Source organism: Sceloporus occidentalis, unplaced genomic scaffold (assembly GCF_023333645.1).
Source record: "Sceloporus occidentalis isolate IW3139 unplaced genomic scaffold, rSceOcc1.0.p SCAF_62, whole genome shotgun sequence".
NCBI lineage: Eukaryota > Metazoa > Chordata > Lepidosauria > Squamata > Phrynosomatidae > Sceloporus > Sceloporus occidentalis.
In genome coordinates this window covers 628,056-687,929 of record NW_028317042.1, presented here as the reverse complement: position 1 = coordinate 687,929, position 59,874 = coordinate 628,056, and the positions used below count along the sequence as shown (strand labels likewise).

General features: G+C 39.9%; 2 protein-coding genes across 2 annotated transcripts; both read left to right on the top strand.

The window, feature by feature from the left end:
- Positions 1 to 32,746: 32,746 nt before the first annotated feature.
- On the top strand, positions 32,747 to 42,901 carry LOC149287255 (interleukin-12 subunit beta-like). Its single transcript, XM_089492991.1, has 5 exons — positions 32,747 to 32,810; positions 36,324 to 36,575; positions 40,118 to 40,272; positions 41,659 to 41,663; positions 42,781 to 42,901. Exons 1-5 carry the CDS (start codon positions 32,747 to 32,749, stop codon positions 42,899 to 42,901), a joined length of 597 nt encoding a protein of 198 aa, XP_089349117.1.
- Positions 42,902 to 53,602: 10,701 nt separating this feature from the next.
- Positions 53,603 to 59,510, top strand: LOC149287254 (matrix metalloproteinase-21-like). The gene is made up of 7 exons (XM_089492990.1): positions 53,603 to 53,776; positions 55,605 to 56,226; positions 56,730 to 56,869; positions 57,321 to 57,462; positions 57,860 to 58,114; positions 58,618 to 58,790; positions 59,205 to 59,510. Exons 1-7 carry the CDS (start codon positions 53,603 to 53,605, stop codon positions 59,508 to 59,510), a joined length of 1,812 nt encoding a protein of 603 aa, XP_089349116.1.
- Positions 59,511 to 59,874: the final 364 nt, after the last annotated feature.

Below are 59,874 nucleotides of genomic sequence, written 5' to 3'. Positions count from 1 at the left end.
TGGCATTCCTTGTGATGATAGATTTGAAGAGTAACTGACCCAATTGTAAATCTTAGTTCTAGAAGTTCACGTGTAACCCAATTAAAAAGCACAGGAAGAGTTCAGGAAGCGAGTTACAATGTCCTTCTTGGGCCAAAATTAGGATCTTCGTGCCATCAATGCTGAGGGACATACCTGGGAACTTGGGTTGATTTGGCCGAACCTAGGCATGACCAAGAACCACTCTCCCACCATAAGATCGAAGACAATAACCTGGAGAACCCAACTAGTTCCCACCTCTGCTTAGGGATCATGAGAAATTAAGAAATAATATTTTGATGGTGAAGAAATGTTTGGTCAGTCTAAAACTAGACTTATATTAGCTTTGGTGTGATGTAAGAGTCCATTTCTTTAATGAGAGTTGGCTGGATAAGTTGAATTATCATCTAGAAGAAGTTGGAATGGGTAATTCTGCGAGGGAATTAAGCCATATACGGGATAGACATAAAGCTATATAGACAAAGAGCCAAATAAGACTAAAAAGATCCTAAAATAGGTTATTTCAAATATTGTATTGCATATAATCATGTGGGAGGGGTTATATGCAAATGATATGCAAATTAGAAAATGTTGTATCCATATTCTCTGCAATCGACTGATGGAATGCTTTAGAAAACATACAAAAAATGTGTTGCAAAAATTATATTCCATCATAAATTAATAACAGGATGCGGCACATGTGCAGTGATGAAACCTTACATAAGATTCTGAAGGGAAATACATTTCCAGCGGTATGTAATGAATTTTATTATAAACTAGACTTGGGCACCAGGGGGCTCTTCGTGTTCGTCTTCGTGCTCGTCTTCGGGGGGGGAAAAACCTTCGTATTCCGCGAATATTCGCCCGTTCCTGTCTTCTCTTCGGGCGAATATTCGCGGACATTCTTCGTGCTCGTTTAATCTTCGTTTCCTTCCCGGTTGCCTTGCAGGGGTTAATACGGGGTTAACAACACATCGGAGCAGCAGCAGCTGCCGTGAAGGAACGTGTGTGCAACTCTATTGGTCGTTTCGGCAGGGGGCTGGTCTGGCATCAACTAGTGAATTGCAGAACGCACTTCATTCGTTGATGGCAGGCCAGCCCCCTGCCGAAACGACCAATAGAGTTGCACACACGTACTGAGGTGTACTGTACACAAAATGACCTAGACAAATGCTCCAAGGAACTTGGCCTCCGTTTATCATACACAATCACACATCCATAGATGTTTAATAAAAGAATAGGGATTATTTTACATTTTTAAATTGATTTTGGACCACTTGTAATACATGCCTAACATTTGCTACCTATTTACAATGGCATACTTTGCAACAACCCAACTTTTACTGGACAGGACTGGAAAAAAGCAGGACTGTCCACCAAAATCTTGGGTGTGTTGGCAGGTATGCGGATGGAAAAATGTTGGACAAGAACTAAAAAATAGCTTAGGGTTAATGTACGGTTATGTTTAAGATTAGTAGCAGTGCACTGCTTTGGTTAAAGATGTATTATGTCTAAATAATAATTTAATTTTAATGGGTTTTAAAAAAAAATTAGGGGTTTATTTAAATGTATTTTAAAGTTAGATTTATTATTTAGTACTTTATTATATTTATTTAATGTTTATACTAGTGCTACCTACCGAGCTATAACTACCAACGTGTATTTGCATACCTAGTTTAGCTAAATTAGATGGGACAGGACTGGAAAAAAGCAGGACTGTCCCTGAAAAAGTTGGGTCTGTTGGCAGGTATGTGGATGGAAAAATGTTATAGTATGAAGTGTGAGTTATAGCGTTAATGCTAGTGAGTGTAGAAATGAAGGCCAGGACAAATAACAAGAGGAAAGGTCCTTGTGATTTTTGCATTGTACGTGTATGTGTTATGTGTGTTATGTGTGTTGTCACTTGTCACTGTGTTATATGTGTTATGTGTGTTATGTGTTATGTCACTGTGTTATTTGTGTTATTGTGTGTGTTATGTTTGGTTGGTTGTGTATCAGAAGGAAAATAATGAAATGGAAATGGAAAAGGAATTGGGAAAGGCGAATGAGTGGGCAATTGGCGACCCACTCACCTGTTTCACCCCAGAGCAAAGCATCCAAACACTGTCAGTCCTAGACGTTTGGCAGCGGACTTCCAGAGCTCAGACACAAGGCCCTAGCGTAAGCTGGCCACTCCGGCGGAGGTAGCAGGCGTTGCCACACCGCAAACAGACGCAGCCAGGGGGGAGAAACTGCCCTTACCATTAGGGACATTTGAGGCATGACACTAGCCAGGAAGCGAACTGGCATCGAAGAGACACTGGCACCACCACCAGCAGCAGCAGCAGAATTGGGTAAGGCGAATGAGTGGGCAATTGGCGACCCGCTCACCTGTTCCACCCCAGAGCAAAGCATCCAAACACTGTCAGTCCTAGACGTTTGGCAGCAGACTTCCAGAGCTCAGACACTAGGCCCTAGCGTAAGCTGGCTACATTGGCGGAGGTAGCAGGCGTTGCCACACCGCAGCAAGTGCAACCAGGGGGGGAGAAACTACCCTTTCCATTAGGGACATTTAAGGCATGACACTAGCCAGGAAGCGAACTGGCAGAGAAGAGACGCTGGCACCACCAGCAGCAGCAGCAGCAGCAGCATTGGAAAAGGCGAATGAGTGGGCAATTGACGACCCGCTCACCTGTTTCACCCCAGGGCAAAGCATCCAAAGACTGTCAGTCCTTGGCGTTTGGGAGCAGACTTCCAGAACTCAGACACTAGGCCCTAGCGTAAATTGGCTACACCGGCGGAGGTAGCAGGCATTGCCACACCGCAGCAAGTGCAACCAGGGGGAGAAACTACCCTCTCCATTAGGGACATTTGAGGCATGATTTCAGCCAGGAAGCGAACTGGCAAAAGATGCTGGCACCACCACCAGCAGCACCGTTGGAAAAGGAAAAAGGTGAATGAGTGGGCAATTGACGACCCGCTCACCTGTTTCACCCCAGGGCAAAGCATGAAAGTCTGTCAGTCCATGGCGTTTGGGAGCGGACTTCCAGAACTCAGACACTAGGCCCTAGCGTAAATTGGCTACACCGGCGGAGGTAGCAGACGTTGCCACACCGCAAACACGTGCAACCAGGGGGAGAAACTACCTTAAACATTACAGATAAAAAAAATTAACTTTCCAACCTAAGAGCTGGGTAACCCAACTTGGGCAGATTGAATTTAAGGAAGGCAATCTGCTCCATCAGATGAGGTGCCATGCGTGAGCGCTGTGGACTCAGTATGTTTCCAGTCATAGAAAACACGCGCTCACTTTGAACAGTGGTTGGCGGACATGATAGTAGCTGCTGCGCAACCCATGAGAGTGCAGGCCACACACTCTTCTTTTCATCCCAGTAGCTAAGAGGATCAACATTAGGCGCAGAAGGAACTTCACAGAGGTAAAGTTTGACCATTTCAGCAGCACTACTCTCCTTTCTGCTGCTAGCTCTGTCAGATGGTCCAACTATACTCCCAAGTGCCTCTTCCCAAAACGCAGCTGCTCCACTCAGCTGTGTTGTGCTGCTTGTGGCACTGCTGCTGATGCTGCTGCTAGGAGTAGCAGACCACATCATCTCTTCCTCCTCCTGCACCTCTCCCTCCTCGGACAGCATTCCCATTTTACGCTGCCAGTCACGCACCTTGTTGACCAATTGCTCCCGGTAGCTACTGAGAACATTAAATTTCAAAGCTAGCTTTCCCTTAATTCTTGGATCGCAAAGGCACGCTAGCATCATTTCGGGACTCTCTTCCATTCGTTTGCGAAGGTGTACTTTTAGCAGATCCTTCAGCTTCCTGACTATGGCTGCTATGTCAGGATGTAGAGTGCCACCTTGAACAGCCTCACGGTTTCCAAGGAACACATCCATCTTGCTGCCTAGATGGGAGAACACTGGGATTACCTGGGCCAGACTGGCAGTGTTTGAGCTTAAATTTTCTGTGGCATCCCTGAATGGTTTAAGGACTGCCACTAGCTGGGCGATCACTGTCCAATCCTCCCTATTCAATGGAGAGGTAATCCCAATATTGTGCTCTGAGGCAAGATTATGGATTGCCCTCTGCTGCTCCAAAATCCTCTCGAGCATGTCTAACGTGGAGTTCCACCGTGTACTGACATCCTGACGTAGGCAGTGTACGGGAAGACCTGACCTCTCTTGCTCTTCCCTCAAAAGTTGGCTAGCCTTAACACTATGGTGAAAGTGCCCAGCGATCTTTCTGCAGCGGGACAGAACTACTGCTGCCACATTAGTTCCTTCTGACATTGCTGCCTTCACTACAAGATGGATGATGTGGGCTGCACAGCGCACACCAACAATATGACCATCTCGCAGCGCTTTCACCATATTGGCACCTCCGTCAGTTACCACAAAACCAACTTCAACATTGGTGCCCGCCTCTGCTCCCACCCAAAGGCTAAACATTTTCCTCATCGCATGCAGAATGTTTTGGGAAGTGTGCTTTTCATCCATCACTTCTGCATGGAGAAGGAAAGATCGGTAGCCTGCTGCAGCAGCTTCCTTAGACACACCGGGCTGCCACCAGTGTGCTGTCAAAGAAAGAAAGGCATGCTGGCCGCTAGGTGCACTCCACAAATCTGTAGTGAAATGAACAGACTGACCAGCAGCCTTGGAAAGCTCCTCTTTCACTGCTGCAACACAGGACCGATACAATGAGGGGACAATGTTCCTGCTGAAAGTGGAACGTGACGGAACTGTATATTGTGGAGCCACAGCCGCCATCAATTGTTTGAAAGGCTCCCCTTCGATCATAGAGAAGGATGCCCCTCCAACAGCAATGAACTGACCAATCAGTCGCGTTACTTTATTGGCCTGCTGTTTGGGCATTGACCTTTTGGATTGGAATGCCACAAATTGTTCCAGGGTGGGCTGGACATGCAGTGCTCCAACCTGCCTTGGTCTCTGGCTGCCAGCACTAGTTGCTGCTGCTGCTGCTGCTGCTGCTGCTATTGGCTCAGAAGAAGAAGCTGTTGGGGTTTTTCCACGGCCACCAGCTATGCTGCCTGCACTAAGTTTTCCCTCTGCATCTTTCCCCAATAGCACAGCGTTGTGTTGAGTGCTGAGGTGATGCTTCATGCTAGCACTGGTAAAATGGCCAGACACTTTCCCTCTGCTTATTAGCTTCCCACAATGTTTGCACTTTCCATAGCGCCCTTCTTCAACATTTTCAAAGTGCTCCCAAATTGGGGCGCGCATAGCCTTGGAGTGTGCCTTGGGTGCTGCTCCTACTGCTCGGGGTGGATGAACAGAGGCAGAACTAGTGGTGGTGGGACTGGTGGTAACAGTACTGGCCATAGTGGGACTGCTAATTGCTTTAGATTTGCTAGGTTTTGCTGCTGCTGCTGGTGGTGGTGGTGGTGGTGATGATCGTAGCGGAGAAGGTGGAGGCTCAGGGGAAAATTGTGCACTAGTCATTTGGACACTGCTCCCTGAGGAATCTGATTCCTGACCACTCATCTCCTCTACTTCCTCTGGCTCATAGTCTAGCTCTTCATTAGCCAGATCGAATGGAATTCCTGCTAGGCTGGAGCTAAGACTGATATCGTCGTGAGACTCGTGACTAGTAGTAGTGCGAGCAGGAAGAATAGACTCTGCACTTGGCCTCTCAGTCTCAGGCTCCTCTGCTACCTCGCTAGGTGGAGTTCCACTATGTGTAGCCCTCTCTAACTGTCTTTACAAAAATTTTGTAAGGACTTGGTGGCTTGCTAGAGGTACTAGGAGGACATGGCGTGGCGGTACCAGTGGGAACAGTAGGCGCAGCACTAGTGGTGGTAGAGGCGGTAGAGGTGGGGGTGGTGGTTTTCCCTACAAAGGAATGAGATCGCTTTGGTTTGGGACCCCTCTGAGTCTTGCTGCTAATTTGGCTCTGCTTGGTACCTTGCATGCTGCTGGTGGATGGGGAATATGCTGCTTGGGGCAAAAGGCACTTCTTTTTAGTCACTGGGCTGGTACTACTTGTGCTACCCTTTAACTTTGAACGTGCTTCTGGTGCTTTAGGCTTTCCGTAAAAAACCATAGAGCTTGTGGGCCTAGCCGCACTACTACTGCCTGCTTTTGGTGCCTTTCCTTTACTTGATGATCCTTCAAGCAATGCTTCCCCAAATGATAAGCGAGAGCTTGGCCTACTTGGCCGACTAGACTGACGCAAAGGCTGCATCTTAGAACTGGTGGTGGTGCTGGTGGTGGTGCTGGTGGTGGCGGTGGTAGATGGAGCTTGTCCCTCCTTAGTCCCAAAAGGAGGATCCATTTCAAATTTTGTGTTGTGTGTGTAGTGTAGTGTAGTGTTTAAAAAACTATAAAAAAAATAAAAAAAAATAAAAATAAAAAAAAAGGAAAAACGAATTAAAGACAAAAAATTAGAGGAAGTTCTCTTCAGTGCTACTGCTTAAAAAGTAAAACTATGCACTACTGCACTGTGCTGTGTGCAATCTGCCAAAGTGCTAAAGTTATTTAAATTATTAACTCAAGATTAACTATTTAATAACTAGCAGTATTTTATTTTTAATTTGAATTTACACGGGCCTAAGAGCTTAGCCTACTACTATGCTAGCCTAAAGCTATATTTCCTTACTATAAGTCTACCTCTAGGCAGACGCTCTCAAACCCACTAAGCTAAAGTGAGGTTAAATCAGATTCAGTATATGATTTATTAATTAATATTAAGTTATATAATATTAATAGATTAGAAATAATTTACTTATATATTATGTATTATAGATAGAAGAATATAGATTATGAATTAGAATTTAGAATTAGAATTACTTATATTATAGATTATGAATTAGAATTTATATTGTTATATATTATTTATAATATATTATAGATTAAGATTAAAGAAGATTAGAATTATTTTAGTACTACAGCTAGTAGCTTGAAGCTTTGCTTAGTACAGCTCGTCACAGTCAATTTTTCTTGAAAAGAATTAGAAATAAAATAAAATGTCACAGCAAAACAGTTAGCTTCACTGCTGGCTGCACTCACTAGCCCAACAAGTTCACTTCACTGATGGACTGAGGTGAGCAAAACACTAAGGGTACTTTTAATAAAATTGAAATAAAATGTAAAATAAATGAGAAAATCTTTGCAAAACAGTTAACGTCACTGCTTGCTGATCAAAAAAAACACAGCACTTATGCGGCTGCACTCACTAGCCCAACAAGTTCACTTCACTGATGGACTGAGGTGAGCAAAACAAATGAAATAAAATGAAAGATTAATTAAGAAAAATTGACTTGGTCTCTTGCTGTTGCTAAAACAAAGCACAAACTATAGAGCTGCAGCACCAGTACTAATAAGATTAGCTGAACTATACGCTAGTAGTAATTATTTAATATTATTACTTTTATTTATAGCTAATTTAATTAACTATTAAGACAAGAAAGAATTATAGAATTATTGATATTACTGATTTTAGATTAGACACTAGTAGATGTCTTGAATGTCTACAGTACACTCTACACTAGTATACTATTACTAACTATAACTGACAAATATATATATAATTTTATAATGAATTCAATTATTAATTATATTAATTAATATTACTGATTTTAAATTAGACACTAGTAGATGAATGTCTACAGTACACTCTACACTAGTATACTATAGAATATATATATATATGACTGACAAATATATATATATATAATAATGAACTATTAAATTATAGATTCTATTAAATTATTATTTATAAATTCTATTTAATTTATTTAAGCAGGACAGGCAATAGGCACTAGTGCCAGCCCAGGGCAAGGGCACCCCAGTGCCACTGAGGCACTGGGTGCACTGTCAACTCAACAGCACTTACACTACAGTTGATGACAAATGAAATAAAAAAAATTAAATTAATCAAATTATTATTATTAATTATATTAAGTAGCACTGAAGTGAGGATGAAGTACACTGTGAGAAATGGCAGGCTAAGGCTTACCAGTCTCACACAGAACAGAACAATCTCTCTCTGTAACGCTCGGATGCAGCACAGCAGTGTTGCCAAAGCAGTCACAGCGAAAAATGAATGGATCTCTCAGGCAAGCTCTGGTCTTATAAAGGCGCCTTCAGAATTCAAAAAACAGCAGCACAGGCATTGGACGAGACCCTTAGCGTGACGTCACAAGAGTGAGCTGATTGGACAGACGAGGATCAGCTCACTCCTGTTTGAAATTTTGGCGGCTGCGCGGCAAAAACGAAGACGATCACGAAGAATCTTCGATTCTTCGTGGTTGTGAGTCTTCGTCTTCTCCTACGTTTTGCCGGCACTGTATTCTGTTCTACGTTCCTTCGGAACGAACAAAAAAACGGCCTCTTCGTGCTCGTTTTCATGTTCGCCCGAAGACGAATGCGCAAGTCTATTATAAACATAGAATTTCAAATCATTTCGAGCCAAACGACACACATCTGGATTTTATGGTCTTTGCTTCTTTTATCGTGAGATTTTCTCTCATTTGCTAATATATTAGTGAAAAGAGAGTTTGAATTTGGGTTGTTTTTTTCTTATAGAGCTAGTGGAAAATTAAATATTTTGTTTAGTAATTGACTTTTTTTCTCTCGAATGAAGAATAAAGTTTCTCAACCCTCTGTTACCTGTGATGGCTTTTAATATGTACTTTTTTAATATGTGTCACTGGAAAGTATAAAAAGATTAATAGTCTGAAACTGGGAGGCAGTTTGAATTTTTTTGTAATGTTTGGCATGTGAGGGACATTTTTACCTACACTGCATAAGCATACCTGGGAACTTCTGGGCTCCGGCTACCTGGAGACTACCCTTGCAGGACGTAACCAGGACTGCCCCTGATGTCAGGGAGCGGTCCCGCTGCTGTCAGTGGGCGGTCCCTCTGATGTCAGTGGGCGTTCCTGCTGAAATTGTGGGGAAACACCCCCATTTAAAGGGGAAATGGCCAGGGAATGGGTCGTATCAGGACCCAGCTCCCGCAACCCGAAGGATTTGGGCAGGGCCGGACTGGCCCACCGGGATACCGGGAAATTTCCCGGTGGGCCGGCAGGTCCGTGGGCTGGGCGGCTGGCAGACTAATCCTGAAGACAGCCGCTGACGGGCTGCAAATGGCATTGAAGGCCTCCCTCGGCGCCAGGGGCGGGCTGGGCAGGGGTCAATTGCCCCCCAGGCTGCCCGAAATCTAATCAAAGCGGCCGATGGGTGCTGAAGCAGCCGGCCGCCATCAGCACCCAGCAGCTGTGTGCGATGGCCGTCTAGTGATAGGAGCAGCGTGAGGGGTGAAAGCTCTGCCCCCTCACACTGACCTTTCACCCCTCACGCTGCTCCCATCACTATGCGGCCATCAGACTGCTGGGAATGTAATCTAAACGGCCAATGCGTGCTGATGCCGCCGGCCGGCTCTGCTTTAATACTTTTTTTTTTACGCTATATGGCAAGCCGATCCAGCTTACCATATAAATAAAAAAAAAGTGTTAAAGTAGCTCCGGCCGGCGGCATCAGCACGCATCGGCCATTTAGATTACATTCCCAGCAGTCTGATGGCCGCATAGTGATGGGAGCAGCGTAAGGTGAAAGCTCCGCCCCCTCGCACTCAGACTGGTGCAGCACCGGATGTCAGGTCAGTGGCGTCCTGTCAGCATAGAGGAGAACAGTGTGCAGCTACCAGGAAGTCAAGAGAAGTAGAAGGTGAGTAAACCAATGTATTTTTTGTACTGTATAATATTTTTTTGTATTTGTTAAAAACTAAAAAAATCGGCATGTGTGTGTATGTAAGTGTGTCCCCCTATATGCCACTCTGCCTCCAGAAATGCCTTATACCCCCCTATATGCCACTCTGTCCCATGATATGCCTTTTAACCCTCTATATGGCAGAGTGGCATATAGGGGGTTAGAAGGCATATCATGGGACAGAGTGGCATATAGGGGTATAAGGCATTTATGGATGCAGAGTGACACATAGGGGGTCAAAAGGCATATCTGGAGGTAGAGTGGCAAAAAGGGGGTTAAAAGGCATATCACGGGGCAGAGGGGCATATAGGAGGGTTGAGGCATATCAGGGAGGCAGAATGGCATATGGGGGGGGTATAAGGCATTTCTGGAGGCAGAGTGACATAGGGAGTAAAAGGCATTTCTGGAGGCAGAGTGGCATATAGGGGATTTAAAGGCATATTATGGGGCAGAGTGGCATATAGGAGGGTAAAAAAGCATATCGGGGAGGCAGAGTGGCAAATAGGGGGGCATAAGGCTTTTCTGGAGGCAGAGTGCCCCATGATATGCCTTTTAACCCCCTTTATGCCACTCTGCCTCCAGGAATGCCTTATACCCACTATATGCCACTCTGTCCCATGATATGCCTTTTAACCCCCTATATGGCAGAGTGGCATTTAAGGGGTATAAGGCATTTCTGGAGCGAGTGGCATATAGGGGGTTAGAAGGCATATCAGAGGGGCAGAGTGGCAAGCCTGGGGGCAGAGGTGCATAACTCGGGGGTAGGTTGTCAAATGAAAGGAAATAAAAACCAAACATGTCTCAATCATAGCTTTTATTAAATATGGAAAAAAATAGTCTACATGAATTAATAAAGAAATAAAAGTTTCTTACCAGAATATCGTGAAGAATATTGTGATCGGTGTTTTGTTCCACTGAATAAAATGGAACTTTTTCATCTAAAAATGTTCGCAGTAGCAAATGTTTTGATCCTATTATGTGTAATGTATTTAATTTATTAGGGCTTTTTAACACTTTTGCTTTCTGGCATTTTATTACAAATAATGAGATAAAAAGAATGGCGAATAGTGTGACGCACGTATGCGTGTGGGTATAAGAGCTTGACCGTGAGATAAACTTTATGGGGCTGGTCTCCAAATTTTTCCAGGGCTGCTTTTCAGTCCCAGTCCGGCCCTGGATTTGGGTGTTGACCTGGAGAACCGGCTGCTTCTCCCACAGTTCTTTGGGTCAAAACAGGAGAGTTCCCATGTATGTGCATAAGTAATATTACCACACTAACACAACATCTCAATATTAATGACGGTGAGTAAGACGACCAGATTGTGACCAAAACATATCAGCTCCCAGACCCCCAATTTGCTGAATGAGGTCCACTCGTTCATCTGAAAGGATCTCCTGGAGGAACGAGAGAGCTCCATCCCCTGCCACAGAGCCATGAAGAGCACATCATCTGGCCTAAACTCTTAACAGTCTGACGGAGTCATGGGATTGGCATATGGCTCCTGAGTCTAAGAAGAGGTTTGAGTCTTTACATCAAGACAAATACGCCAACTAGGTGTGCCAAATGATTCTTATCTGCCATCAAATTCCATGTCATGAATGGGGGGGTTTGTACATCCAATTACTCTGGAGTTTGAATATAAGGTAGATATCAACTGTATTGTACCATGTGGTGCCGCTCTAAACAACCGAACTACTTAGTTTTAATGTTTATTCTGGCACAGTCCCCAGACGACTCTTGCCAAATTCGACATTAGAATGGCTAATATGTGATTGTATATGCAGAGTAAAATACCACATTTTCTGACACGTACCACCAGGTCAGGAAGCGCTCGACTGCAAAGGCAGATGAATACCTTAGCTTGAGAAAGAAGCAGCCATACACTATAAAGACAAGGGGCCGATTCATTAAGGCCAAGTGACTTTCACCTTCATTAATCCCTTTCTTGGGCCAAACCAGTTTCCCCTTGGGACAACTAACAGATGCTTGGGTTTGCTAAGTAAATACGCCAAACAAACAGACTAAAGGCATTGTTGAATTATCCTTCAGGAATAGACCTAAGAATGTCCTCAGTAACAATGTACCTCACCCTCATCAGTTGCAGATGCCATCTAAAGAAGAGACCACTGAGACCACTTTTCCCATTACGTCTGCACCTCCAGGAGAGCTTTTCATAGAAAAAGGACAACAATTGAATATTATGTTCAGAGATTTACTGGTTTTTACCTTAATTTCCTTTTCTTTTTTGGCAGTTCTACTATAGAACTCTGGGTATTTTTTTCTTTTACATTTTTTAAGCATTCTATTTTCTTAACGTCTGTAATAACGATCTTTTGACTGTATTAATGCAAGGAAAGCAATCAAAATAGTTAGAATTAAAACAATAAAATAAAATGACTTGGTGTCTTCTCATAAAAGGTGACAACAGAGAATCCTGATATTTTTGGAACTTGAGCAATTTGGGGGAAAATACAAGAATTTGTAACGTTCATGGCCCTTTATTGTCTAATTAAGGAAATCAGTGGATATTTCAGAAGTTTTTGCACCACTATAACATAATGATGTCATTTATTCATGATTATGTAGGATATATCCCGAATTCCTACAGATTTTCAAATGTAAAAAAAAAAAAATATATGAACCCCCCATAAATAAAACATAAATGGAAAGTCAGCTTTTGTAGGATACTCTAATTTAATAGTATTTCTTCTTGCCAAGAGAACTTCAGAACATTGCGCAATCATTGATTAGACAATGCATTTTTTCATAGAAACTGAAATTTGAAAATTCAAAACAGTCGCTTTGTTTACTAAACCCTTGAACTCGGGACTAATCCTCTCTATAGAGTCTGACCAACATTATTTGTGATAGAAAAGAATCAGGATTTGGCTGAAATTTCATGAGAAGCTGATTTTGGAAGTTAAATGAGATAAATACTGTGACATGTGAAGCATGTATTTACGTTATTAGTATTAGTATGCTTTTAAATACAGCAAAGGAATTATTTTTGCCTTTTTTTATGATATTTTGAAATGGATGCTGACATGGTTTTTTTAGATCCAGCATTTTGGTGGGAGAGGCGGTGATGCCTTTTGACTCCCATCTCACCTTGAAGACCTAATGCCACCTGTCATAGCACTTCATGTGGGAGACCAAGGAGATCTTGCCCCCCCCTCCCGCAGACGTTGACCAAGGAAGGAATGGGTGGCAAATCCCTTCTTAGAACATTGTGGTGAAAGTGTGGTGCTTACACACTGTGTACGAGAAAGAAGCCTCCTGGATGAGATGATGAGGGTGAGAGTATGGGGGGGGGTGAGAGAAATGATAAGGGAGTAAGTGAGTGAGGAGGACAGGAAGAGAACGAGAGAGATGATAAGGGAGGTAGAGAGGGAGTGGGTAGGTATGCATGTATGTATGTATGTAACAGTGAATGTGCATGTGTTAGCGTGAGTGTGTATGTTAGAGAAAGTGTTAGCATGACTATGTAGGTGTAAGTGCCTGTGTTTGCAGGAATATGTATGTGTATGTGTGTATATTAGTATGAGTGTGTATGTGTAAGTGTGTGTGTATGTGTAAGTGTGTATGTTAGCATGAGTCTGCGTGTGGTAGCATCGGTGTATATGTGTTTGCAGGAATGTATATGTGTATGTGCTAATTGATCGTTAGAAAACCCTTTTGCAATTATGTTATAGTTTGAAATTTCCTTGTTTTCCATTAAAACCGCTAACATTTAAATGTGAAAAAAAGGATGAAAGAGGAGAAGGGTCAGGAGATTTATTAAGGGGTTAATTCTATATTTTCTTTTGCATTAAATGAAGGCGAACTGATCTTTGAATTAATCGAAGAAGTGCTTGCTTAATACAGATTTATAACAGATATATAATATATATATATATATTTATATAATCTCAAAGCAATAACATTGTATTTTTTCTTCACAGAACAACTAAAATACTTAATTTTCATATTTTTTCCCTAAGCAATTATTAAGTCATTTGGTATGTCATTCCCACAGCGAACAATCACAGTTACAGCGACAGCTGGCAACTTTAGAGAGGCTTTGTTTTATTTACCTAATTAGGGCATTGTATGCATGTTGCGGTATAAATTCTGTTTAAAGGAAAGCAAACACACAAGCGGATCTGCACGCACTTCAAATACCCATAAGCTGCTTTTTTTCTCTTAAAACAAAAGACCACTGTGTTTACAACTAAATTTCTGCTTCCCATATGTCTGAACATTGTCATTATAGATGGAAAATCTATACCCATCTGCACCCAAACCTTTGGGGTTTATTAACTCAATACCCAAATGGTATTTATTGCCCCCCCTAAGGTAGTAATTCTTAAGTAACAACCTTCCTGGTTATCGGTAAACTTTCCATATGAACCTGGAAATTTCATTGACGTCTTTTGGTTCCTTGTCGTATTGTTCTGTCTGAGACACACATTTTTTTAAACAGAATTGAGTATGTTTTACTAATGTTTATTATTTCACCAGTGACAATGATCAATCAACACATTCAAATGTTTTAGCCCAAAAGAATATTATGACAAACAGCTCCAAAAAATACTGACTGGCACACAGGAGAACACCGGATGTTCCAAAATATTATTCATAACACTCCGGAAGCCCAAAAGAATATTATGATAATCAATTCCAAATTGCTCAAAAAATTAAATGATCAACTCTCCCTAGCTGAGGAAGAAATACCAACAAAAAAAGTTATCAGGTTAGGTGAGTCTCGTTACCATAGATGACCAGATATTGTAAAGAACTTAGTTGCAATGGACCCATAAACATTAGCAAGGTGGGATATGCAATAAAAAATCCAATTTTATTCTCGCAAATATAAAAACATTCAGTAACAAAATAGTAGAAGAGTGAACTCTAGTCTGCCTAACGTGTTTCGCGCCCAGCGTGTTTCATGCCCAGCGTGGGGGCACTTAATCATAGTCTCATTACCGAGTGAAGGTTACCCAGAGCTCTTCCTCTACTGGAGAAGTGGTTTCATGAATGAGTATGGCTAGCTGTAAGCGGGGGAGGGGCTAGTCCTAGACAATCCTTAGTAGGAGGCCAGTAGGAGGGGAGTATGCAGGAGTGGGCATGGCCAATCATCACCCCCTCCTGCCCAGAGTAACAAGAAAGTGACCCAAAGACTCCAAGTCAACGCCCAGAGACTCCAAGTCAAACCCGAAGAGTTCCCAGGTATGCCATCATTTGACTTAGCACACAGCATGTTTTTTTTTAGTTTTTTTTTATGACCATTGCTCTAAAATATTATTTTTAACACTCACTTTAAGTTGCCGACAGATCCATCAAATTTTGGGTCGGCTAAAACTCTGAAGTTATTGAAGGGTCCCATAAACATCTACTAAGAATATTGAAATCGTTTTCAGAAGACTCAAATAAACAGAAATGACTTTGGAACACGCAAGAACACAGAGACTGTTGCTTAAGAAAGGGAACTGCCTTGGGCTGGAGAATGCACAATTAAAATGTTTATAGAAGTTGATGTCTTTCCAAACCTCCTCTGCGCTTCAGGCTTCCTACCCAAAGTATATTTTAACTCCTATCCCTTCGCTCTGCCATGTTTATGGAGATAACTGATCACTTGCAACACAATTATACAAAATGACTTTGTTACCAAGATACCGAAGGATAAATCTATGCGCTGGGACATAATGCTAACTACAAAAATAATCTGCAATATATAACAAATAGGTAATTATTTATACATTAAACCAAATGGGGAAACAATGGTTTCTGGAAATGATTTTAAGACGAAAAAAATACAACTTTAAATTTAAAAATACAAATATTTTACGGTCTGCATTTAAAGAAACAACTTTCTATTCCGTGATTTTTTTATTTTTTTTTTGTATGCTAGCTTACGTGTTGCGGATTGTTTTAAATTTGTTTTGGTTAAAAATCTAGAAAATATTTTAAATGGTATTTTAATTAAAAATGAGAAAAAAATAGATATTGTTCTTTTAGCATTAATGGTTTCATGAAATGTAATGTATATCATTTTAGTTACTTTTACTATTTGGTTTGGAATTAATGTGTAAATATATATTTTTTTGCGATGACATCAAGTTAGGCCATGCACGGTTTTCCTCAAACCAGGTATCTATGAATAGCTCAACTTGTCCTATAAGTATACCAAAATTACGAAAAATTTGACACGCAAAGGGTTAAAGGCTAATTGGATTCATTATTGCTGTCGCACTCTCTAGGGGATGGGGGGCTTCAGGCAGCCAACCCTGAGATGTTCCAAGGTATGATAATGCTGCCTAATTAATTTTAATATTTTATTAACATTTATATATTTAATTATATATATATATATATATATATGTATATATAATAATCTATAAAATGTATGCTTAGGAAAAGTAACAGATTTACTTAAATATAAATATAATTCTTCAACCCCCGACCATCTTCTAAACCCCGTGACGCAATTTCTGACTATGATCTTTAAATTTTTGTATGTAGGGGAACAAAAATCTAGACTATGAGATTTTAAGAGGAATTTCAGTATTTCTGGTGTCACCCAAGGTTACAAACATCTAGAATATATTCAGTTTCTCCCTTAGCAGCTAGTGGTGTGAAGATAATGGAAGAATACGGCGGCCATTCTAAGAATCGCAGAGCGAGAAGCCGATCGTCTCGAACGTCTGAATAAACCGAGCAGATAAAACGGGAGCAGATATGGACGGTGCTGTTTATTTTAGAACGAATACCGAGGTCCTAAAAAAGATCTCTACCGACTCCAGACGTCCAGTAATATGACAACGATAATAAAACGTACTGAACCTTTTTATGTTTTTGGAGAAACACTGATAAGAATCACTCCCCTTTGAAAAGTACTTTTTTTGTCTTAAAATATTGGCAATTTTCCTAAATTTCCATGGTTTTTTTTGACAGCTGCGTATTTCATTATTTGTTTTTAGAATCCTTATGTTTACAAAACCTCTAAATAAATTTGCCGAGACTTTATTTGGCTATACTACGGTGAACAATAGAACACATTAGCATAGCTGGGAACGTTCTGGCTCCCGCTACCTGGACCCCACCTTGCGAGATACAGGTAGGAGGTCTCGCTGATGTCGTTGGGTGATAAATATATGATTTATTTAAATCTGTAAACACCATTAGTAGGTTTATTTAAAAACCGTAAAATTTTGTATTTGGGAAGCGTGACCAGGGCTGGTTTTAGGACTAGGGGCACCTGAATCAGTGGCATATTCTTCCTAGGGACACAGGTCTGAAGTGTTAGCAGCCCCTGGACAACTTTCCTAGGGGTGCATCGTCTTATTTTGACCCAAATCCCTGTGCCCCTCTTTCCTCCCCTGATTTCCCTCTTTTCTAGGAGCTCAGAACATTTTGTGGGTTTCACTGTATTCTAGAGCCCTTAATATCAGTATTTAAACATTTTTTATTATACATTTATATTAAACAGCAAATGTGATAAATAAAATTGTGTAGATGTGCAATAATTGCGTAAAATCATAATGCTATCTAAAGTTGGGGGGAAAAAATGGAGGTTGCCTTTTTCGCCTGGGAACGACCCTGAAAGTGACTATGAATGTGAAGAGTTAAAACCGCAGAGGATTGGTACAAAAAAGGTGAATTTTTTTAATAAATAACTTGTATATTTAAACACTTGGATGAAACTGCCTTTAAAAGGTCATAACTTAATGTGACACATTCTCCAATCTTAGCTTCTTTGCGATATTTTTTTTTTCCTCGTAAAATGTGCTGTTCGTTAAAACAAAAAAAATGCAGAGCTCAGATTTCTGCAGCGATTTCTTACAATAGTCACGGTGACAATACCATAAAAATATATAATCTGCTGTGACAAGGACTAATTTAATAGATGCTCTTGGGAGTTTATAGCTACAATAAGTAGATGAAGCACACTAGCTTTTTTTATTGAATAATATCCTTTCTATTTATATTTTTTTCTATGTGTAAATCACATAATTGCCAGATTTAATCCAAAACAGATCTTGGGGATAAAAATGGAGTGTTTTGTCTAAAATTAACCAGACCGGGCAGTTAAATTGACCTAAATCTACTAAAGTTAGTAATAATGACCATACCTGGGAACTCTCTCTGGGGCGGTTGAGCGGTTTTAGTCACGCCCGCTCCCTAACAAATCCCCTCCCACTCCAAACACATATAATGCTCTCTTGGGCTGGCCACGCCCTTGTCACAGTTAGCCCCACCTTTGTCATAACTAACCCTGTATTTATCATAGCTAGCCCCGCCTCTAATACATCTAACCATGCCCCTCGTGAGGCTAGCCCTACCCTCTTGCAAAGCCAGTCTCTCATAAGAGGAAGAGCCCTGGTTTTTATTGTCTAAGTTCCATGCTACTTACACGTAATTACTGCTTGTTACCATAGGCTGCATTCCACCAGACACCAGTGTCGCTTGCCTAGTGCCGGAGTTGGGCCTCCGCCAATGCCAAGTGTCCGCAGGGCGCCATATTCTTTTTCCTAATCCTTATTCCTTCTCTACGATTACAACTTTTTTTTCCCCAAAAGATTGATATTCTTCAAAAGTGAAGCATGTAGAACATTTCTAACTAATCTACCTTGTGTTCACAGGATTTAAAAAAACAAAGGAGAATAAAGCCTCTCAAAAGAGGTCATTTCACAATCATAAGTGGAATAATACAAAAACACGCTTGGTGTATGGCTTTCATTGTGTCCTTCTGCCAGTTATGCATCCAACGGTAATTTAAGGATCATAAATATTCACCACGGAAATCAGCCACCAGCGCTGAAGGAATTACAGGTATTTATGAATGGAACTCCATAACTTTGGCAATTAGTGGTTTTAAAATCACGTGGCGTTTGTATTTGTTTGCCAAGAATACTACTATTTCCTTGTATGGCATAATTTGAAACTCCAACATTAGATTCATCCTCTGTGCTCTTATATTTCCAAACAACTAAACTCCCCCCCCCCAGCTTCACAAACAATTTCCTGGCAAAAAAATTAAAGAAAAAATTATCCTACTTTGTCGTGCTTTGGTACAATTAGAAGGAAGGTTAGGATTTGGGTACAGATCTGTCCAAGGCCAACTCTGATTATCATACAAGGGAGGTAATTTTCTGTTGTAATTTTGTGTTTGAAAAAGAATATTGCATTAGAAGTTACAGACCATATTTAGCAAACAGAATGTTTCATAAGAGATGTTAAATTATTGGGATTGATACTCAGAGTACCATATTGTATCTTTGGTGTCTTACATAATAGGTAAGAGAATATTTAGAGCAACCAGTTCTTCATGGCGTTCCTAAATCAGACATGGGTTTTTTGTTAGTAAAACATGACCCGTGGTAGGAACGGGATTTCCTTTTGGGGTGGTTGGTAGACAGTCTTCAAAAGAGCCACATGCAGAGCATGTGTATAAAGAAATATGAAACTAGCTCATCTGAAAAGGAACAACATCTTCATACCCTACTTAATAATATCTCCACTCAAGAGAATGTTGGATTTAAGCTCACTTGTGCCATAACTAGCCTCCATCACTACATCAGTCCAACCACGATAGAACTCTAAGGCTAACATGCAAGGCAAATGTCCTATGCACAACAGAACCAACAACCCCAGCCCTTTATCTCAGCCCTCAGGTACCTCATTGGGGCGCAGCTGGTCTCCCTATAGGGACAATTGGGTAAGCATGTCCTCATCGTTACACTTGGGGAGAACCCTAAGAGATGAACATGGGGAGACAATGCATGCAAAGAGGTATGCAATTAGCTCCAGTGAGAACAGGTGCCATTTTGATGGCATGCCCTGCAGTGTATCAGGAGAGTGCCAGATTTTATCTCCATGTGCCATTACAGAAGCAACATCTCCATCAGAATATCAGCCTAATCCTGTCCACAAGGGCAACCAAGAAACAAAATCTGAGACAAGTCTTGTCTGCACCAGGGAACCAACGTATGTAGTGTAACCCCAGCCTTCCTGTGGTTCTGTGTAATAGTGAGTCCAGATGTGGACCTCTTTGCTCACTTGTGTCTACAGTGTTAAGCTGCACCTCGCTGATTATACCTGGGATCCCTGGTGGTTTGGTTCAGCAGAAATGGTGCAACCACGAAAAGCTTTGAAAGTAGCCTGTACAAGATAAAACAAAATGTTGGCCCCAGAGTCTTTCCTATTAGGGGGAACGTACAGGTTCTGTGTGAATTCATTCTTTGAGTGCTTCAGTATGTGGCCCCTGTGGACCACAGTCAGTCAAACTATCAACAGGACAGTTTCTATTTTAATCCGTGGCTCCAAAATGTACAGAGTAAAATGTACAGTCATGCACAAGAACTCTTCTAAGGGTGGTAAAGGAGCGACTCCATGTCTAGCTTTATGTGATTCTCCCTGAAATGGGACAAGTGGGACTGCTCCAGCCCTTACAACTAGAACACACCCTGGTTTGACCTGGAGGTTCCCATGTTTGTGAGGTAACACCAACTGGAAGAGTTAAACCAGACTTGTGGTCCTCTAGAATAATCTGTAAACTCATCAGAGCCAAGAACATGATGGAAATTATTCCTTGGCTCCCCAATGCCACAGCAGAGACCACTTGGATGCATAAAACAGCCTGACTAATAGACACATGGACATGGCGTGGATGGCCATTAAGGGAGGCTTCCCCCTAAGGACATTTTACATGCTAGGGTGCTGTAGAATCACAGATGCTGCCCACGGTGCATGGTAGCAAAGAAATTTCACTATATTTGTCCTGAAAGGAAGTTCCTCTCCTACCAATCTGTTCTGTATGGACTCTTTTCCAGGAACTCACACAGAGGGTGTCTAATGTGTTAAGAACGCTTTGTAGTTTACCAAGAACTGCCTGATTCTGAGTAGGGAACAGGTTGTTGCCTGAGACTGACCATGCCGATGTGATTAAACAGATGGAGTTCTTTCCTCTTTAATAGCACACATTATCTTAATTTTGAGACAGACCATTAAGAAAAACTGACATGCCATCGCTGTCTATGTCATTTCCATTATCCTTTTTAAACTATAAAAATAAGCACAATTTTAGTTCACTTGACTTTTCATCTAAAGCCATCTCTTTTTTTCTCTAAAGTCTCCCAAGCATCAAAGACCATTGTGGAACAGCGAGGAAGGGATGGTATGGTCCAGTGTTTACATTCAGATGGCAGGATTTCAGGGCAGACTGAAATATGACTCATTTTCCTACTTTTAAAATTCTTGTTAGAGTCCGCTCCTGGCATCAACATAAGTTTTTTCTTGAGTGGTATATTATTTTATTTTTTTTTACTAAAATTATCCAAACTTAAAAAATAAAACATGTTTAAAAAGAGTGGAATTAGTTTGTTTAAATGATGAAGGTCGAATGGTCAGGAAAAGGCACCGCTATTTATCATTCTCCAAAACAGCTAGAGGAGGTTATATTGAACGTGACAGCTATGTGGTTACAACCCAAACCCCTGCACCCTCTGCCAACCAGAGACAACCATAAGATGGCGGGTGATGCAGACTTCAAGAAGTTGGCCATTACTTAGCCACGGTTAGGGCACTCGAGTTTCCGGGTAAAATGTTGCTTACATCGGACTCGGCATTGGAGTCTTCTATATTAGTGCAGGGGAGTGATGTTGAAGTCTGATGGTGACCACAAGCCTAGGAAAGGGGGAGCTCCCAGCAGCCTTCCCTTGGAAGTTCCCAGATATCGACACGTAGTAGCCCTTCCCAATAACATGTCCAACTCTGTTCATTTTTGATCTGTTGTACACCTTAGCCACCAAGGACTACTACCAATATTTCGCATAAACGTTTAATTTTTCTCCGGTATTATTTTGGCCTCTTCTTCTTCTTCTTCTTCTTGTAAACCAGGCATAGAGTCTACCCAATGGAGCCAATAGAGCCAATGGAGGCACTCGGATCCATTGCACGCGTGTTTGGGTTGTACTGTGACAAAGATGTTTATAAAAAGTGAAGTGAATAATTCAATTTGAATCTGCTATTTGATATAATTAACTTGCATGTGACTCAGATGGATTCCTTTGGTTATATGTCATTGTCATCAGTGTTGCATTTTAACCATTACTTTGCCTCTAGCATTTTCAGAAGCAAGAGTAAAAAGTGAGCTAACCATAGGAATCTTATTTCCATTGCATCCGGAACTTTAAGGGTTCAAACATTCTTGTTATTGAAATTGATTTAAAAAAAAACAAAAAACTAACCCTTTAATTATTATAAATGAACAAAAGTTATTTTTCATGGCACCAGACCGTCTGCCCATAATGTACGGGATTATGTATCAATCATCCAGCTGCATAGCTCAGAGATTTTTTTAAAACAAGAATAAATTAGCGAATTCTTAGAGTAAATAGTTATTTTCCCACACGCAACAAGCTCTTCATATACATATTCTGTCATATTTCAGTCTAGAACTTTGCAAAGCTTTTGAGACTAGAAAAAAATATCCCTTTTTGAAAATCTTTTGATCTGTGGCAAGAGGTGACTAAAATCAAGTTTGGAAGTTATTTCCCATTCTCTACTCCATCACCCTTACAGGCTATCTGAGCCAATCGCGAGAGATAACTCAACGGCGAGGAATCATCACGCAGATCCTAATAGGAAATGAAGATGACTGTTCCCATTGTATACTATATACAGGGCCGGCCGAAGACTTAACGCCGCCTGGGGCGAAGTTTAAAATGCCGCCCCCCGCCGTCATTATCTACCCCCCCCACCGGTACTTACCCTTAAACAGTCCTGCGGCGAGTCTCCCTGTGCTGCCACGGTGCCGGCTTGTAATGCTGAGCGCCGGAAATTCACGTCACTTCCGGCGCTCTGCATTACAAGCCGGCACAGAGACCGAACAGGGAAACTCGCCGCAGAGGAGAGAGAGAGGTGTGCCGAGCGGGTAAGCGAAAACCACTCGGTGCCCCTCTCTCTCTCCTCCGCTTCAAAAAAAAACCAAAAAAAACGCTTGGGGCGGCAAAGTGCCGCCCCTTCTGAAGTGCCACCTGGGGCAATTGCCCCAGTCGGCTCCATTGTAGGGCCGGCCCTGACTATATAAATAAAAGATAAAATAATAATAATAATACAAAGTAGGATTCCGATACACATATACTAACATAGTAACACAGTAATTTAGGTTGAAAAAGATACATGTCCATCATGCTGTTGGTATAGAAGATGGCAAAAAAAAACCACATTGCCAAATGTGCTTCAAAGAGGGGAAACATGGCAAAAAAATCTGATTTCTCACTGGATGTATTAACCTGAAAACACTATTACATAGGTTTATTTGGAAATGACAAATTTGCTTTAAAATTAGCAACTTTTTACAGAGCAACCTTTATATTAAGCATTCTTGGGAATTCTCTGGGTTTGACCTGGAGTCTCCGGTGGAAGAGCTGCTTCTCTAGGTCTCCAGGTCAGCTTCTTTTCTTTTTTTTGGGTTTTTGTCCCAGGCAGCGTGTTTGACTATTCCCACTCCCTGGCTTCACCTAACATTTTATATTCATGTTTTATGTTGAAATCCATTGTCCAAACCAACCAGAAAAGAGCTAAAATCCATGTTACCGAATGAAATTTTGGTCCCACCAAATCGAGACTTGGATTCTCTGAAACGGCCTTTATATACTTTATCTGATTGGTTTTGGTCCAAAGCGCGCATTCACACTTCAAATATCTTGCAACAACAAACGGATATCTCATATTACCACAGGTCCATGCCAACAAAATGCAGCGATGCCTAATGGACGAGTATTAATAAATCACGACCTGTTAAGGGATGTATTTTTTGAATGGTTCTGCATTCCATGGGCTTGTTTACCTGCCATTTATCCTTCATCCTACACAGTTCTGTATGTTAAATAAGCCTATGTAATAGTGTTTATAGACTAAAGTAATGTATATAATGTACATAATGTATATGTATTAGAAATCTACCTTAAAATCTGTAAGACCCCCTGTATATTCTTCTTTGCTAAACAGTCCCCCAGCCCATAATTAAAGGCATCTTTGGAATCTGATAGCACAGCCTCTGTGGGTAGTGAATTCCACATCTTTACTGCTCTTACTGTAAAGAACCGTTTTCACTGCTTTAAGTGAAAATTTCTTTCTTCAAGTCTGAATGGATGGCCCCCGGCTGTTTGCACAGTCCTATTAATGGACAAATGACCTTCTTCTGCATTTATTCTGTATATGCGATTCGACCAATAATAGTTGTTAAAGTAAATAAAACTAAAAAAATTACAACACATTAAACACACCTAGAAAATATAAACAATATTAAAAAAAAGTATCAATTAGGTCTTTTTCTTGTTCATTATATTTCTTTGAGATTTACAGTCGACCGTGAAGGAGAACATCTTCTGGATGTTTATAAAACAGTATTATTTATGAACAGCTTTAGCTAAAAAAAAGTCACAAATTCCTCCTCCAGCTGTAGAAATCTGTTCTTCGCAAAATGACATATTTACTTTTTCTGCTTTGGATTTTCACTTAAAAAAAAAAAGCCTTTCCTGATATTTCTCCAAGAATCAACCTAGGAATAAAGTCTGAGCTATTTTCAAAACCCTGACCACTAAAAGAGCAGAGGCTTTTGATTATTTATGAGGCTGTGAGTGTTATAACCCATGGGAAAGTAAATGGCACAGCTTAGAATGTTGGCTTTGGACCTGTCTGGTTTCCATCAGCCAAGAACTTCCCATCTAAGAGTAGAAGTCCTTCTAGCTTCTACCAATATGACCAAAGTGGGACTTCTCTTAAAGTTATCTCATGTCGCCCCCTAGTGGTTTTATTTTTTATAGCAATACACAGTGATGAAGAAGTTCAGTAAATTTGCTTCTGTATCAATATATATATATATATATATATATATATATATATAATTATATATATATACCATTATTTTATGGTTGACATCCCTGCTTGAATACAGGTGAAATAATTATATCTTTAAATAAAGACAAGTCAAGGGTTCCATGAGGACCGATATTAGAATCTTCATGATAGTCTATTAAAGGGTTAATATTTCAAGAGTCTCAGGGTCAGCTAATTTAGAAAGTTTTGCAACATAGACCACACAGTAAACCTTGTTACATGTTCTTCCTTGTTTTGATACTTTGTACATGAAACATCATATAGAAACCAATTGTAATAAAAAATATATATTTATGCTTGTAAAAAAAAATCCACAAAGAGTCTTTACATCAAACTATGATTAATTCATACTGGCAGTGGTAGCAGAGGAGGAGGGCGGCAGGGCTGCAGCTTCTATGTCAGGGAAGAACTTTGATGGACAGCGTCTTAATAATAGCCCTCTTCCATTTGCCCCCCAGCACTTACATCTGACCTCATATCTATGACATCATATTTTGTCATATGACATTATATTTTTAAGTATGCACGGCACGGGTACTGACTTACAAGGTTACAAGGGAGATCTCTGATTTCCCCAACTAGCCCGTTAAGTAAGAGGAGCGCAAGGGGAACCTGATTGCTCAATAAGGCGATTGTCTTCTGTTTTCTTTGGCAAAATAGATACAGCCACCATAGGCCTAGGCATAGTCAGCCTACACCAGAATACGCAACTGTTGGCAATCTTGTGCCACACTCTGCCCACATAACTTTAGCTTCTACTGCTTCCTCTGGGAGGTTGTTCCACATATCTACAACCCAACTTAAGGGTAAAACTTCCTTCTAGTTTTAGACACGGTTATTTAAATGTGTTATTCAACAACATAAACCATCTGGTGAGTGTTATTAAATAAAGTATTATTATATCATATATTATAACAATGCTGACTACCATAGATATATTTTTAATGACATTTAAAGAAAAAGTTCTTGAACTATATTTTACTCTTAAGCTTTAATAGGATTTCAGGGGACAGAAGCCTGGGGACTATTCCCTTAAAACGATGTCCTATCACTTACACTGAGATGTGAAATCACTAAGTAAAAGTATCTGTCTTCTACATGACCCAGGGAAGTCGGCCAGTTTCATGTCTAGAGGGAAGTAAGCATTGCATGTACAAGTAACAGTGTATGTCACGCTTTGGCTGAACACATAGACAGAATACATAGAGATGGACGTCTCGGCGGGTGGAGATCCTCTTTGAAAGCAGAACTCCGATTCACCAGTCTTGTGCAGTCAACGCAGAACTGTCTTTTTCCTAAAACCTATATGCTCCATATCAGCAAATATATATCTATACACCTATGAAGCTATCTCTCTGTGCTTTTGTAAGAGTAGGGTAAGAAGATTCAAGAAGACTTTAGTAACATACTCATTTAGGTTGACATAAGACACAGGTCCTTCAAGTTCAACCCAGCTGTTGATCGAGAAGAAGGCAAAATAAAAAAAAACCCACCTTGAAGTGATTTCCAATTGTTCCTCAAAAAGGGGAAAAAATCCTTCTTGACTCCAAAATAGCCTTGTTGGATCAACAAGCTATAACGAACCCTGTCCTTATAATCTGTAATACCCCTATATTATTATTTACTAAACAGTTCCCCAGTCCATAATTAAAGGCATATTTGGAATCTGATAGCACAGCGTATGTGGGTAGTGAATTCCACATCTTTACTGCTCTTACTGTAAAGAACCATTTAAGCTGCATAAAGTGAAAATTTCTTCAAGTCTGAATGGATGGCCTCCTGCTGTTTGCACAGTCCTATTAATGAACAGGTCACCTGGTATTGTCTCCGTGTGTAGTTGTAATATGACATCATATCCCACCTAAGGCACCTAAGAAAAGGAAGCTAATTGTTATGAAGGTTTAGACAACTTCACAAATTCAAGTATTACTACAATCATCTCCTTTTATTGTCATTAAAACTATATCTTAATTAAAAAAGGGTTAAAAAAAAGAGCTAGTTTTGCAGAAACCAAATGCCTTCAACATAATGGACAAAGACCTGAATAAGGGCTTTATTCCGGATGCTGTGAAACAGAAGGGAAATCTTCAAAATGCAAAAGAAAAGGTGGAAAAAAACCACTATCCTCTGCATTTTACATGCAGACACTTTTTATCACCATAGGAACCAATGGAATTGTCCAGTCAGTTGTTCATGTGCAGAAAGGGAGCAGCTGAGGACATTCTGTTGGTGGGATGTTCAGTGACATCATAGCTTGTACCAGGCCCGGACTGGGACAAAAAATAGGCCCGGGCATTTAAGACTGAGCAGCCCATTTTTATTTATTTATTTATTTATTTATTTATTTATTTTTAAAGCCCACCCTTCATGTACCATCTTTGCATTTCCCCAAATCACTTAAACATTCATGATAGACACAAACACTTACTCACTCATTCACACAAATCAGTAACACATATTCATTAATGCAGTCTCACAAATCATTCAAGCAATTTATCCACACATGAATTCATTAATTCTCATACGCATTCACACAATTCATCCACACATTTATTCATTTATTCTTGTACACATTCACACTACCCCCTCTCCCCATCCCCTTCTTATCTGCCCCTTCTAACTATGTTCCCCCTTATCACTATGTACCCCCTCCATCCAGGGGCATACCTAGAGTATTTGGCACCTGGGGCGGATCCTGTATGTGGCACCCCCCCCCCACACACACACTTTAAAACTGCATAGCTTCTACCGTTATATACCGGCGCAGACACTGAAGGTGGTACAGCATAACACTTACTGTTATCATTATATACTGAGGCAGACATTGACGGTGGTACAGCATAACACTTATCACTATATACTGAGGCAGAAATTTACGGTGGTACAGCATAACACCTATCACTATATATTGAGGCAGACATTGACGGTTGTACAGCATAACACCTACCACTATATATCCGGGCCTGGCTTGTACCAAGTAACATGAACGGATTGTGAGGTGATGTCATCATGATATCATATTCTGAGTGGAGTCACATATCACATCATACTTGCTCCTGTGTTCCAAAGAGAGACTCCTGACAGTATGGATCAAGGTATCTAGTGACAAAATTAGCTGTCTTGACCGGGTGCAAACACCAGTCCATGGGAAGTTCTTTAAAACCTAATATTTACACCTATAAACTTCCCAGACCATGCAATCCCTAGAGCTCTCCTTCTTCTTCTTCTTCTGCTTATAGGAGGCAGGAAGGGAGCATGGCTATGATAAGGGGCTAGAATGCATGGTGATAGAGCTAGCCCCAAATTATCTTGAAAGGCGAGTGGGCAGACACTGGTCAGGAACCTGGGTGGGGAGTGGACGTGGCCTAATGCGATTACACACCGTGACCCGGAGGTCTGGTAATCAGCTCTGATCCCAGAGCCCCTGGGTCATATACAGAGCTCTCAGGGATGCTGGTATAGCATTGTTTCCTGCATGCAGCAAACACAATCTTTACATCTAAACGTCTTTGATGGCTATCTCTATCAAAATAGACAATTTCCTTGAAGCGGACACTTCTTCTGAAACCAAAGGTTTCCGTGTTTGTCTGTCGTTCTTGTCTGCTGTTAGAATGGAAGGAAATTTTAATGGAAAAAAAAAAACCCTTTCCTCTTTCCAGCCATTATTTTATCTCTTTAGTTAAATATTAGTGAGCAGATTCTATGTGATCAAACCTTGGCTAATAGTAATTATCAGGAGTTCCCTTGGGGCAAAAATGACATCACTGCATAAATAATCCACAGCCTGCCACAGCGATTGTGTATTTTGGTGTAAACCTTCCTGACATGATTCATGAAGCTGAAGTAAAATACCTGCACATGCGCAGACTGGCAAAAAAATGCAGTATACCAGTGACATTTTAACCCTATTAATTCCAAACCATGTACTGTAACGTTAAAAGGATCATCATGCTATGCCTGCACTTCCTAAACATTCAATATCCAACCAAAAGTCCCGGCTTTATCCAACAAATTAACATTATCATTATTTTATTTTATTGTTTTAAAATAGTTTTAATAGCTTTTGAATCATATAATATTTTTGGGCAGCTGCATATTAGCCCTGACTGATTATCATACTGCCTAGTGGGAAAACAAACTGGAATGGCGTAGTCTTAATTACCCAGTTGGACACTCTGACTAATTAAAGTCTATGGAGCAATTGCCTTTTAATAACTATAATGAGTTTCTGTTGTGGCATGGACTTTGATACATTTTAAATGCCTCTGTGCAGCTAGCAATTGTTGCTGTTTCTTTATCATCAAGAATAATGGACCGAGACCCAAATTTAGAAGATTACACCAGGCATGGACTAGCAATAAAAATCAGCGGTTCTGCTGACGTCAGAGTCGCGGGACAAGTTCGCGGGGGAGGGGTTTGCCGCAACACCGCTCCTGCGACCCGGTCTTTCCTTTTAGTGACCCGGAGACCCGGAGAACCAGCGCTTCATCCAGAGAATCCAGGTGAAACCCGGAGACTTCCCAGGTATAGATATAGGCATTATGTCCACCAACGCCCACTGATACTACTGTAGAGCCAACCATAAAATAACTATAATTTCAAGCAATGTAATGTCAACTTTCTGTTGAAATAGCATTCAGTTCACGTTAAACAAGTTGTTCTAAACAAAACATTTTTTGTTCCTATTTTCGTACATTTCTTCTTTCTGTCGCCCTACCTACGTCCCCTAAATCCTTCCCTGTCGCTTTCTGTTCTTTGTGTTACACTGAAAAGCCACCTGTGAACAAGAACATATAAGAAAACCAAGCAATAATACGTGTTATGCCGTATAAAACATTTTATAGCATAAGTCGGTGCTTATATAGAAGGGATAAACAATAGAATATACAGAGAGAGAGGAAGCGGGGAATGCAGGTATATAGTGCAGCGGGAACTTCTTTTAAATTCCAGGCAGTTTTTAACCCAGGGGGCAATCCTAGAAACATAGAGTTTGATGGCAGGTAGGAACCATTTGGCCCGACTAGTCTGCCTGTTTTTTTTACTAATGCAAAACTTAGGTCTTTATCAGTCCTTGATCTTATCTAAGATTTAGGAGCCATTTGCCCATACCTGGGAACTGTCTGGCTCTGGCCCCCCGGGGCCCCCCTTGCTGGATGTGGGTAAGAGGTCCCGCTGATGTGGAGCATGCCGCAATTCTGCGACCCGGAGTTCCCCTGCCGTGACCAGGAGAAGCGACGCTTCACCCGGAGTCTCTAGGCGAAACTTGCGGAGTTCTCAGGTATGCCCACGCATGTTTACATTTTTTCACCATATTAGCCTCTCCAACTTCGGATAGGGGGGAGGGGGGTTGTTTCAGTTATCTATCACCCTCTCAGTAAAGTAAAACTTCCCAATGTTATATATAAGCCTTTGACCTGTTCACATGTGCCTTTTCCCCCCTGATTGTCATGCAATTACCTCTGTGAGGCTGCGATTAAAGTCATGAAACTGCAGAAACAGTTAGGGGCTGCCCCCCCACTGCTTAAAATGGTTTGTTCCAGCGTGTGAGCAGGGAGTGCTTCCTGGCATTGCTTACAGACCACTGTTTGTCTACCTGAGCTGAATGCTTGACCTGCACAGATACTATTTTGAGAGTTTGCCTGGGGCAGCTTTCAGGACTCCGTTGTTTTGTTTTTTTCCATGTATATGACTCATTTGGCTATACGTTACTCATAAAGTGTCTCGTTACATTTTATTTTATTTGTTTAAGATGTAAGGAGGTTGGTTTTAGTATGTTTTTGTTGGTTTTAGTATGTATGTTTCTGTTTCTTTTTTGATTTTTGCTTGTCCTGCCACTGGAAAAATCTGACAATGAATCCCACATAAGACACTGCATTTAAAAAAAAATATTTACTTAAAAAAAATAAATAAATAATGCCCCTCCCACATCTATATGATGAATTCTATGTTGATTGGCTAAGTCTCACGTCTTTGCCGATGCTCTGATCATTACTGAACATTTGCAAAAAAAGACCATCAATTTCAAACTCAATGTTGATTGAGAAGGAAACAAAACTCAATGAAGAGGTTCCGACGCTCACTCACTCTTACTGTCGCTTCAGCATGAGCATAAAAACATAAAACCATAGCGTGTGGGTGAGCGTGTTCAGCTGTCCACCGCACTGACGTCATCAGGCAGCCGTGGCTTTACATTGCCAGGGTTGCCCCACCAGTCCGGCTTTGGATTTCCCATTGGACTCCAAGATGGCATCTGATTCCTCCCTGGATCACCCAGTTATAATCACTTTGTATCCCCCCCCCCCAACACTGCTTAGATATTTTGTTTAAATGTTTATCTAAGGAAAATGGAAAACTGTGGAAAAACTAGCATTAACTCATTAATTTCCTGCAATTATCTGCCTTCTTCTCCCCCAACCCTGGCAAAAGGCTGCCTGAACTTATCCACAACAATCAGGAACTTAACAAGAGGGGAGAGACGACCTAAAGTGTGTCCCACATATCATTCTAATAATTCTAATAAAACACATTGTTTGTTTTATTAATATTTAGTCATCTGATAAATGTAGGATTTTCGAAATAGTGATAGATCTGCTTTAATATAAATTTATGTCTTTATAGCTCCCCTTTTGTCCCAGTTTTTGCTCAAGAAACAATGGAAAAGTTAGACTTATTTCACAGACACGGCATTCGATTTGCTTGCTCGTTTGCATGCTACATCGTAGGTAGGTAATTCCCTTAATAATAGTTTTTTTTTCCCATGCAGCTAAAAGAATATTATCATGATTATTATTATTAGTGGAAAGAGACATAGAGGAAGTATGTCTCGTTATTAACCACATCTCATCTTTCACAATTTCCTCCCCCCCCCACAGGTATTTCGACCATATGACAAGCGACAGCAATTTTCGGTTGTTCCTTAGAATTTTTTAGTGGTTGGTCTTCATGTCTGTGGCTTAGCAACAAAGATTTAGAAAGAAATACTTATTTATGAGACTTTAATACTGACGTGTCGAAACTTGAGTAAAAAAAATAAATACTTTTATTAATTTATTAATATATAATTTAGTAATAAATTAATTAAAAAAAATAGCATATAAATACATAAAAAATCAAGTTCTTTCCCAAACCCTTTGAAGAGGCTTCCATCCACCATATTGTAAGGTTTAGAGTGTGGGATTCTTTAATATTCTTTTCATGTCCCGGGACCCTGGTTTGTAAATATAGATCTAGACACAAACATAGAATTTGGGGAAAAAATATAATTTTTCCTACCAATTTGATTAATAGCTTTGGCTAACATTGTATCAATGGAATTTTTTTCCCCACCCCCAAAGGGCTCCTTTGGCATTTCTTTCCATGATGAGTTTGAGTTAATCATTTCTACCGGCAATTCTTGGACAATTTCTCTTGTCAAATCAGACAACTGTAATAATTATTTAAAGAATGGAATCAAACGCAATAATTTATGGTGCTGAAACTGAGATATAAAAAGAGGAAGTGAGGTCATGAAAAAAAAGGGGTTTTTTTATGGTAGGCTTTTTTTTTGTATAGACTGATTGGGTAGTTTGTTTCAGACGCCTAAAAGAGCTAGATAAATATAGAGATGAAAAGTGAATTTTTCGGGCATCCATCCAGTGACTTATCTCGGCCTAGGCTAACTTGGCCTAGGCTTAGGGCAGCAGGTCCAGGGGGCGGCAGACCACCTGGTACAAAAGCGAGGTGGGGCCTTCTTGGGCGCTGCACAATGGTTCCAACCGGGACCCCAACCATCCGATTTCACACTATGGACACTATGCCGACTGAGCACAGCCTCCATAAACTTCATTAAAATGCGCATGAGGACCTTCATGATACAGGATGTTGGGATATGATGTCATATCCCAGCGCATTGTCTCATAAAGGCTCTTGGCTCCTTTTGTTGTACCAGCGATGCCGAAACGAAGGTGGGGGGGTGACTGGAAGTGCTGCCCTAGGGTAAACCCAAAGGTAAATACACTCCTACATCCAGAAGGTCACCATAGGGTCTTGGAGGTACCACTCATCGGTGTTCCTATTAGTGTTCCCTAGTTGCAAAGTCCTTCCCTATAGTATTTCCAACGGTCTTTTGTCCACGTATTGTTTCAACACAATGAAGCAACATGATATAAAGCTCAGTAAGCATAGTGAGATCGGAAATATAATATACCTCACAGGTATGTCTTATAAAGTATGAGTGTTTCACGGTGTTCTACATCCCTAAAAGTGACAATAATGAGATATTATTACTATTATTTGTTGTTTTATCATATTCTGGGCGCTTTACAATGGATTAAGGGAGTTTTGTTATTTATTCATGTTAATGAAATATGTTATTTTTGTTATTAATTGTGTTCTGTCGGGTGGTCATTGCCCTGTTAACGGACTTATTTTGGTTTAGGTTGCGTGACAATGGCTCGGTTAAATTAATAAACCGGCTGTGGACTTTTCAACCCCACTCCTGGTGTCGGGTTAATTATTGGGCATTTCATTTTGGTTTGAGGGGCCTGGCCTGGGCATTGAGGGATTCTCCTAATAAATGATGTTGGGTCACTATACATTATTCTTCTTCTAGTCATGTTAATGCCCTAACTGTATCCATGCTTTGATACCCCATCCCTTGAATCAAAAGTGCCCATTTTTGGCTTTTTGAAATGTTGGGAGGTATTAATACAACCCCCCCCCCCCCAAAGAAATGTTTGACGGTTCCTTTAAGCACTCTGCACGCAGAATGGAGGCGATCATGATTTCCGAGGAGAATTGTTAAAAAGGCCTTTGGGGGTAAAAAAAAGGCCACAATAATTCCCATTTATCACGCAGAAGAAGTATCAGAAGACTGGAGAAGAACATGACACCGGTCATATCTTTAATACAGTGATTACCAGAATTGCATAATTTGTGGAGATGCTTTTGTGGCTTAGACATTAAGATCATCAAATCCGTTCTCTGCCAACAATAATTCGTGACGATATCACCGTGGGTTTTGAGAACAGAATCCCGAGTGTTGCGAATCGACACAATTAGTTGATGTTGTGTAAAATGTCACACTATGTTAAAAAACATTGGCTCGGGGCCCTTTGTTAGTGATGACATCACCGTCTACTTTGGAAAGTTGCCATAACGCTGACATTTTCTGCCGGTCTAGGTACCTACACTCGCTTCTTGTTTGTACAGCCAGACAGAAAGAGGAAATCTCCCAGTGACATTCACCATAAAGCACATTGAAACCCATGAGCTTCCTCATTGCTCGATGAGCTCTGTATTTTTCCTAATTTTAAAACTCCAATGAGGTTACAGAAACAACATGAACAATAGAAAAAGGAAAGAAAAAAAATTACCGCTGTTATTATTACTATGATGTCATTTAAACACGTCTTGACTATATAAGCAGTAAAGCACTACCGTCGACTATTATTACAAAAGGCAAACAATAAGGCTGAGTACAAAGCCGGTACACCTGAAAACAAAATAATATACACCGAGTGGAAGAATTTCAGATTCCATTACTGAGAACACAAAGGTAAGGTATGTATATAGATATATACATATATATATATTATTTTTTAAACTATAATATATGTTGTTTTTTTAAATTTGCATTTATTATTATTATTATCATAATAATTATTATTACTATTTATTTATTATGCACCAACAAATTACGCAGCGCTGTACTATTTAAATGGGGTGTTTAAGACAGGGAGCTTGCCATCTAGCCTTGTTCCTGGCAAGAATGGTGAGCTTTTGTGGCCCCCATTGTGAGCTTACAAATTAAATATAGATATTACATCGCTATAGTTATAGTATACATAGAATACTATATAGTATATATATAGTATATAGTATGTGCACTGTAATAACTTTTTTGGAATATTGTTGTATTATATATATATATATATATATATATATATATATATATAGTTAGTTAATATTAATATTTCATAGCAATGTATACATATTTTTTTAAATGTACTTTTATGTTATACCTGTTGCGTTCTACAGCCATTTATTATTTATTAATTTCATTTTATACAAAGATCTTATATAGACAAATAAAATTGTTATTTAAGTAGAAGAACAAAACATTAGCTGGAAGCTATGTTTGATAAAATTAATGTAATATGTTAATATCTGTGTGATAACGTAATTATTGATTGATGCGTCGTATCATATAATGGTGTAACATCGTAAGTAGTATGATACGGCAGGTAAGCATTGGTGAGCTCCAACCCACATTCTAAATTCCATCCTTTCTATTGTACTACATCATGAATTTAGCAAGACGCAGCTCCCAGACTAGTCTTTATAGGACAGAATCAATAAAGGGGCAAAAATTTTATTATATTGGTCCTACATAATATGATCCTAAGAACTTAGTCATCTCTTTTAGAGGACCAACATTCATGTTCCATCTATAGAAGAAACCTCTGAGGTCTTGAAAGATTACTGTATGTGACACTACCTCTTATACTATGGATGCTGGTCCATTAGAGGGAACATCGATGATCAATTGCTAATTGAATCATTTCATGATGAAAAAGTAGCAGTCATGGAAAATCATATATTCCTGTAACTCTTGTTAATAAACACTGTGGGAACTTTTTTGATTAACTATTATTTTGTTTGCAGATGGCTTTCCTTAAGCTAATTTTTCTGATGTTCTTTGTTAATCCTCTGGAAGGAATATGGGAGTTTCCTTTAAGGCAAAATAGTAAGTTTATCAAAAACCTGTATTCTATCTATCTGTCTATCTATCTATCTATCTATCTATCTATCTATCTATCTATCTATCTATCTATCTACCAAGCTATCTATCTATCTATCTATCTATCTATCTATCTATCTATCTATCTATCTATCACCTATCTATCTATCTATCTATCTATCTATCTATCTATTTATCTACCAAGCTATCTATCTATCTATCTATCTATCTATTTATCTACCAAGCTATCTATCTATCTATCTATCTATCTATCTATCTATCTATCTATCTATCTATCTATCTATCTATCTACCAAGCTATTTATCTATCTATCTATCTATCTATCTATCTATCTATCTATCTATCTATCTATCTATTTATCTACCAAGCTATCTATCTATCTATCTATCTATCTATCTATCTATCTATCTATCTATCTATCTATCTACCAAGCTATCTACCAATCTATCTATCTATCTATCTATCTATCTATCTATCTATCTATCTATCTATCTATCTATCTATCTATCAGTCTGACTTATCCTCTATTTATCTATAGCTTCATAACAAACTAACATGCCACTGATACAGATGGGTTTTCGAAAGGTTCCATACCTACCTAGCCCTGTCACTAGCGGTAATGTAGAGGCCGTGAGCTTGTGCTTGCACTGAAGTCCAAGTGGAACTGGACGAATGTCAGAAGCCTGTTTTTGAGATATAACCAGCTCTTCCCCTTTTACATACGCAGTTTGTCTGCTGTAAGCAAATTAACTATGATATACTGGAATGCATAGATCAAAGTACCTACTCTCCATTCTTATGCGAGAGGGGTAATTTAGGGGAAGTCCAACTCGATGCAGTCCTATGGTCCCACACCCAAAATACCAGCCACGCTAATAACATCTATTTATTGGGGTTTTTTTGTCTCTTAGGATTGTTGTCACGTTTTAATCTTTTAATCTCACTTTTCTTGTCCCTTTCTAAGCCCTTGTTGCAGATATCAGCAAAGATAAGCCGACAGAGACCGTGACGTTGGAATGCAATGTATCTGCGGAAGAGCAGGTCTACTGGCAAGTGAAGAGACAACGGAGACACGGTAGAACATTGCAGATTGACGTGAAAGAAAAAGTAGATGTTGGAAACTTTACTTGCCACACAGAGGATGGAGACAACGTAGATTACAAATCCGTTGTGATCAACAATTTATCTACATTAACCCACAAGAAAATACTTTCCTGTAAGTATGCACAAGCGCTTAACCCCTTAATTACAAAGCCCGTACATGTACGGGCTCAAAATGCATTGTTTTCAGTGGGTTTAGGGAATGCCCATTGTCCTTAAGGGGTTATAGGAACTATTTCTATGAATATAAGCCTTGGGGTCACCATGTTTGATCTTCACGTGGCACAGTGGTGTTTGGCCACCCCTCGCCTCCTATCCAGGGCCTTCCGGATCCCACTCCCTCCAAGCCCTTTATAATTGTTTCGGATCCTAGCCCCACCCTCTTTAACCCAGACACACCCCCTTCCTGCCTCCTATAAGAGGCAGGAGAGCTCTGGGCTGCCAGACCCGGGACGATTCCGAGCATACCTGGTAACACTTCAGGTTTGACCCAGAGTCTATGGGTGAAACGCTGCTTTCCTGGGTCTCTGGGTCCTTCTCCTCTTTCTCCACCCTACCCATCACATGAAGAACCACTACCATCACACAGCAAAGGGCCCTGCCCTCGTTAAGCTACTCCATGAAAAGAGGGAGACCTCCTAGTAGCCTAGCCTGGGAAGTTCCCCTGTATGTTACTAGAGAACCCAGTTATCCTCCCCATCGAGTTATCCATCGTCTTTGGCGGCCAACTGGTACTGTCCACGTTAGAATAATCAATGAGGATGGAGGTGGCCAGGGCAGGCAAGAGCTATATTTCCCCCTAGATGGCCATAAACTTTCTCTGGTGAGGTCATGTAAGCAACAACTTTTACAAAATACATTTTTAGAACACAACAACTAAAACACAAAGTTCCAAACTATAAGTTATTTTAGAGAAAATAGATATTACTGTACAAAATAGTTTATTATTATACCTTTTGAATAGAACTAGTTGTAGTGACATTATCACCAAGGCAACAGATACATTTAAATGTCATATTCTGCTGATTTTAACATGGCTTTAACCAGATGTAGCATTAAAAAAACAATCATACAGGATACCCTTCCAGAGAAAATTATATCATTTTGTTATATTATGCTTTTTTTTAATAATTTTTCAAGGAATGTAGAAGCTTCTTTGATGTCTTCTTACAAATAAACTAAACTGAGGGAGTTTATGAGGAAGTGATTAGCAGGGCTCGTTGAATTTCGGAACAGGCATTACTCTGTTGTAATCTGACGTCTGCTGTACCATGAATGTTAAATAATTATGGCACACCGGCCAAATTGCCAAACCAGACATGGACCGAGTTATGTCATAGCTTCTTAAGTAACGCGAGTTGTCTTTGCAAATAAGACAGAGAGTATTACGTGGGTGAATATGACGGGAGAAAGATAAAACCTTAACTTAGAATGTTGATGAATTGAACAGGAAGTGTATCCCTCTACGTAATCCATTTATTTATGGAGTCATTTATGTCCTTGAAGCCAAACCGTTAATTACTAAAACACTCAAAGTGGACTTTCAGGATGCCAGAGAAGTTCTGGTGGCTCCACATTTCAAGGGTCCTACTCAAATAATCAAGTAAAGGTTAAGTGTGTCTATGAGGGCCAGAATGACGTTAACGAGGAAGGCGTTACATTTTAAGGCTGACGTAAGCTGGATATGGCAGGACATAAAAATGTTTTGCTCACATTGTGTGGGTCCAGGCATTTCCGGAATGATCTGCTGTTGGAGTGGCAGGTGAGTTGCATATAGAGCAATGTTGGGCAACGGCCCACCGTACTTTTGCCCGGTGTGTGTCAGGTGGCCATTCTGGGCCTGCTGTACATTAGAAAGTAAAGTCTAGTTAGTTACCCAACCATCGTCTGCCTTGGCTCTTCATCAGACAAAGCCCGCCATCACAGACAGGCCAGAATTTCTGTGTATCCTTGCCTGAATTTTTTTATTTCGCTCAAGCTGGAATATATTTAAATTTGTGGCCCATTTGGCCCCTGAGGACTAAAGTTGTGCAGACCTGCCCTATCTTATAGGTCCCTTCCAGTTAGATTTTTTCTATCGATCCAGATGGAATGTGAACGAAAGAATCTCGTCTCAGATTGCGTTCTGAAATTTGTCACTTGTCCCTCTCTACTTTATGTAGTTTATATTTCATTCCACTAAATATTTAGTTTTTTTAATAGATTCAAAACACCCAATACACTGCGCTGCCAGCAACTACAGCGGCCATTTTAACTGCTCCTGGAAGCCATCAAAAAGCCATGATCAGTATTTCTTCCAGGCTGAAAGAGGGTAAGTCTCTTTAAAAAGAAATATATATATATCTACATGGAATATATATATATATATATATATATTTTATGTTTCAAAGAACAAGATTTTGTGTCAAAACAAAATTTGATAGATCTCCGTAAACTCTCGAAACTGTGTCCCATCTCGTTAACCTTCCTTTAGTCACCGGAAACCCACACAAACCTGCATATGTTAACCCCCTAAGGACAATGAGTTGTCCTTAAACCCATTAAAACAATGCATTGTGAGCCCGTTCATGTACGGGCTTTGCCGTGAAGGGGTTAAAATCATTTATCCTTTGCTGGTAAGTTTTATCCTGTTATCCATGAACCACAAAGGTAGATAGATAAGAAGGTGACCTCAATAGACGGCTTCCTCTGCGCTCCGGAATCTGCTGGTGCTTTAGAAATATGATGTCTTGTGGTTTGAGGTGACATCTTATTGTCTTGTTTTCAGCTCCTTGCCCATCGCCTGCCACGGCCCCTTCAGACACCATTCAGATTACGTAGTAAACTGTTACGACCAAGAGACCTGCAGCCACGGGGAGGAGAACAGTCACATCACATTTACTCTCCATGCGATCCAGGAGAAGGCTTATGAAAACCACACCAAGATATTCATGCTGAGAGATATCAGTGAGTATTTACTACAGTCCGATAGAGGTTTCACTAGGCATAGTGGGAAAACACTAAATTGGTGATAAAAAAATAAGTTTCAAAGAAACAGAAATGTTGTGAGGTCATAGACCTCCCTATGCATGATCGTAGACTAAATCCGTTGGCTGAGACTCTGACGCAAGTTATGAATGTATTTGCTCATCGGGGTGATGTTTAAGGGGTGCAACCTTCCAGCAGATGTGGCAAAGATTAATTAATAACACAAGGCAAGCATGAGTAAGATAGGCATAGGCTATCCTGAATAGGAAACAAGTCCAGGTTCAGAAGTCCCACCCCAATCTAACGTCAGCTCCACTTCTGGAAGTGGAAGATGGGTACAGGGGCATTGTTGAGCCTTACCGTATGGCACCTGGGACAGCTACCCCTCTTCGGCCATGGAAGTTACGAACCTGGAGTGAGTTTGGCTTGGCTGCATTCCTCGGCTCTTCAACATCAGGTACTAGCGGAGAAATGTTTTTATGGCCTATTGTTGAGTGAAGGAAGACCCTCCATTACATTTGTGTAGACCACATATGGGTTCCTCTTGTGATTGTAGTGCTAGAGTCATGTAGAGCGTGCCTATGTATTTTATTTGGACTTGTATACATGACAGCACGACTACAAGCAATGCTGTCATGAGAGATAAAGACGTAACTATCCCAATCGTATTTTATTATTTTATTTTTCCAGCACGGCCAGACCCACCTCAAGACCTGGATAAGTCTACAAAGAGTGGGAAAGTTTCTCTTAAGTGGAAGTATCCCAAGACTTGGTGTAATGTTCATTCCTTCTTCCCACTCATATTTAACGTCAACATAACCAACGAACGCAGCATGATGTCTGAGGTAATATAATGCCTTTAACATTTCTGGGGGAAAAAATAACTCAAAAATGTCTCCCCATCTGTTCAAGGCATCCTTTGAAGGATGTTACGCCTTTGGCAGTAAAGCAGTTTAGTAGGGAACTTCCACCATACCTTTCTTCAACAGGTTGGCTGGCTCTTTAAGCCACTGGACCCCTAGGCACTGAATGGAGGGTAAATAGCGGGTCAGGAGAGGTTGTGATCAACTTCAGTTGACAGACAACTCTTAAACCCTGGATGTTTTTGTATTTTTTCTTGCTCGGCCCCTTGATCTTGGTCCCCATTATGAGAAGCCAATCTGAAGAAGTTACATGCTGGTAAATTATAACATCTTAGCACAAATGTCTTACAAATAGTTTCAAGTCACCCCAACGTTCTCAATAGAATTGTGAACAGGATAAGACAGTGTTAATGCTGTTATGTTTAAAGGGACATGGCAGCCTTTATACACACTTTAATGCACATGATAGCTGAGAGATCCCTTTAAATTCAGTGGTCTCCCCCAATTCCATGCTTTTTCCTCCTTGCCCACCCTCCGGCTATTTTCAGTGCAGAAGACGCGTTCGACGGAACAGATCTCTTAAAATGTAATATAATTACCACCAATCAGCTCTAGCACTGGCTCAGTAAGTACTGCGTACATGCGGGGAAATCACTAGGAGGCCTTTCTTGATGCTAATTGGCTGCTTCAATTAGCCAAAGAGTGTCAAGACTCATCAGACCATGGGCCCGATAGGTAGCTGCAGCTCCAGAGCTACAGCTTCTACTTTCTACTTTTTTTAATGCAGCATATTAAAGTGCTTTTTGAATACTTTAATACGGGTTCTTTAAAAAATAATCTTCTTCAAGTAACAGCTACATTCTTTTGGAATTCTTTTGCATGAAGCTGCCACTCTCTCTTTATACAATAGAAAGCACAGACTTGCAACACTCTGTTGAAATGTAATGATGATAATTAAGCTGTATGTCACATAAATATGTACTCGGCCGGCTGAATGGATAATCCCTCGTTAGAACCACTTCACATGCTTGCAAATTACAGCCTACAATGAAATGTTTATTTATGGCAACTATACTACAAGGAAATAATTAGACGTAAGGCAACGAAGTACACCAGCTACTGAATAGTATTAATACTTATAACTTTGAAATGTTTTAGAGAATGAATGAGTGAATGAATGAATTGCCAGTAGGTGGCACTCCAAGCTTTTGTATTATAAAGACAGTGGTAGAAAGTAATTTGGTAAACTTTTGAAAGACGGAATCAATGGCTATGATGAGGGGTCCCTGGCACTTTAAGGCCAGCGGCTGTCTGGTAATGTAAGTGTGGCCAACGGCTGCATGTTATGCTTTTATGTTTCTGTGGCAGATCGGGTGAGTGGCCAGTCCGAGTACTAATAATGTACAGCTAAATAAAATCCTTTATGTGAAAAGGCTCTCTGGACTCTCCTGACACAACCAAGACAATTAGCAAATATGATGTATGTCCCGTTATATGCCGAGGAAATATCAGCCATATTAGTAGCTAGCAGATTGTTGTTGATATACACCGCCCCAAACCTGCTTTATATGAAAACATTAAATGTAGTCAACTTATTACACCCACATTCCATTTCTTCCAGCACCATAGAGATATTGAGGGGACAAGTCTTATACTGCCCAGCAAGGGCACGTTTCACTTCTGCGTCCAAGCGAGAGACATGTATTACAACTCATCGTGGAGCGAGTGGTCATGCTACATGTAGGTAAGAGTCACGATTTCACCAGTTTTAACAAGGGGGTCCACCATATCAAAACCTTGATCATTCAAAGCTTAACTCCAGGTCAGGGGAAGCTTCAGGCAACAATGTTGGCCAAGCGATAAAAGGTATCACCCTGGACCAGGGATAACTGGGGGCGCAGAAGAGAGTTTCCTAGACACATTGAAGTTGATGGCAGATCAGACCCATTCGGCCCCATTTAATCTGACCATTTTATTCTGGAAAGACTCAAACCTTGATCAGTCCTTGATGTCATCTCCACATCTTCATCAGCCATGCCACCCGAAGAGAGAGAGAGAGAGATTGTGGGGTTTCTTCACTAAAGGGAGAATTGGATGGAGCATTTGCAGGAGAGTTGTGGTTTAGACTCTCTCACTTCACTATTTATTACGAAGGACCAACACCGGCAGGTTTCTCCAGCATGGAGGGCTAAGCTGGTCCTACATAATGCAAAATCCAAAGGGTAAAGAGACTTTGAAGAAATGTCATTGACTTAATTATACAGAGCCAGCCAAGCTCTTCCAGCAAAATCGGGACGGGAATTCATAACATACGGGGAAGTGAAGCAGCTGAAACTCAATCCTCCTGGAAACTCACCGGTCAACTTTACCTTTAGTGAAAAGAGTCTCCCTCCAGACAGATATTACTTACATGGGGAATTTACATCCATTCCCCATATCTATAAAATGAAACTCAAAACAAAATGTCTCATTTTGCCTTTAAATTTGCAGGCACGGTAAAACCAAGAAGGATAAAACGAAAAAAGATAAGAAAAAGGGCAACAGAACAAATGACAGAAAGAAGAAACACAACTCTCACTTAAGTGAAGCCGGAATCCTGCGCTGGGCATGACATGTGAACAGTTAGCCGTCTTGCTTTTTTCCGTTCGAAGTGTCCATTCTGACTGTATATTTATAAACCATAATAATACAACCTCTTGTGACCCCACATTTTATACAAAACTTACTTTGTAACATTGTTTTTCTTAATATGTATATTAAGTTATTGCATATTTTATGTTTTATATATTGTTTGTTACATTATATTAATATGGTTTACAAAGTTTTTATTTTTTACGAGAATTTGAAAATAAAGGTCTTACCATCCCATCAGGTGTCACGCTTCACGCTTACTGTTTGCGTTGTGTAGGATAACTTGGCTTGATTGAGGCATGATTGAAGTGTATCTTGTCATCCTGCTTGTGTCCTTGGAAGTGTCTGGCTTAGGACAATGTTATTGCCCTAGTCCTTTAATGAGAGTCCTTGGTGTCATCTTAGATTTAGGAGCCATATGCCCATCCCATGCATGTTTAAATACCCTCGCTGTATTAGCTTCTACCACTTCTGCTGGGAGGATGATCAGCTAATGCTCTGGTTTTAAACACTGGGAGGAGGTGTGAAGTTCATCACACTTTCCACTAATAAGAGAACAGTGTTGCTTCATTTCCCTTCTTCATTTGATTTACTTTGTGGACTAAGACTCACCTAATTTATTAACTCCAGTTACATCTTCTTTTTTGGGTTATAGAAAATATACATTAGCAGCTTGGAGACCCCCCACCTGATGATGAATACCCCATCTAATTCAGCAATGGTCAACTGAAAATGTGTCACTTTTCTGAAATCCTAAGCTATCATTGAAGTGCTCCAAGGTTGGAGTGGAGGTGCCATTTGGTGTAGGACCGGCCCTGTTTACCACCGAAGTTATCTTTACAGGGTTTGCAGCTACACCTGCTAGAAATCCATTAGGGTCTGTGGTGTTTGTGAAATCCCTGGGCAGAAGGTCACTGGTAATTGGGTGAGAAGTTGTAAGCTGTCTCGTGTTTTACCCCCCCCTTAGACATATGGAGTCCCCAGTGATCTACCATTCATCTAACTCCCCATATGTCACCCTCAATGAGCTGATCCTGTCACAGAAACATTACAGCCAGTTGTACCCACAAGGAGAGCGTTGACCTCCATGTTCCTCAGCGCCATTGTGGAATCGTTGGAATTCTGATGTTATGTTACGTTGTTATATTAAATGGGAGATCAGGGCCATTTATATCTGAACACCTAACGCAAGGGGGATTTGCCACTACCACCAGGCTTTTAAATGAACAGTCCAGCGTTCAAGACAGGCTCCTGAACAAAGGATAGAGTATATTAAAGGAGAAGATGTGGAATTGTTTTTAGGAGTCTGGGTCTTTAGTAGATCGGGGCTCAGATAACAGAGCGAGAACTCATACAAATGGCTAATATGCAGCTGCCTGAAAACATTATAATATGGTGAAAAACTGCTTTAAAAAACCAAAATGGTCCAATATTTTTAATTATTAAAAAAAATCATAAAAAATGAGAGTTCCCATAGAAATCACTTCGTAGGAACTTAAATATACATTCTTTAAAAATGCAAAAAAAAAATAGGGGTACAGGGGTGATAAAAGCATCAGCATGGATGCCCAGATATCATTTTGTCAGAGTAGGTTCCATACTGCGTGACCCTGAGAATCTGCCGACTTGGCCCAAGACCCTCAGATTAGGGTAAAAAAATACTAAAACTAAGGATCAACTGTACCCAATTATGCCAATAGATCTTCCCCAAAGCATGTATATTATAGGTAACACATTTTATCATACTATATTCTTATATGATTTTGAAAAATAGATCTCTAGTCATATCTGACATCTTTTTTCATAAACCCCTCGGTCCCTCCGACTCTGCTCTGGAAGATTTCAACAACTGAGATGTCTGACGCACGGAAGGATGAGGCAACTTCCTCGTAGTTGAGTGAAGGTGTGGGTGGAATTGAAACAGGTTTAACCTCAATTTTCTAACATCCAATACCACATTCATTTTTCTTTGAGAGATTTTTATTTTAATAAAATATATTTTCCCCTCTCACTGTGTAATGTATTAGAATTAAATGGCATCGTTATAAAAGTCCGGAAGTGAAACGTAGCTTTTTTGTATGTTTACCTCTTATTAAAAATTTTATTTTATGTTTTATTGCAAAGACCAGGTGAGTGCCTGCATTCTTGATTATATATATAGTGATGTGAATAAGAAATTACACCTTCTTTGATGGTTTTACATATCAGGACATAATAACAATTATTTGTTCCTTAGCAATTAATACAACCTCTGATGAACAACAACACAAAATATATTATACAGTATCATGATTTATTCAACAAAAATAGAGCCAAAATGTAGAAGCCATGTGTGGAAAAACTAAGTACACCCTTACTTCTTCCATAGGAATTACGATGCTAAGTAGCAGACATGTGCTGCTAATCAAATGCCCTTGGTTAATTGATCATCAGCAAGTGTGGCCACCTCTATAAAAGCCAGAGTTTTAGCAGTTTGGAGCATCCAGGTGTGTGTTAACGCAATGCTCAAGAGGAAAGACATCAGCAATGACCTTAAAGAAGCAATTGTTGCTCCCCTTCGATCTGGGAAGGGTTATAAGCCTGTTTGCAAACAATTTAAAGTCCATCATTCTACCGTGAGAAAGTTATCCAAAAGTGAATTTTGGCAATCTCCCCAGGAGTGGACATCCCAGCAAATTCACCCCAAGGTCAGACCGTGCAATGCTCTCAGACTCTACAGGCCTCAGTCAGCATGTTAAATGTTAAAGTTCATGACAGTACAATTAGAAAAAAGACTGAACAAGTGCGGTTTGTTTGGAAGTGTTGCCAGGAGAAAGCTTCTTTTCTCTAAAATGAACATGGCAGCACAGCTTAGGTTTGCAAAGCTGCATCTGAACAAACCACGAGACCAAAGTGGAGATGTTTGGCCATAATGCCAAAAAAAACATACAGCATATGAGCAGAAACACCTCATACCACCTCTCTTGCACCGTGGTGGAGGGTGATTATTTGGGCTTTCTTTTGCAGCCACAGGACCTAGGAACCTTGTAGTCATTGAGTCAACCATGATCTCCTTTACAGATCCTTTTGCTTGGCTGAAATTGGGTCATGCAACAGGACAATGCTCCCAAGCACACCAGGAAATCTACAACAGAATGGTTGAAAAAGAAAAGAATCAAGGTGTTGCAATGGCCCAGTCAAAGTCCAGACCTCAACCTGATTGAAATGCTGTGACAGGACCTTAAGAGAGCTGTGCATAAACAAATGCCCGCAAACCTCAATGAACTGAAACCAAGTTGTAAAGAAGAGTGGGACAAAATTCCTCCACAACAATGCGAGAGACAGCTAAAGTCATACAGAAAAGGATTACTTCAGGACTAATTGCTGCTATGGTTCTGCTAGCTATTGAATCATAAGGTAAACTTAGTTTTTCCCACATGGTTTCTCCATTTTGGCTTTATTTTTGTTGAATAAATCATAACACGGTATAATACGTCATATGTAGTTGTCCATCTGAGGTAGTATTTACTTAATTTTTAGACCTACTAAGGAACAGATAATTGTTATGACAAACCAACAAGGGTGTCATTTTTTTCACAGAAAGCATAATCTCTAGTTATAGAAAAACTTCCCTTCTCTCTTTAATGAACATCTTATTTTGTTGCAAATCTCTGTCATCCCCACCCTTCCTCTTCTTTTACACCCTTCTCTTCCTCAATATCACTTGTGATCCAGTGAACAATAAGACAAGTGTTTTTTAAAAAAGCAACAGAACAGAGTCGATATGAATGACCTGGCCATAGGCACCTAGAGGCCACCATTCTCACTGCTGAGGAAAAGAGATATGATGTCATAACATGATGCCTCAACGATGCACCGCTGATCACAGTTCTCTGGTGGGAAAATCGTTGGGGAAGAAGAGTCAACATCTAGACTGTCCGAGATGAGTTTAATTACTATGATATGTGACTGGGGGATTTTTTTTCTCTGTAATGACATAAATCAGTCAAAATTTTAGATGTTCCCAAACACGGATTTATCATAGAAAATGATATAAACTTGTCTATTCTCATTTGAATTTGCCTTATATGCATTTGCATTTCCACTTTCAGCCTTACTAAATATCTATGTAACTTTTTTTATTTTTGAAACTATTAGCCAGGAACTCCTAGGTGTTTTTTAAATTTTTTTAAACATTTTTTTAAATTTCTTATTGAAAGGAGACCACCGGGACACCTGATTCTCTTTTAAAATAACAATAGAATTCTCCTAGTCAACCTTTCTTGACCTTTTTTTTTTTTTACACATAACCATTGATTGACCCTTCATTCAAATCTTTCTGTGACCTTCTGGCTACATTCCCACATATTTGGAACTGGAATTTTTTTTTTTTAAAAACCATGATTTAAATATGGCTGACAGTAGCGAGGGAGGAGCTGAAGAGAGACAGCTGTTAAGAGTTCAGAAATCTCTTATTTTCAGCAGAGACGGAATCACGGCACTGTACACTGCACGGTGTTAGCTAACTGACCATCTGCAATCCAGAGGAATAATCACTAACCAGACATGGGAAAAGGTAAAAAAAAATTTGCATTGCAAGAAGCAAACATAATGCTACAAACTAAGCATGGGAAGACCAAGTTGCTCTCCATAAACCTATAGCCAATTCACACTAAATTTTGGGATTTTTTCTAGACATTTTCTAAAAAAAAAATTATTGTATTTTTTGGTGCCTGTATTTTTCAATGTAAGAACTCAAAAATGTTTTTTAGTAGCCTGCAAATATTTTCTTTTTTAAGTATAGGATTGACATGATTATAAGGAAGAGATTGAGATTGATTTTGTTAATTTTGTGCATTTAGTCATTTTTTTTACACTTTTACAAAGAAATAATTGTAACCTTCAAAGGTCTAATAAATAATTGTTTTAATGTAGTTATTTAAATAATTTTTGGGAAATTTTTTTGTGTGTAGATTTTTTTTATTTTTTTTTAATATTGCTTATGTATATAAGTTGTTCAAAAATGGTGATTTTGTTTTGTCAGGTTTAAAATGTAGTTTTAAAATGTTCGACAGTCACTTTTAGCCACCATTGCACAATAGTTACAGATATTTAAAAAGATATAAACTGGGAAGTTAGAAGGAGAAAATCCAGGGCAGTAAGGTTAATTATCATCTATTAAGAAAAATATATTGAAAACTGCTGAATGACTGCAGAAAAAAAATATGCGTATAATGTTGAATGATCATTTGATTAATGAAAGGTTCTCGTAGGCGAGTGATCTCCATATGTTTATTCTAAAAATGGGATTTGAGAAATGCCGTCTGCTCTGGAGGCAAGAGTTCCATAGATAAGAGACTCAAAGAGTCATCAGTTTCATATTCCGGGAGCGAGCTGCGTTAAGTGCATTTGGGCAGGTGGAATTTACATGAAAGTCATAGAAACAAAGGTTGGTGGCAGATATGGCCCATTCTGTCCATCTAGTCTGCCCATTTTTTGATGTAAGGACCTAAAGCTTAATCAGTCGTTGGTCTCGTCTTAGATTCAGGAGCCGTATGCCCATCCCATGTGTGTTTCAATTCTCTTTGTCAGGAAGGTCACCAAAGGCTTCTGAATGTTAGCTCTAAATGTCTACGATCTATACGCAAACCTCTATAGGAGGCAATGTCTGTACCTCTCTCTATTTCATGTTTTTTTGAGCTGTCTTCTTTGGTTGTGAACTTTTTGTATACATGGGATGGAGGAGACTCCCAATAATTGAGCTTCTTAAAGCAATGGTCTTTTGATTAAAGAAAATACCTCATTTAAGAATCTAGCACAGATTTGTCACTGCTGAGTTTCTGCCAAGTTCATTTTGAAGCCCAAGTCCCCATTGGTGTCAGTGGAGAACCTGACTTAGCCTTTGTTCTACCTTTTAAATAATACAATACAGCCAAGCTGGAAACAAAGTGTCATGAGATTCTAGGAGAAGTCCCATGGAAAAATATTATTCTCGGTGAACATAACTAAAGTAATGTAGGTCGGTTTTCACAAAAACCTGATTCTATCCCATTTTATTACAATAATCTCTATGTATAGGCAGACCTGGAGGCTGCCATTGTTCTCCATCATTTGATATTCTGAGTTATTTTCCCCGGTTGAACACCACACTGAGCTGACTCTTTAAGGCAATGCTAATAAAGTCCGTTCCTCCATAGAGTTTCATTAGTCAGAGTGTCTGGTCGGGTTATTAAGACTGAGCCATTCTATTATTTACCACAAGGCAGTATGATAAGGACTGAGGGTGTCTGGTCTACTAGATTGGGCTAAGTGAGCTAGGACAAATACAAAAGGCTAATATGTAGATACCTGAAAGATTATGTTATCAAAAACTGTGTTAAAAAAGAAACCCTATTTTTCATCCGTAATAAAAAAATGATGTGAGTTCCCCTTTAAGATAGCAAATTCAGTTTCTCTTTCTGTTCTTATATCATAAAATACAATAAATTACTTCTTAAAAAAAAAAAAAGATAGCAAATTCAGAAGCCAGAACTGAGTAATCAGAGCTTGTGCGAATAGAAAAGTACACTGATTAATCCTTTGCATAAAGTAGCTTCTTCTTCTTGAGTAGTCCTGTCTGCTACTGATTTATGATCGCAACCATACCCCACATAAAATATTTGCCTCGTTATCTGTTCGCTGTGTACCAGACAGGTGCCAGTCCTTCCCTGCTAAAGCCAAAATTCCAGACTCCCGGACTGAAGAGTAAACTGGATGTTATTCAGATCCGCTTGCTGTAACACCTCGAAGATGGACAATTAAATCTTCTGCTCTCAAGGTGCAGAAGTGCCCAACACGTGTTTCTATTGATGATGAGGTTGCAAGGTGCTATAGAACCATTATGTTTGTCTCAAAAAAATGGTGCTTGCGTATGAAGAAGACAAAAAATCCCTTAGAACTTTTCTTAGAGGGTATTGTTTGACCTCTAAAGAGTCAGAGGGTTTTAGCAAAACACTGACTCTTATGGGGCCATAACTTTCTTGGGGTAACAGGGGCAGTTCTCCAGGTGCTGCAAGGTTTATGGCACCCTTGACCCACTCAGCACCAATGCCCCAGAAATGGATGGATGTCAGAACAAGGAGGGACCTCCGACCTGCCGCAAGCACCAAAAGCCCTAGTTACTCTGGTTATTAGAACCATTTCATTCAGTACAATAGAACAGAAACAGATAAGAAGGACTTCTACCTACTGCCACCCTTCTTATAACGCTACAGCTGTGGGGTGAACCTAGACCACATTAGGGTGGACTGATGGCCGAACCTCGTGGAAGTTGGTGTCCAGCATCAACCAGAAGGACACTATTGCTCGTCCCTATTTCAGTCTCCAGTTCCTTAATGTCCTACTTGGGTTTATGGCCAAAACCTCATTAGCTTATGTCTGGTTTCTGCCAAGACTTGTTTTTTTAATTAACAGTCCATGATTCAGAAGAACACCAACACGTTACTGTTTCGCAGAGAAAGAAAGTAATCATTATCAGGTCCAGCAGTCCGGGGCGGACCTCTTATTTTCTGGTGTACTGATTCAGAACTAATGGACTCTGTGTCAAAGCCGGATGGTTTTGTTACGTATTTTGCAAAGGAAACTGAACATCAGCCATTTATTACAGCAATCTGCACCCCTTCCATTCAAACTGCTAGAATAAGAGGTACTTTCCACGCATGCCCTTCAGTAACTTTTGCTTACAGTTCAAATTCTTCTTGTTAACGTTCTTTAAAGTGAAACACTCATCCATCATCACTTTCCTGGAGAAACAGAGACAACGCCAAGGGAACTCCGACCATTTTTATTTATATTGCCAGTTGGGTATCTAGCAATAGGGGGCTAAGTTTTGGGAACTTGATGCAGAAGAGCCTGTTTTCCCGTGTGATTAACATGGAGTACCTCTAGTGCAGGGGTTATTAAACTGCAGCCCTCCAGCTGCTGCAGGACTACATCTCCAATACTCCTCAGCCAGCCCCTTAGCTGAAGGAGCATTATGGGAGATGTAGTCCTGCAGCAGCTGGAGGGCCGCAGTTTGAGAACCCCTGCTCTAGTGTTTGCTACAGTTGAGTGTTGCCTTTCCCAGTTGAACTTGGGACACTAACGGCCGCTACTAGCCTGAGCTGATGTCAGTAGTTCCGTAAGTTAAGACGTTAAGAGAATTCTGCTATTTTTGCATGTTTTTTGCTTAAGGAAGTTTCATTTATATGCTGAGCATCGATATTTACGATTATGTCTCTTGCTGTATCACATGTGATGCTATCGCTACCACCTTCCAAGTTCCAAGAGGCTTCCAGGTTGCAAGAACTAGATCATGGGTAGGTAGGAACTCATGTGCAACATAGAAATACATGGAAAGGTTACTATTTATGTGACTTTTCACAACAAATGTTACATATAGATTCCACAGGACATTAACAAAAGGATACAGAAGTACGGTCGGAGTTCCCCTTTAAGCTTTTTGATATATCTTGGCTGTGGACACACTACCCGTCTTATCATTACCTTGTCAAAGCTTTTATCTGTATATACAACGTGAAGGCTCAGGACGTGGTAGTGCAAACCTCCACCCGTATTGCTGAGGCAGACACAGGGCAGATACACAAAACAGATACCAGTCAAGCAGCTGTACAGTAAATCATCTGACACATGGGGCCTCCACCATCGGCATTACTCATGATTTCGCTTGTAGAATGACTACCGTTGGCTCGGTTTGCTTTGGATGAGCTCTAGAAAAATCAAGCCTTTGGAAGAGTAACAAAAAAATATTATATATATATAAATGTTTGTGAGCGTTTGATGTTAGTATGTGTGTGTGTTACCGTATGGTGTTAGAGTGTGTATATGTAAGGTGTTAGCATGAGTGTATATGTGTTAGTGTGTCAGCGTATGGAGTTGGAGTGTCAGGTGTGAGTCTAGGGTTAGTGGGTGGGGGAGGTAAGGAGCATGGGAAAGAGTATGTGTGTGTGTATATAAGTGTATGGTGGTAAAGTGAGTGATGGTAAAGCGAGTGTGCGTATTAGTATGTCAGCATGTTGGTTATAGGGGCGCCTTGAAGAACTACTGCACCCAGACGCCACTAACCCTAGGCTTGACCCTGTTCTTATAAGGTGTACGAAAAACCCTTGTGTGGGAAACCTTGTGCTCAGTGACCGGTACCTGAACCTTTTTTTGGTTGAATGCATGAAACCCATTGCATGCAGGTTCATTGATCTGTGTTGTGTTGATATTTTTAATGGTTCAACAGCTCTGAGGCTATAGTGACAGACTTGCTCTAACTTGAGCTGCCTCATATGTTAAGCACAACACGTACCTGCTCTCTTCATAAGTGGTCTATTTATTTCAGATTTTTTCATTTTTTTTGCTTTTATGAGATATAATTAAATAAGCGGAGGGGTTGTTTTTTGGTGTTTTTTATGAGACATATATTAAAAGCTGATTAACAGTTTTGTGATCACAACATAAAGGTATATTCTATGCTATAATCATTTGCATCCGGTTCTCATGGTTGTCATCCTTAAAGTTGAACCCCTACCAGTTTTTCATCACTAGTATCAAAAAAAAAAATACATTTTCAGAAAATATTGTTTTAAAAAAAAAAAAGCTTTATTTTTCAAGCAGCTGCATATTAGTGTGTGTTCTCGCTCTGTTATCATAGCTCAATCTATTAGGAGAACATTCTGACTCCTTATCATACTGTCTGTGAAAAACAATAGAATGGCTCAGTCTTAATTCACCCATCAGGACACTCTGGCTAATAAAAGTGTATGGAGGAACGGACTTCATTAGCATTGCCATAAAGCATCAGCTCAGTGTGGTGTTTGAGCCAAGAAAGTCACCCAAAATATCACACGACCGACAACAATGGCCGCCTCCAGGTCTGCAGATAAAAGCAGTTTATTGGAAAAAAAATAATATAAAACCAGTTTTTTGTCAGTGCCCACCGACATTACTGTATACAGCATTGGGGTTTGAGCGCAAGGAATAAAATATTTTATTTCCATGGGACTTCTCCTTGATTATAAATATTTCTAATTGCTTCATATGGATTCTTCTTCCACCAAATAACTTTTTGGTCAAATGGTCCTCTCGAAAATCCCAGACCCATACACAAAGAGGCAATAGTATAAGAAATGGCGGTACTTCCCCCTTTAACCTCGCTACAGAATTGTTCTTGTCATTTCATTGATATATTAACCAAATACTTTTCTGCATGAACACACATGACGCACAGTCCCGGAATATGGGCTGGTGGCTGGTTTATTCGTTTAATGACTACTGGGTTAAAACTAGCATTGCTGCCTCATCAATTACCAGCCAACCAAGGGAATAATAATTAATAATTACTCGCAATGCAACATACTTAACAATGCTGACCTAGGGGGTTGTCTCTGCTTCCACGTACAAAAATAATTGAGGATGATCCATAAATTTGCCATATTTTGACATTTTATATATTACTGTCACCGTATCGCTCGATTTTACTAAAAATGTATATATTTTTTTGCCTAGGCTTCTAAAGAAAGACTTCTCTCCGAAACTATAAACAGGACTTTAACTCGAAGTCAAACATTTAAAGCATCCCAAGATCCTACGATTCAATTCACTGAATTGGCAATAAGAAGACAGGAGTTCCTACTAGCTCTGATCTCATGAAAACACAAGACGACCAGGCGTTGCAGGAATGGAGAAAGCTGATCGCCTGAAAACATTTTCACTTCTAGCGACCGTCAATTTTTTGCTCCTTCTGTTCGGAGATGTAGGCTCTGAAAAAATCTTCCACAACAGAGATCGTTCGGATCTTGAGCTTCAACATCACCCGCAGGCAGCTCCTATCCTGAGCCCGGAGGCTGCCCAGGTAATCCCAATAAAAAAAACAAAAAAAAATGGAAACATTTTAAGACCTTTTCACTAAATACTAAACCATTTTTCCATTTCAATGAGATATTGTCCATTTTTGTCTCAATTTATAACAAGGAATACACAATTCATAATCATTTCCACATTAATATACTGTATTATGTTAGTTATGTATCTTTATTTATTTATTAAAAAAAAGATTAGTTCACTGGAATTAATGTTTCATTAAATATATAATGTTTAGTATAGGTATTAATATAGGTAATATAGATAAACGCTAACTAAATATGATAGAAGAAAAAAAAAATGATACAAAAAAATCTATACTATCATATGATATCCAAAAAATATAATTTATCTAATTATATTATTTTATATAATATACCTTTTTATATTTTATTTAATATATGTATTATTATTATTATTATTATTATTAGTATCATTATTATTATTATATATCTATATATTATTATTATTATTAATGTAATTAAATATAATATAATGATAATATTCTAAAAGAATAGATGACTATGCCTGTTAAAGTTCTTTTTTAATGTTAGATTTTAATTTTTGTTTTATATGTCAAATTTATATATAAAAGGTTAAATAAATAAAATAATTAAAATGTTAAAAAAAATAATGTTCTGTGTTACATTAGAAACATCAAATACTTAGGCGAGTAGTATTAAGAATTTATTAGGCAATAAGGAAGAGCGGCAATTTGGAAGAGAGAGACAAATGTTACCGGTGCATTTCAGAGGAATAATCTGGAAAGATATCCTCATCTGTTTTTTATTTAAAAAAAAAAAAAAAAATTGAGAAAGAACATGAACATCTACGAAGAGTAAACATCCTCCCCAACATATCTCCACCAAGCACTGAGTGTAGAGAGAAACGACACACACCTGATACAATGCGAGCGCGCTAGGGTGAACAAATGAGTTAACGTCAAATTAATCTTATCGCACACTTATCTGGAAAATCTCTTGAGAGATGGAGCTATGGAGAGCCAATTTGGCATAACACACATTAAAACGTTTTTGTTTTTGGCTCATTTTCTGATGTTTTTGGTTAAAGTTAGTTTTTAGTAAAACCTGTATGGCAGGTGTGAGTGGGGTTGGCCTTTCTTTTGGCTACAAAGATGACACAATGGAAGACCTGCTTCCATATATATATAAGACTTGCTTCCATAGACCTTCTGGAGGACCTGCTTCCATATATAAGACCTGTTTCCATATATATAAGACTTGCTTCCATAGACCTGCTGGAAGACCTGCTTCCATATATAAAACCTGCTTCCATAGACCTGCTTCCAGACCTGCTTCCAGACATATAAGACTTGCTTCCATAGACCTACTGGAAGACCTGCTTCCATAAATAAGACCTGCTTCCATAGACCTGCTTCCATAAATAAGACCTGTTTCCATAGACCTGCTGGAAGACCTGCTTCCATAAATATAAGACTTGCTTCCATAGACCTACTGGAAGACCTGCTTCCATAAATAAGACCTGCTTCCATAGACCTGCTGGAAGACCTGATTCCATAAATAAGACCTGATTCCATATATATATATACTGTAAGACCTGCTTCCAAATATAACTCCCCATTGACCTCATCAGAAAACAAGCGGTAGCTTTAGGAGCCTCAGCATCATTATAACACAAGAAATAGCTGAAATTCTCCTCGGAAAGCTTATTGATGGTATATCTCCATAATGGCGGTCAAGTGACCTTCATGGTGTACCCAGATTTAAATTGTTGAAATGTAATAATGGTAGAAAATAAATCTGATGATTTTACTTTATTTTTTTATACTTTTCTCACAGCAATACCTTGTGAAATATGGGTGGGTAGACCCTGTTAATTGGGAAGAGCAAGCATTTGGAAATATCCCTGAGTTTGACCAAGCTCCACAAGATGTGTCCCAGGTAATATCGGAAGGCGAGTCTTCAGAGCGCCACAGTTCCAATACTTCTAATAAGACAGAGATAAGTCCATACTTTTCCGAGTTCTTGAAAAGATTCCAGGAGGCTAACGGGCTCAATGCAACCGGAATTCTGGACAATGCCACAATGATGGCTATGAACAAACCGCGCTGTGGTGTCCCTGACCACAAAGTTCCATCAAAACGGAAAAATGCAACCTTGAGCCTTCTTACCCCGGAGGATGACACCCAACAAAAGAGAGGCTTACTTTACAGACTGGTTGAACACCACAGGAGGAAAAGAGATAGCAAGGCTACTTTGGGAAGCAGTAGCTCTTTAAGTTTTTCCAAGAGCACACTTAAGTGGAGGCTGATGGGAGAAGGGTATAGCACGCAACTAAGTATCGCGCAGCAGAGGAGAATACTCACATTGGCTTTCCGCATGTGGAGTGAGGTTACCCCACTGCTGTTCATGGAAGACCTCGAAGGAGATGATGTTGATATCCGAGTTGGCTTCGGCACAGGCAGGTGAAACAGTGGTAATGAAAGTTACTAAACATTGAACATTTAACCTCATTTTCAATGTAACTATGCATTATGAAGGACCAGCCCAGGCCTTCATGCAGAAGAAACCTGTTGGGGTTGGCCTTTCATTAATGCAAAGTGAATTTGATTGAACAGAACGTTTTGACTCATTTTCCACCTTCTCCTTAGTGAAGATGTCCAAGACATTTGGGGCTTTATTGAGACATTTGATACTACTCTTATTACTGTAATTTTCTCAAAGGAGGAACCTGATCCATGACTAACTCCTGGGAGTCAGAGTCCTCCTTGTAGACTGGTGGATAATTTTTTAGCACTCATTAAACCCTGCCTGGGATACAATTAATGTTTTCTATGCAGTGCAATACATGACCCCAGATTACAAAGGAGCCCACAACACAGGACATCTGTTATGTTCCTCCTGGAGTTTTTTGAGCAATATCTGGCTACAGGTTAATACCAATCTCATTATGTCTATCAATAGGTCAGCATCTTGGCTGCTCCCAGGCCTTTGATGGAGTGGGGCAGCAGTTTGCTCACGCCTGGTACCTGGGCGATATTCATTTTGATGACGATGAACACTTTGTCGGTTCAAGTAGTGAGCATGGAATCAGCCTTTTGAAGGTAGGTGCCTTCCAACCATGAATTCATACGTTTTGTACGTTGGACAGAGTTTGAGTGGGATTATTGGGGAAAAGACCAATGATCCAACATTTCATGGTGAACCTCAGCAGAGGCATCGGTTTAATTATAGGTGCATCCATTCCATAATACAGTAAACTATAACAAAGGCAAATAAATCAATGTGGTGTCCATTCTATCTTAGAGAGGATAGTTGTCATTCCAGGGCTGTATTTAGCTACTAGTTAGTATAGACTGTAGAAAAACTGGTGGGAAATCAGCTCTGGAAATTATTTAAAAATTGAACATTGGAATTTTACTTGCATTTCCGCATATGACCACAAGAGGCATCCACAGTAAGACCAAGATGTGGTGGGTTTGGAAGCATTTCCCCCATAGCTGGTTCCATTTTTGGGTCCTTGTAAGTTCGTTTAAAAACATGTCTTTATTTCAGGTCGCAGTTCATGAGATTGGCCATGCTCTTGGCCTGCCCCATATTAATCGCCTGGGATCCGTGATGCAGCCAAATTACACACCTCTGGAGGGAAAATTCGAGCTGGACTGGCAAGATAGAAAAGCCGTGCAGGAAAAATACGGTAAAATAAATTCATGAAAGATAACTATTTCTAGAACAGATTCAGGATCAGCATAATACTGATTTCTTTATCTGATTATTTAAGACAGGAGCCTCAACAAAAATTCATATTAAAGACCCTTTGACGTACTTTGTTATGCATTTACCGAAGTTACAAAAAATGTAATAAAATAAAACATATATGTGTTATAGATCATGGCAAATGTATAGTCTGTGTGATTTTTACAACCAAATATTTTAAATTTTGTATATTTATGCAATGTCATGAAACCACTTTAAAATTTTCAAGGCACGTGGAACTGCCAACACTTATCTGTAAATATATTTACGAGTTACTGATAATTATGCTTAAATTTCAATATTTTGCCATTCTTTTGTTTGTTTTTGTTAATTTCCAGGTGCCTGCGATGGGAGTTTCAGCACTGTATTTGATTGGGTGAAAAAGGAGAGGACCCCACGCGGAGAGATTTATAGATTTAACACCTACTTCTTTAAGACCGGCTGGTATTGGATGTATGAGAATAAGGTTAATCGGACTAGGTTTGGGGATCCTCGTCCTATCAAAGCTGGATGGCATGGGCTCCCCGAAAAAGACATTGATGCTTACGTACATGTGTGGACCTGGAATATCGATGCTCAGTATTTCTTTAAAGGTATACAGTCAACGCGCGTAAGATGGAAATATAGAAATTTATGTCACATGCGGCACATCGAGTCTGGCCATTTTTCCTGATATAAAGACTCAAATCGTAATCAGTCGTTGGTCTTGTCTTCAGGAGCCATATGCCGATCCCATGCATGTTTACATTAAACATAGCATTATTCATTTGTGTGGTCAACCAAAGACGGATTTAATGGGAGCTGTCACACTCCAATGTTGGGCCCGAGTAAAGTCTTCCACGTATCTTTATTGCCACTTGTGTGGCAGATACCTAAACTTTAGTGTGTGGACGACGGCTGGAAACAACCTGGACCCAGCAGGTAGCCCAAAGTATGGAGAAAAAGGAAACCTGACCCGGAGACCCAGGGAAGCAGTGCTTCACCAGGAGACTCCAGGTCAAACTTGGAGAGTTCCCAGTCATGCTGCTTGGTCAGGGTTGGGTGGAAACCAACTTAACTGTTAGATGGTAAACCCATTGTCTTCTATTATTTTAAGGCACACAAGTCTGGCGCTACGACCCTGAAAAGGACATGGCTTTTACAGAAGACTGGAGGAAAAAGAAGTACCCACAACTGATTTCCGAGGCATTCCCTGGAGTTCCAGTTCCCGTGGAGGCCGCTTTCTTTGACAAGAAGGAACGTCTTATCTACTTTTTCTCAGAAAATAATGTAAGTCTCCTTACTAACGTCGACCAATAGAGAAATAGCCACTTATTAACGCTGAAAAGGAACTCAATCTCACTAAATTCACAAAATATTGGAAACAGCAATGTTCCCAGTGGCGTATTCTGGACCAACAAGGCCACACATTCTCCTCGGGTACATTAAAACCTACATACATTATTTGACAAGGTAACCTTGTTAGGTTTATATTTCAGAACCACCGTAATAATAACAAAATGCTTCCAAGTTGAATATAGGGCGTTAAAGGCGTTAAAGGTTCTAATCATATAAAACATTGGATAACAACAATAATATTTTGCATGGGAAGTGTTCTGTATACATAACCCCTGGTGGGTTTTTAATCTCAAACTCAAGAGGCCCTGTATTATGCATTAAATATATGTATTGTTTTCTTTCCAGGTAACAGCATTTAGCGTTGACTGGAATAAAAAAATGGAGAATTACCCAAAACGCATACTCGAGGTATTCCCACCAGTTGACCCCACCGACCACCCCAAAGGCTATATCGACTCTGTCTATTACTCCTACTCTCATCAGTCAACGTATTTCATCAAGGACAAGTTCTTCTGGAAGGTGGTGAGCGAAAGAGAGAGACAAGCCAACGAGTCACTGCCTGTCAATGGACTTTGGCCCAAAAGGAAAATCAACTCAAAGTGGTTTGACATTTGTGATGTCCATCCTTCAGTGCTCTCCCTGGGAACATAAACAGGAAAGGTGATGCATGGCGTGTGCTAGTCTCTCACTGGAGAAGAATCTTCGCCATGTTGTTTATCGATACATTCCAACGCTGAACTTTTAACAACCAAAATGTTCCGGCACACCTAATGAACTGAGATAACGGCCAGCAGACACGGGTGTTTCAAAATATCTTGTGAGCAGTTGTGAAATATGTTTTTTTTTATTGAATTTTATGTACAAAACCTTTTTTTTTTTGCATAAATTATGCAACATTCCATAGGAATATGAAGAGCACCCACCCGGGAAACAGTAGGGGTAGTTAATTGGTGTCCAATTGGATGTCTTTTGAGTTTGGTTCACTGTTCCTTTTCCAACAGTTTTCTCTTATATA

Bases quoted from the DNA above. Each gene is read 5' to 3' on its own strand.
- LOC149287255 (XM_089492991.1), top strand. From the start codon at position 32,747: ATGAAGCAACATGATATAAAGCTCAGTAAGCATAGTGAGATCGGAAAT. The intron at 32,811-36,323 runs GTATGTCTTATA...TCCCTTTCTAAG, and splicing joins AAATATAATATACCTCACAG to CCCTTGTTGCAGATATCAGC. The intron at 36,576-40,117 runs GTAAGTATGCAC...TTATTTTTCCAG, and splicing joins CCACAAGAAAATACTTTCCT to CACGGCCAGACCCACCTCAA.
- LOC149287254 (XM_089492990.1), top strand. From the start codon at position 53,603: ATGGAGAAAGCTGATCGCCTGAAAACATTTTCACTTCTAGCGACCGTC. The intron at 57,463-57,859 runs GTAAAATAAATT...GTTAATTTCCAG, and splicing joins AGCCGTGCAGGAAAAATACG to GTGCCTGCGATGGGAGTTTC. The intron at 58,791-59,204 runs GTAAGTCTCCTT...TTTTCTTTCCAG, and splicing joins ACTTTTTCTCAGAAAATAAT to GTAACAGCATTTAGCGTTGA.